General features: G+C 33.1%; 4 protein-coding genes across 8 annotated transcripts; 2 read left to right on the forward strand and 2 right to left on the reverse strand.

Moving 5' to 3' along the window:
* Positions 1–11,324: 11,324 nt before the first annotated feature.
* Positions 11,325–16,818, forward strand: LOC103492463 (O-fucosyltransferase 36-like). Of its 5 annotated transcripts, XM_051084477.1 has the most exons (5): positions 11,818–11,886; positions 11,976–12,050; positions 12,134–12,930; positions 13,491–13,740; positions 16,333–16,818. In XM_051084477.1, the coding sequence occupies exons 3-5, from the start codon at positions 12,344–12,346 to the stop codon at positions 16,507–16,509; spliced, it is 1,014 nt and encodes a 337-aa protein (XP_050940434.1). In that variant the 5' UTR covers positions 11,818–11,886; positions 11,976–12,050; positions 12,134–12,343; the 3' UTR covers positions 16,510–16,818. The 5 variants fall into 5 exon arrangements, with proteins under 5 accessions (XP_008451086.1, XP_050940431.1, XP_050940432.1 ...); XM_051084474.1 differs by having other exon boundaries at positions 11,329–11,886; positions 11,976–12,930; XM_051084475.1 differs by having other exon boundaries at positions 11,336–12,050.
* Positions 16,819–21,821: 5,003 nt separating this feature from the next.
* Positions 21,822–25,286, reverse strand: LOC103499117 (F-box protein At3g62230). Its single transcript, XM_008462018.2, has 3 exons — positions 24,363–25,286; positions 23,429–23,602; positions 21,822–22,112 (listed from the first exon to the last, which is right to left on the reverse strand). Exons 1-3 carry the CDS (start codon positions 25,275–25,277, stop codon positions 21,822–21,824), a joined length of 1,380 nt encoding a protein of 459 aa, XP_008460240.2. The 5' UTR covers positions 25,278–25,286.
* A 3,233-nt stretch (positions 25,287–28,519) lies between these two features.
* On the reverse strand, positions 28,520–30,243 carry LOC127149568 (F-box protein At3g62230). The gene is made up of 2 exons (XM_051085353.1): positions 30,127–30,243; positions 28,520–28,810 (listed from the first exon to the last, which is right to left on the reverse strand). Exons 1-2 carry the CDS (start codon positions 30,235–30,237, stop codon positions 28,520–28,522), a joined length of 402 nt encoding a protein of 133 aa, XP_050941310.1. The 5' UTR covers positions 30,238–30,243.
* Positions 30,244–58,432: 28,189 nt separating this feature from the next.
* On the forward strand, positions 58,433–59,116 carry LOC103492473 (uncharacterized). The gene has a single exon (XM_008452875.3). The coding sequence runs from the start codon at positions 58,744–58,746 to the stop codon at positions 58,933–58,935; it is 192 nt and encodes a 63-aa protein (XP_008451097.1). The 5' UTR covers positions 58,433–58,743; the 3' UTR covers positions 58,936–59,116.
* The last annotated feature ends 12,973 nt before the right edge of the window (positions 59,117–72,089 follow it).

Raw genomic sequence — 72,089 nt, forward strand, 5'->3', positions numbered from 1 at the left:
GCTAACATATACCCTAACTATAGCATCCACGAAACATAGCATCATCACATTATCATGTCACATCATATCATCATGTCAAATCATATCATCATGTCATATCATATCATCATTAATTGTCATGCTGTTATGCAGTCTAGTCATCAATGTGCATACCTAAGAATATATGCGATCTCTTAATTCTACTCGTAGGTCTAGTAGTAGAATCTCTTACCTGGAGGTTTGCTCAACGAGTTCTAGCAGTAAAATCACACTTCCTAAGCAGCGAAATTCCTAAATGGTTAGGAAACCACAATTTAATAATTTAACCCTCAAAGAATTTAGGTCCAAAAATCCTGAAGTAACTTACCCAAGATCAAGGTCGAACTCGGTTTGGACTTAGTTGGACAAATTCCCCGCTCGACTTCCAGTTAACTATAGTCAATTTAATCTAACAGTTAACTTGGTTAGGGTCAAAATAAACCTTATCTGGATAGACTAAAACCAAATCAAACCTACTAAGGCTTACCGAAAAATATGGGTCAAAATAGGGTTAAAAGAAGCTTGGCAGCTCAACTGGCTCGGCTGAAGAGGGGAAAACTGACTGGCGGCTCAGCTGGAGGGAGGAACTGGCTGGTCGGATCGGGACAGGTGAAGCGGCTAGGCTGGGATGCAGGCGCCGTTTGCTGCAGAAGGCGCGGCTCGGCTGGGGCTCACGCAGGCATGTGGCTCGGCTACAATGCAGACGAGACGTGCATGCGGCTTGACTAAGGAGTAGGAGCGGACGTGCGTGCAGGTTTCCGAGTTCGAATATGAGCGACGAACTGAGCGCTCGATCTTCCAACGATGCGGCGCTGATCGAGTGGCGACGAACTCCAACGGTCGACGACGGAACGAGGCGGATTGCGGTTGAAGGGACACGAGCGTGCGGGTCGGATGCACGGCTTTGACGGGCAATTCGCCATCCACTTCCGATGGCGGTCGGATGAATAGAGCGGCGGCGGCTAGGGTTTTAAAATTTCTTAGGGTTTTCTCTCTTTTTTGTTCTTTTTTTTTAAAAGAAGAAGATGATGGGTTTTGGTGCACGGATTCCTATGCCTATTTAAACACTAATAATAAATCAATACTAATTTCTCTTTCCTTTTCCTTATTTTAAACCAACAAAAACCAATATTCTCTCTCTCCACTTAAAACCCACCAAATCCCCTTTTAAAATCAAACTCAACCAAACACATCAATCTTTTTTTTTCCAAATAAAAATATCACCATTAACTTTAACCAAATAATTCAATTTTCTCTCTCTTCAACCTAATTATCTTTATCTTCAATAAATATATCTACCAATTTTATTATCCAAATAAAATAATTATATTGTCCTCAAAACTTAATTAATTACACAACAAAAAATATAATTAATCAAGTTTTCTCAATTACATCCAAAGTTTCAATAATTACACTTAAGATAATTGAAACTAAATCATCCCAAATTCTTGGGGTGTTACAATCTTCCCTCATTTGAGAAACTTTCGTCCTCGAAAGTTCTAATCCTCGAACAGCTCGGGGTACTAGGCTCTCATGTCGTCTTCTCTCTCCCATGTGGCCTCTTCAACTCTGTGGTTTCGCCAAAGAACCTTGACCAGTGCAATTCCTCGATTACGGAGCCTCTTGACCTCCCTTGCCAAAATCTCAACAAGTTGCTCCTCGTAGCTCAAGTTCTCCTTAATTTGCAATGGCTTGAAGTCCATTACATGCGTCGGGTCTGTGACATACTTCCTCAGCATGGAGACATGGAAGATGTCATGCACTACAGAAAATGATGGAGGCAACGCCAAATGGTAAGCATAGGGCCAATCCGCTTCAGTATCTCAAATGGTCCTACAAAACGTGGACTTAGCTTCCCCTTCTTCTCGAACCTCAAAACACCCTTCATAGGTGCTACCTTTAGAAAAACCATGTCTCCCACATCAAACTCGAGATCCTTACGTCGTACATCAGCATAACTCTTCTGTCTGCTCTGTGCTTTCAAGATACGAGCTCTAATCTTCTGTATGGCTACATTGGTGGTCTGCACTAACTCAGGGCCTAGCAGTCTTTGTTCGCCTATCTCTCCCAAACAAACAGGAGATCTGCAACACCTACCATATAGAGCTTCAAACGGTACCATACCAATAGTGGCCTGATAACTGTTATTATAGGCAAACTCCATCAAATGCAAATGGGAGCCCCAACTCCCTGAAAACTCTAGCACACAAGCTTGTAGCATGTCCTCTAAAATCTGGTTCAACCTCTCTGTCTGACCATCAGTCTGAGGATGAAAAGTTGTGCTGAAGTCTAACCTCGTGCCCAAAGCAAGTTGAAGTCCTTTTCAGAACTTCGATGTGAAACGAGCATCTCTGTCAGAAATGATGGATACAGATACTCCATGCAGTCTCACTATCTCGATCATATATTTGTCCCCACTTACTGGCAGTGTAAGTGGATTTCCCTGAAACAAAGTGAGCTGACTTCATGAGTCTGTCAACAACAACCTAAATGACTGTATAACCTTTTAAAGTCCTGGACAGTCCTATGATGAATTCCATCGAAACACTCTCCCATTTCTAGCCTGGCACACTCAAGGGCTGCAACAAAACCCGCTGGCTTCTGTCTCGGTGCCTTCACCTGCTGACATACCAGGCACCTACTAACGAAGTCTGCCACTTCTCTCTTCATGTTCCTCCACCAATAAACACACCTCAAGTCTTGATACATCTTCGTACTTCCAGGGTGCATAGTAAATGGAGAACTGTAAGCCTCAGTCAAAAGCTCTGTCTTGACTGCACTGTCTTCTGGCACTCATAAACGTCCCTCAAACGTAAAGCCATCATTAGAGGATATGGAGAAATCCTCACCTTGCCTTACCTCTGCTAATAGACGCTTCTCGACCAAATAAGGATCGTTTAGCTGAGCAACAATAATCCTCTGTCTCAAGGTGGGCTGCATTGACAACTGAGCCAACTGTGAGGTAACTTCCCCTATTGAGACTGCAATCTTAGCTCTCTCAAAATCTCTGAGTAAGGGAGCTTGCTTGGTGATAAGCGCTGCTGAATGTGCAACCTTCCTACTCAGCGCATCAGCTACTACATTTGCCTTACCTATATGATACAGAATCTCGCAGTCATAATCCTTCACCAACTCAAGTCATCTTCTTTGTCTCATGTTCAACTCCTTTTGGGTGAAGAAGTACTTTAGGCTCTTATGGTCAGTGAAAATTTATATCTTCTTACCGTACAGGTAATGTCTCCATATCTTCAGTGCAAAAACCACTACTGCCAACTCTAGGTCATGGGTAGGGTAGTTCTGCTCATGACTCTTCAACTGACGGGAGGGATAAGCAACTACCCTGCCCTACTGCATTAACACGCAACCCAGTCCTTTCTTGGAGGCATCACTGTAGATTACAAAGCTCCCGGATCCATCTGGCACTATAAGGACGGGTGCAGACACGAGCTTCTACTTAAGCTCCTGGAAGCTACTCTCACAAGCTGGGCTCCAAACAAAAGGAGTCCCCTTCCTGGTTAACTGAGTCAAGGGACTGACTATACGAGAGAAGTCTTCCACGAACCTCTTGTAGTAACCTGCCAAACCCAGGAAACTACGAACCCCACTAATGTAGACGGTCGAGGCCAACTGGTAACAACTTCGATCTTTGCTGGGTCCACATAAACTCTCTCACTGGAAACCACATGATTGAGAAAAGTCACCTTCTTCAACCAGAACTCACACTTGGAGAACTTGGTGTACAACTTATTAGCTCGAAGAGTCTCCAAAACCTGGTGCAAATGCTCCTCAGTCTTGGAGTAAATCAAAATGTCGTCAATGAAAACTATAACAAACGTGTCTAAGAAATCCTTAAACACTTTGTTCATCAAGTCCATGAATACCGCAGGAGCATTAGTCAAACCAAAAGACATCACAATGAACTCGTAATGCCCATATCTGAAACGGAAAGCGGTCTTAGAAATATCACTATCCCTGATCCTCAATTGGTGGTAGCCTGATCGCAGGTCGATCTGAGAAAAGACTGTGGCTCCTTGTAACTGATCGAACAAATCATCAATCCTGGGCAAGGGGTAGCGGTTCTTGACTGTCACCTTGTTCAGCTCTTTGTTGTCAATGCAAAGGCGCATCGACCTATCCTTCTCTTCACAAACAACATTGGTGCTCCCCAAGGTAGCACACTGGGTCGAATGAAACCCTTGTCCAGCAACTCCTACAGCTGTACCTTCAACTCCTTTAGCTCAGCTGGAGCCATTCTTAAGGGGCCATCGAGATAGGAGCAGTGTCTGGCTCTAACTCGATGGCGAAGTCTATCTCCCTGGAAAGTGGAAGTCTTAGAAGCTCGTCAGGGAATACATCGGGGTACTCCCTACTACTGGTTCAAAGGACAAGGAAACTTCTGGTTCTCTAGTATCTTGTACGCTTGCCAAGATGCTCTAGGTACCCTAGCTGAGTAGTTTACTAGCCTTCATAGCTGAGATGACCTTGGGTATACATACGATTCTTGCCCCCTTAAATTTGAAACTAGCCTCAGAATGAGGGTTAAAAACGACTTCCTTACGGAAATAGTCTATACTTGCATGGTTAGCAGACAACCAATCCATGCCTAGTATTACATCGAAATCCTGCATGTCTAACACTAGTAAGGTCACATCTAACATCTGGTTTGTTATCTCTACCTGACATGCCTTTATCTTTTCTTTAGATAACAAAACCTCCCCAGATGGAGTAGAAACAGACAAAACACCATTCAACGATTCTACCTCTAAACCAACATGCTGAATGAACACAAAGGATATGAACGAATGGGATGACCCAGAGTCAAACAACACAAAAGCATAGTGCCCCAAGATTGAGACCGTACCTGTCACCACTGTATCAGCTCGCTCGGCCTCCTGACGAGTAGTGGCAAAAACTCTTCCCTACTGGGAAGTGGGAGGCTGGTGCGGGTAGTCTCAATGGGTTTCCGAGGACAAGCGTCAGCGGTATGCCCTGGTTGCTTGCACTTGAAGAAAACTTCGCTCCCGGCCAAGCAACGACCTCCATGAACTCTTCCACAGCTAGGACAAACGGGTAGCTCTCTCAAGGTTTTCCCGGCTGCTGCAAGCTCCCGACGATGCCACTGGAAAATACCTTTTGACCTTAGATTTCGTTGCGGTGTCAAGTCAGGCTGCGACTCAACCTTTCTTTTCTGTCCGAGGGCTGACCCTCTGCTGGTAACCTTGGACATATCAGCTCTCTCATGCAGGCTCAAATCTAGTGCCAAGCGTAAAGCATCAGCATGAGTGGTTGGTCTAAGGGCTCGAACAATACTCTAGAGGTCTAGTCTGAGACCTCTGACAAACTTCTCGGTCCTGGCCTCCTCATCCTTCACTACATCAGGGGCAAAACGAGACAGCATGTCAAACTCAGCTCGTAATGCTCCACAGTCATGTCGCCTTGTTTCAAGTTCAAGAACTCTTGTTGCTTCGCGTACTTCACGTTGGCAGAAAAAAACTTAGCATAGAAGCTCTCCTTGAACTGCTCTCAAGTTATCTTGCTGACATCTCCACCCAACATCCTCTCAGTAGTCTTCGACCACGTTGTGCCTCTATCCTCCAGGAAGAAAACTGTGCACTAAACCTTCTTGTCATCAGGACATTTCATGTACCTGAAGATCTTCTCTATAGAGGTCAGCCACATCTGGGCCTTGGTGGGGTTGTCCATGGATCCGTCAAACGTTTTTGGATTGTACTTCCCAAAGTCTCTCAAGTGTTTGGCCTTAGCCGACAGTTGAACCGGCGCGGGCTGAGCTCCCACAGAGGTTGGAGGAGGGACGGTCTGGGCCTGAACAGGAGTGACTTGGGTCTGCTGGGCAGTGAGAAAAGATGCTAAAAGTAGCCTGTAGCATGTCCTAATATCGCTACTTCATCGCGGAGAGATCCGTCTGGGTGACAGGTGTGTTAGGGTTGGCTGCCTGCATGGCAGGTTGCTCCTCCGGCTGAGTACGCCCAGCTCCTCTGCCTTCCCTACCACCCCTTCGACGTGTACCTCTACGCGGCAACATCTTTTCCTGAAGTTTCACCAGAAGAAACTTTTTACAAAACAACCACAACACTTATACTAGCTACACTTACTTTATTCAGGCAAGATTGTAACCATAACTTTTAGCGAAGTCTTAAAACATACCTGGCGAGTGACGAATAACCGTATAGCCATAGGGGTAAAATAAAACAACACAAAATAAAACAAAGACTTACATCGTAAGTAGTCTACAGAACCTAAAACATAGGCTCTGATACCAACTATAACGACCCAACTCCTTATACTAAGTCAAAGCCATTACAAATTTTAAAAGACAAATAAAATTTGTAAAGTTTGGATAAAATGAAACAAAACCTCAAATTTTTTTATTTAAAAGCCTAAACAAATGCAATTAGAGATAAGTGTAAAAAATAAAATCCTAACTCGGGCCCTATCTAATTTTAAAGAAATAAAATAACGAATAAAGAATAGACTAAAATGCAACGTTAAAGTCTGAACTACGACATGAAGCGAAAGCATAAGATCCCTATGGCTCGCCACGATCACTTCTGCTCGCTCGCCAGCTTGCCCTTGCCCTTACCTCTACCTCTGCCTGAAAAATGAAATGGAAAGAGTGAGTATAAAATACTCACTAAGGGACCCACTACTAGTCCCGCTAGGTGCTGTTAACTTCCTATTAGAGTCCTGAAAATGGTACCCAAGAACTGGCACGTTCCCGAACACGTGCAACATGTGATCCCGTAGGAACATAATCTGGTCTTTGGTGAACCCAAAAGAACACCTAGGATAAACTGATCTATAGCGTACCCGGAGGAAAGACTAAGACAATCGGGCTGCGAGCGATCTCGTCGAATCACTCGAATCATGTCTATTTCAATGCCAGACTGGCGGTCCCGTCGGACTACGCAGTCCTAAATAGGTGGTGATCTCGAAGGACATCTGTACAGGTACGACTCTAATAGCATAAGCTATCATACACCCTAACCATAACATACACGAAACATAGCATCATCACATCACCATGTCACATCATATCATCATGTCAAATCATATCATCATTAATTGTCATGCTGTTATGCAGTCTAGTCATCAATGAGCATAACTAAGAATATATGCGATCTCTTAATTCTACTCGTAGGTCTAGTAGTAGAATCTCTTACCTGGAGGTTTGCTCAACGAGTTCTAGCAGTAAAATCACGCTTCCCAAGCAGCGAAAGTCCTAAATGGTTAGGAAACCACAATTTAATAATTTAACCCTCAAAGAATTTAGGTCCAAAAATCCATTTGAAGTAACTTACCCAAGATCAAGGGCGAACTCGATTTGAACTTAGTTGGACAAATTCCCCGCTCGACTTCCAGTTAACTATAGTCAATTTAATCTAACAGTTAACTTGGTTATGGTCAAAATAAACTTTAGTTGGATAAACTAAAACCAAATCAAACCTACCAAGGCCTACCGAAAAATATGGGTCAAAATAGGGTTAAAAGAAGCTTGGCAGCTCAACTGGCTCGGCTGGAGAGGGGAAAACTGACGGTGGCTTGGCTGGAGGGAGAAACTAGCTGGTCGGCTCGAGATAGGTGAAGCAGCTAGGCTGGGACGCAGACGCGGCTTGCGACAGAAGGAGTGGCTTGCGGCAGAAGGCGCGACTCAGCTGGGGCTCACGCAGGCGTACGGCTCGACTACGGTACAGACGCGGCGTGTGTGCGGCTCGACTATGGAGTAGGCGCGAGCGTGTGTGCGGGTTTCCGGGTTCGGATATGAGCGACGGACTGAACGCTCGGTCTTCCGATGACGCGGCACTGATCGGGTGGCGGCGAACTCCAACGGTCGACGATGGAACGGGGCGACGAATGATGGATTGGTGCAGACGACGAAAGAATGAGGCAGATTACGGAGGAAGGGACGTGGGCGTGCTGGTCGGGTTCACGGCTTTGACGGATAATTCGCGATCACTTCTGACTGCGGTCGGATGAACACAACGGCGACGGTCGAATGAGCATAGCGGCGGCGGTGAGTCTGGCGGCGGCTAGGATTTTAAAATTTTTTAGGGTTTTCTCTCTTTTTTCATTCTTTTTTTTTCAAAGAAGAAGATGATGGGTTTTGGTGCACGGATTCCTATGCCTATTTAAACACCAACAATAAATCAATACTAATTTCTCTTTCCTTTTTCTTATTTTAAACCAATAAAAACCAATCTTCTCTCTCTCCACTTAAAACCCACTAAATCCCCTTTTAAAATCAAACACATCAATTTTTTTTTCCAAATAAAAATATCACCATTAACTTTAACCAAATAATTCAATTTTCTCTCTCCTCAACCCAATTATCTTTATCTTCAACAAATATCTCTACCAATTTTATTATCCAAATAAAATAATTATATTGTCCTCAAAACTTAATTAATTACGCAACCAAAAATATAATTAATCAAGTTTCCTCAAGTACATCCAAAGTTTCAATAATTACACTTAAGATAATTGAAACTAAATCATCCTAAATTCTTAGGGTGTTACATATTACGTGGATATGACGATGACATAATGGCTGTGGACATAGAAAACAAACATTCAATAAGCAAATACGAACACATAGCTAGAATCAAACTACAGAGGCTACCACAACTGCAGAATAGCCAAGACAACCTAATTATTAACAACAAAATACTTCAAGCTATCCTTACTACCACCCCTTGAAACCATCCCAAACAGAAACAAATTCAAAATAAAAAAGGCTACCATAACTACAACATAGTCATCTGAAATCAACAATAAAAATATTCAACACAAACAGGGTACCACAATTGCAAGATAGCCAAAACAAATCTTAACACACATATTACATTTTCAATTCAAAACATAAACCCCCTACAAAAATTTCAATTTAACTATAACCCCCCCCCCCTCCCAATTCAATTTTCAATTTAACTATAAACCCCCCCTCAATTCAATTAAACCCTAAACCCTAAACCATTCAAATTTCAATTTAACTATAACCTCCCCCCCCCCCCCCCCCCCAAAAAAAAAAAAAATTCAATTTTCAATTTAACTATAAATCCTAAATCCTAAACCCTTCAAATTTAAATTCAACCACAAATTACAACACATTCTATACAAAAATACATTTAACAAACAAAAATCTATTAAAAAAAATCCTAAAACAATTCTCCTAAAAAAAAAATCCTAAAACATAAATTTAAACTAAACAAACTTTATATTTAAACTTACTTAAGGTGGCAGACGATGGCAGAACGGCGAGGGACGACGACGACAGAATGGAAGGCGGTGAGCTATGGACGGCGAAGCCTTGATGGTTCTCTCTTTCCCTTTCGGTTTCAGTTCTGTGAAATACAGAACTGAATCAATTATAAAAGGGATTTCCCGACGCCTTTTTGGACGGAGTCGGGAAAAATCGTATTTCCGACGCTCATTAAAAGGGTTTCCTCGACGCGCTATGGTGTGTCAGAGAAACTCCTTATTCCCAACGTCGTTCCCGACGCACTGTGCATGGCGTCAGGAATAAGGTGTATTTTAAATTTAATTTGGCCTATTCCCGATGCCGTTTGATCGATGCGTGTTTGATGTGTCGAGAAAAATGGTATTCCCAATGCCCCTTCCGACGCAGTGGTCATTGCGTCGAGAATACACTTATTCCCGACGTTCTTTGTGCCGACGTCTTTTTTGGTGTCAGGAAACCCCCGTTTTCTTGTAGTGTAATGAAATGAATGGGAAAGAGTCTAGTCAATCAGTTATTACATACATGATCTGTAAGGCAGAAGAACATAACAGATGTACTTGTCCTCTATGTGCTTCGTTTCAAGACATTGATGTATAGTATTTAGAGTTTTTGTAATTATTAATAAAATTATTTTATGTAGATTTTAGTGTCTAATGTATATTTTAGGCTTAAATTTTAGTGTATTGATACGTAAATTTTAGAGCTTATATTCATAGTATTTTATTGTGAAATTATTTGATTTTATACTTTTGAATTTTTGTTTCATAAGTTAGGCATGTAATATTTTTAGTTGATCACTTTTATGTTCAAATTTTATTTTTTTATGTTATTAATGAAATACTTTTATGTTAGTAATGAAATACTTCTATGTTCTTATTGTTCCTTATTTTAATTGTTTTAGGGAACTTGCATAATGGAACCTAGCTCTGTTAATCTTATTAAGCTATATCAACAATCATCCCATCACTCATAATTCTGTATGAGATACTTCCTCCACTGTGGTTTTGAGTTGGTGGAGGAGAGAGGCAGCATTCTAGCTCACGATCCCCCTCGATTAGCGTATTGTGTCGTACTTAGGGTTACTAGATTTCTTGGAGTTTCTCAGATAGGATTCATGCAATTGAATTGGCACTTAATTACTGTTTTGGTGGAGCGTTGGAGACCAGAGATCCACACATTTCATGTACCTTGTGGGGAATGCATCATCATGTTGCAAGACTTGAGATCCAATTGGGGTTACTGATGGACGAAGAACCTGCTGGGGGATTGTTAATGTATAACTGGAAACAAGTATGGGATGATTTCTTGGAAGTCCTACCGTCTGACATGAAAGGTTAAAGGTTGAGTCTTCCACTTAACATGAAAGGTTAAAGGTTGAGTCTTCTATGATTGGTCGAACAATTCACAAAATTGCCACTAGATATTGACGTTGTGAGCATCTAGAGATATGCTCGTACATACTTATGCAACTCATTGGATACTTTTTGTTTGTCGACAAGTCAAATACCCTAGTACATTGTATGTTTGTTTGACGGAAACGACGATGATAGAACAAGGATGTTGTAGAGGGAGATCATGCTTAGTTCGAAATAGTAAATTTTAATTCATATGAACTTCAATCTTGAATGTAGAAGTGTACAAATTTTCATTCTTATTTGCACCAATAACAATTGGGTTAGATCTAAAAAATTCTTCTACCTAATCCACAGACATCTCTAATACCAAATCATAACGACCAACTAAGGAGATTTCCAAGATTATGTTTGGCATCACATATATTAAAAGTAAAAAAAGAAGAAGTTAGTTTTGTTTACAATAAATATTTTCAATGCATATTGAGAATAACATGTACACGACTTTCTAGGTGAAAATATGGATCATTGAATTAATAGAAGTCGTGAACCTTTCAAATACTCTTGAGAATAGTTTCTGCCATAACCCCATTTCTACGATTTGTTTTCGTTCTACCCTAATTTTGTTATTATTTTTTTTTAAAGAAACATTATTTTTGAAGATAGTCCCCTGCTTGTCCCATAAACCATTTAATCCCTTAGAATTATATATTTGACAAAGGTATCAAATGATCTAAATCTAATTTATTAAGAGCAACTCTTGTTCAAAGCATGATTGGGGTGTATTTTGAAAGCCGACGGATCCTATTTTAGTGGAAATTTAAGTAAATTTCCGTACTAAGCAACACCCTCAGATTGGGGTGTAGTCCGAACAAGTTGAGTGTATGGCATGGCCGGTTAGAAGAGAGAGGCGCGGGGATCTCGAACGAGCGGCAGCTGGTGTGGCGGATCTGAGCCGTCGTCGACGCTGAGAGGGTCTGTGCGCCCGGATCTACGGTGGTTCGCCATTGGATTTGTGGCAGAATCCGAGAGACTTAAGCTTTCTTTGGTAGAAACTGTTAATCCCTTTTCAATTCCAGTTTTGCTCTGTTTTCGGTTGTTAATGGACAACTCCGATTCGTCTTCCGACGATCGACAGAATCTAATCCACCATAATGAAATCAACCACTCCCCTTCACCTCATTCCGACGCCTTCCACGTCGGCGTTAACCCCCATCTTCGCTCTACCTCCCCCCGTCGTCCTTTCTCCTTCAAAAAGAGGTATCTCTTTGCCATTTTTTTCCCTCTCTTCCTTCTACTCCTCTATTTCTCCACCCATTTTACCAATCTTTTCTCTTCCTCCTTCACAGCTTTCGATTTGCTACGTTATCGAATGACGGAATCTGAATTGCACGCATTGTTTTTGTTGAAGCAGCAACGCTTAGGTCTTTTGACAATGTGGAATATTTCTTTTACTTCACACTCTAATTCCACTTCTGAGGACCTAAAATTATCGTTGCTTACGCAGATTTCGCTGAATAAAGAGATCCAAAATGTTCTTTTATCTTCACATCAAACTGGGAACTCATCTAATGAAGTATACGATGACGGTCTCGATCTTGTTGGTTCTGGTTTCGATAGGTGTAGAAAGGTGGACCAGGAAGTTCTCAACAGACGAACTATCGAATGGAATCCGAAATCGAATAAGTTTTTGTTTGCTATTTGCGCATCAGGACAGATGTCGAACCATTTGATTTGCTTGGAGAAGCACATGTTCTTTGCGGCCATTCTTAATCGAGTTGTGGTTATTCCTAGTTCCAAAGTTGATTATCAGTATAGTAGGGTATTGGATGTTGATCATGTCAATAATTGCTTGGGTAGGAAGGTTGTCATCTCTTTTGAAGAATTTTCCGAGATTCAGAAGAACCGGATGAAGATTGATAAGTTTTTCTGTTATTTTTCAAAACCTGATCACTGTTATTTGGATGATGAGCATGTCAAGCAGTTAAACAATATTGGGGTTTCCACTGCCAAACTTGAGTCTCCTTGGGATGAGGATATCAAGAATCCCAATAATAGAACGGTTCAAGATATTGAGTCCAAGTTCTCTTCCGATGCCGATGTTATTGCCATTGGGGATGTTTTTTATGCTGATGTAGAGAATGATTGGTTTGTGCAACCGGGTGGTCCTATTGCTCACAAATGCAAGACCCTTATTGAACCAAGTCAACTTATTAAGGTCACTGCCCAACGTTTCATTCAAACTTTCTTGGGGAGCGATTTTGTAGCTATTCATTTTCGACGACATGGATTTCTCAAGTTTTGGTATTTCATTCATCCCTAGCTCAATTTGTTAACCATTTTGTTTTTGGTTTTTGGTTTTTAAAAAGTAAGCCTATAAACATCTATTCAAGTTTTCCACCTCTTCATTCCTTGCTTTGTTATCGTTTTTTACCAATGTTTTTAAAAACCAAATTAAATTTCGAACACTAAAAAACAGTAGTTTTTGAAATCTTGTTTTCCTTTTTAGAATTTAACTCTTGTACTTATGAAAGATGCAAACCAACCCTTGTAAATTGTAAGAAAACAGGGTCTTGATGTTTTGTTTTTATATTCTATCTCCTTGCTATGACATAATATGACCACACATCTTAACATTATTCAACATTTTCTGCCTATATCTTTTATATTATTGCTGTCTGGCTGGTTCTTTTATTGCCGATCTATTTTCAACTTTTGTATTGATGTTCATAATGCTGCAACTCTTTTTGATGTTTTTCCCTCATTTTTATTATTTGATGTATATTTCTACTATACCAACAACATTCATGCTCTATGGAAGGCCATGGAGAAACTCACAGTTTGTATTTCTTGCTTATTTCTAGTAATGCAAAACGACCAAGTTGCTTTTACCCTATTCCTCAAGCTGCAAACTGCATTGCAAGTGTAGTAGAACGGTCCAATTCTCCTGTCATTTATCTTTCCACGGACGCTGCAGACAGTGAAACTGGATTGCTACAGTCCCTTGTTATGGTGAATGGAAAGCCTATACCACTAGTTAAACGACCTCCTCGAAATTCAGCTGAGAAATGGGATGCTCTACTTTACCGGCACGAAATTGAGGAAGATTCTCAGGTGACTTATCTTTAGTAATAATTTGAATCTGAATGATTTAATGCGATTTATGTATTAAATTTTATGCATCCTCCACCTAATGTTGCTCCTATTAAACAACTTCATAAGGCATTAGAGAATCTTCTCTGGATAGAAGTGTTAAAAGTGTTGATGTGGACATCATGACTATTCTTTTTTCATTCTTTGGACATCAAATAGTTCTTTCCTCCCCTTCATTGTGCTTTAGTCCCTTTGAGATAATAGTGAGTGGGTTAAGCTGAAGTATACCCCTTCCTATTGGGTTAGGTGTAGCGATCGGTATCTTTGGATGGTCTCAAGTTTCCTATTAGTTCTTCTCATCTTTTTTCCAATGAAAGTGATAGACCCCTAATTAGATTTGTTTACAGCAGAAGAAAAAGTTAATTATACCAGCTGGAGTTTGTTACATTAGTTTGTTATGTTAGTTGTAATAACACTCACATGTGAGTTAGTTAGAGGCCGGCAAGATTAGTATAAATACTAATAGAATTTAGGAGGAAGGATATGAGAATTTTGTAAGAAGATTTACTGTAATTTCTTGAAAGAGAGAAAGGCAGTAGAGAGAGAAAGGAATCGAGTTACTCAATTCCAGAATGTACCCCTTATCAAAATCTAAATAGAAGAGGAAATTCATACCAAAAGGTGGTGTTCCATCAAATTGGTATCAGAGCGGTGAATCTTGGGAAGGAAATCAACAATGGAGCAAACGCAAATTGAAGAAAAACTGGAAGCCTTTGAACAAGAAGTGATTGGGATGAAGAAAGAATTAAGCAAAATTCCGGCAATTGAAGAAAATCTGAGATCCTTAACAAAGAGCCTCCGGCTGTTAAGAATTCAAGCCGAAAAAAATCAACAATTGTTGTTACAATGCGTTGAAACCATGGTGAAAGAAAAATCGATAGTGAGTGAACAAACAGTGAGTGAAAGAATCACAACGAATCTACCAGTGATGAAGAGTATAGTTGAAGGAGGAAGTACACCTATGAAAAGAATCGAGACCGAAGAACAAAGGAAGGAAATCGGAACTGAAGAGAAGGTGGGCGAAGAACAAACAAAGAAGATAGGAATTGAAGAAGATATAAGTGATCAAAACAAATTCAAGAAGTAGAGTTACAGAGGTTTAGCGGCAAGAAGTTCGATTCATTTATTTTTTGGATCGAACGGAATTTCCAAAAATATGAACTGATCAATTCTGCGAGAGTAAACGTTGTTGTAATCAAATTCGATGGAACCACATTAGATTGGTCTCGGTCGAAGGATGAACACAATGCATTCAAGGATTGGTTGAGATTAAAACAGAGGTTGTTACTTCCTTTCCAATCAGTGAGGGAAGAACTTAGCCGCGGGCGATTTCTAGCAAACAAATCGGAAATCGTGGAAGATCGGCGAGAATTACCGGCGAGACCCAAAACGAAGATCCAAGTGAAAAAAAAGTTGCAGTTCGGAGACGCTGGAAGTGACTGGTTTCGATGGAAAAAGAGGACGGCAGCAGTTGTGTGGATGAGAAGGAGGAAGAAAATGCTGGCAAATAGTGGTTGTCCGAAAAGGCGATACGGAAAGCGGGAGAGTTGCGTAAAGAAGGAGATGTTGCCGTGATGCTGATGACGTGGCAGAAAGGGATAGAAAAGGAGGTTAGAGGAAAGAAAACTAAACCCTAAAATTGTCGATAACAAACCAAAAAAAAGAAAAAAAAGGAAAGAAAGCTGTAAACACACCTTGAGGACAAGGTGAATCTGAAAGGGGGAGTAATGATAGACCCCTAATTAGATTTGTTTACAGCAGAAGGAAAAGTTAGTTATACCAGCTGAAGTTTGTTACATTAGTTTGTTATGTTAGTTGTAATAACACTCACATGTGAGTTAGTTAGAGGCTGGCAAGATTAGTATAAATACTAATAGAATTTAGGAGGAAGGATATGAGAATTTTGTAAGAAGATTTACTGTAATTTCTTGAAAGAGAGAAAGGCAGTAGAGAGAGAAAGGAATTGAGTACTCAATTCCAGAATGTACCCCTTATCAAAATCTAAATAGAAGAGGAAATTCATACCAAAAGGTGGTGTTCCATCAGAAAGTTCCGTTGTGCGTGTGCACTATGTTGTTGGATATTTGGGGGGAAATGAACAATAGAGTGTTCAAAGGTTTGGATAAGGACCCTGCACCCTGGTGAGGTTTCATGGTTCTTTGGACTTCTCTTTCAAAGTTTTCTGTAATTATTCCCTAGGTAACACCTTACTTAGTTGGAAACCCTTTCTTTATAAGAGTTACAATTGTGAACTTGTTTTTTTTGTATACCCTTGTATTCTTTCAACTTTTTCAATGAAAGTTGTTGATTCTATTGAAAAAAAGTTCGGTTTTTCTTTTGTTCCTAAAGTAAAACGTTTTCCTCTTGATTTTTAAAAGAGTATTTGCATTAGAAGAAAGTATGTGGGAATTTGTGCATGTCTAGCCATTTAAATCTGGCCAATCAGGAGCTTTTTACTTGAGAAGGATAGAGTAGTCCACATAAATAAAATTGCTTACTGGATTGTTTTATTTATTTATTTATTATTCTTTTTGTGTTGAAATGATGTTGAAGGTGGAAGCCATGCTGGACAAGGCCATATGTGCAATGTCGAGAGTGTTCATTGGAACATCTGGTTCTACTTTTACTGAAGACATTTTGCGTTTAAGAAAGGATTGGCGATCAGCATCTCTTTGTGATGAATATCTCTGTCAAGGTCAGGACCCAAACTTTATTGCAGAAAATGAATGACCAACATAGAACTTTATCATTCTTCCTTTTTTTTTTAAGGGAAAAAAAAATTAGAAATTGATTCTTTGATTCAACCCATTTTTATTCTCTGGATTTTACTTTTCACTTGAAATTTCTTGGCATGTATCATACATAAAGTTAGATCTGTGTAGGATTGGGAGTGTGTTAAAAAAGAAAAAGAAAAGGAGAAAAATATTCCTGAAATTGAAGTGTTGTAATGTAATGTAACATATCCAGTTTTCTTTTTCCTCTTTTAGTGAAATGGATGGAGATTACAAACTTATGATATTTTTTCTGTGTTTGTTGTAATGTTACTTCTTATTTCCTTTGAAATGTTATTGTTGGTGTAACTATGTTGATTTGGAAGCACTTGTATTAAATATCTAACTGCACTACGATTGTTTAATAAGCTATTTTTAAATATAGTAAACTAAATCAAAATATTTACTAAATATCTTACGATCAACAACAATAAATTAAGATAGATTAATGTTTGTGTCTTTCCCTATCTGATCGACATGGATAATTAGTCTATCTTGATTTATCTATCATAGATAGATTGTAATATTTTACTATATTTATATATATTTTCATAAGTTCTTTTTTTTTATTAATGGACTAACGGAATGATCATATGGGCAGAGTTGAATAGGCAAACTTACAAGAATTTGACAATATCAATTACTCTTCTCTCCTCTTTTACTTTTAGTTTTCCAATCTGTCGACAAGATTTCAAACACCGTTCACTCTCAATCTCTCTTGTTCTTCCTTTAATAATTTAGACTAAAAATAAACCAAAAATACATTATTAAAATTGAGCAAAAATGAGAGGAGATAAAAGGTTATTCCGTATTTGCCCATGGAAAAGTTTCTTAATTTACCGCCTTCAATTCTCCACATTAAACAAGTAATATGGCCTAAGAATCTTGATATATGATACTTTCTCTAAACCGTAGACTTGAAGGATCTTTCAACAAAACAGAAATTTAAAGATCTATATGTTTCCATTTTTTGTTTCCCGTTTTTTCTAATATCATCTCCTTGAGCTATGATGGCTGAATGGAAATGCCGAGGGACACATCAATGATAGAGGAGGGAAAAAGAAAAAAAAAAGAAGATGGAGATGCCAAAACAATATAAAAAATAAAACAAATAAAAATATCTGATTTAAAACTTCATGTAACAAAATATACATTATTCACATCTTTAAAATGTTAAATGTTTTACTCAAATTATCGAAGATTCATTAGATGAGCAATCTCGTTAGGTAAGCAATTCCATATGGGAGTTTTTATCTTCAATATATCTATTATGCACTAAGGGGAGAAAATGATTTATGACTTATTCGAGTGCTTGTCCTTCACTTCCTACCTCAAGAAAGACAACAGTTGATGTTCGTGGAGAAATTGTTTTATTATGGAAAAGTTGAGAAATAATATAGGGTGGTCATGAAAACATAGTTGTGCCAGTTGATATGGTGTTGTTGGACGTCGGTTGTTTTCAGTTTCCATCGGTTGAATTGAAGGTTAATTAGACCTTGTTTATCTTGGTTTGGAGCCCAAAAACATTATAACCATGACATACGAAACGTAAAATAGAAAAGATTTACCCTTTTGAATGGAAAAGGGTCATTTTGAGCAAATGATAATTCATTTTCTTTCTTTGGTTTTTTTATGTCCAACATAAGATATTTATCTTCTTTTGTGCGTGGCTTGTCCTTTCTAATTATCAAGCTCAGTAATAATAAGAAATGATAATGATGACTAGTCTTTGAGTTATGCAACAAAGCCTGTTCATATATCTTATGATGTCGAGAAAATGTTGATCGATGCTAAATCTATTAAGAAGCTAGAGGGGCACCTACACTCTTGAATGTATTTATATGTTTGTCAAGTCGTTTGAAACTCATATGAAGATAGATTTCTGATTTTGAATTCGTTCTTCGTTATTATTGATTTTGATTTTGATTTCGTGATTGTGGTTTTAGGAGTTCAATCTTTTTCAACATTTGAACTATCTTTTAAATTTTATTTTTGGTTTTGGTGTTTTTTTTTTTTGAAGTGTATCAAAAAGTATTAGGTAATGAGCATCAGGTGTATCAAGAAATATGAGGTATATAAAAAAACATTAGGTGTATCTGCTCTACCAAATGTATATCAATGCAACAAGAAAATTTGTGACTTTTTATGTAACGCCCCAACAAATTCGATTTTTTTGTTCATTTGTTATTAATATTTAAGTGTGGTTATGGAAATTTCAAATTTATTGGAAGAACCTTATCATTTTGAAATTTGCGATTACATAAGGTTTGGAATCTTTATTTTGTTTAGATAATAAGTATTTTATTTGGAAATAATTGGTGAAGTTATTGTTAAATTAAAGTTTGGTTGGTTAAGGGAGAAATGTGGGGACCTAGTTGGGGTTAATAAGGAAAGTTTCATGAGATTTGGAGAGAGAGAAGGTGGTTGGTTTTGGAATTAATTAAAGGAAAAGGAAAAAGAGATATTTTCTTATATAAAGGAGCTTTGGGACCCGTGCATAAGAAAAAAAAGAGAGAGGAGCAACTAAAGTCTTTCTTGAAACCCTAGCCGCCGAAACCCTAGCCGTCGACCCGCGCCGCCGCCTTCGCCACCAGTTTCAAGCACAAGCGTTCGGGAGCCAGCCGTAGTAGAAGCCGAACCACCCGTGTCACCCTTCGCGATCCGCAACCGATCCGCAGCCGATCCGCAGCCGATCCGTTCGTAGCCGCCGCGTGAAACGTCGTCCGCCGCGTCGTCGAGCAGCAGCGACTGTCGGTCGTCAGCCGCACGTCTCCAACCGTCGGAAACCCGAACCCGCGCTTCGGCCGTCGCCCGAAGCCGAAGCCGAACCCACGTCCGCACACCACTCCGTGCCCGCGCGCCGCCCCGTCGGAAACCGAACCCGCGTCCGCATACCGCTCCGTGCCAGCGTGCCGCCCCGAGTCGCAAACCGAGCCCGCGCGCGCCCGGCTCTCTCCCCGTGCAAGCCGCGCCGCCTGCACTGTAAGCTGAGCCGCGCCTCCCTTCTGTCGTAAGCCGAGCCGCACGCGCACAGTTTCTGCGCCGAGCCGAGTCGAGCCGCGCCTGCGCCAAGCCGAGCCGGTCCCTGTTCTTTTTCCAGCCGAGCCGCCAAGCCTAGTTGGCTCTTTTCCACCCAATTTTTGGTAAATTGATTATTTGTTTTGACTTACCAAGCAAGACTCAATTTTTGGACACTAAATAATTTAATTTGGACTAAATTAAATTATCTCTTTTAAGGCCACCTTGGGCGATTTGACTTGGAGCATTGGATTTCTTCAGTAGGGGCTCAAGCATTGCAACCTCGACCTAGGGTAAGTTATTTCAACTGAGTTTTTGAGTCTTTAGTCGTTGGTGACTTAATTATGAATTTTTGCGTTATTAAACAGTTAGGACCCGTTGCTTGGAAAGCACACTTGTCTTGCGGTTAGAACTCGTCGAGTAAATCTCCAGGTAAGAGATTTCTACTACTAGCTCTATGTTTAGAACCATGAGACCACATACACCTCCACTTGTGCATGTCAAGGATTAGGCTGTATGAGACGTGCAATTCATGAGAGCATGATGCGATTGATGATGTAGTTACATGATGGCATGATATTGTGATGACGTGATTTTTTTATGATTACACGATGACGCTATGTGCATGTATGTTATGGTTAGGGTACTTATTAGCTTAGCCTATTAGAGTTGTACCTACATGGGTGTCCTTCGGGATCACCACTTATTTAGGACTGTGTGGTCCGACGGGACGCCAGTCTAGCATGGTTATAGATATGACTCGAGTGACTCGACGGGGTCCTCGCATCCCGATTGTCTTAGTGTTACCCCCGGGTTCGCTACAGACCAACATGTCCTAGGTGCTCCCCCGGGACACCGAAGACCAGATTTTCGTTCCTACGGGAGCGCATTTTGCACGTGTTCGGAAACGTGCCAGAGATTGGGTACCACTTATAGGACTCTAAAAGGAAGCTAACAGGCACCTAGTGGGACTAGTAGTGGGTCCCTTACTGAGTATTTTATACTCATTCTCTTCATGTCGTGTTTTTCAGGTAAAGGCCGAGGTAGGGGCAAATGCAAGCTGGCGAGCGACCAGAAGTGACCGTGGCGAGCCATAGGGATTTCTGCTTCCGCTTACCCCGTTTTAGAACTTTTGTACTTGAGCTTTATTTCCTTCCCTATTCACTATTTCATTGTTTAAAAGTAGATAGGGCCCGAGTAGGATTTAACATTTTTACATTTTCCATATTATGCTGATTTGATTTTCGTAAATAAAATTCTGAACTTGATTCGTTTTACCCAAACTTTATGGTTTAAATCATGTGTTTTACCTCTAGTAATAACTTCGGCTCAGCATAAGGAGTTGGGTTTTGCCATTTTACCTCTTGTGAATGGGACTTTACTTTTACAATGTTTACAAATAATAAATGTGTATACTATAGTCTTAATTATTATACTTGTTTTACTTTTGTTGCAAATGCCCCTTAAGTATATTATATTATTTGTCGACATAAATACACCATTATTTGAGGCTGGTTCAGTGGCTTGGAGCATGCTATATACCTTACCTAACATTGTAATTTTTCTCAAAATTTTGGATGCCTTTATATATAAAATCATTTATTACGAAAATTGATTGAATGATTTTCTTGTTTATTTGTCTACGTGAATAGATTTTTTAAAATGTTTAAAAATTTATTTCAACTTTATAAACGTTTAAAATTTAACGGGTTCTAGAAGAAAAAAAATTATTCAATATAATATATAAAATCAACGGTATTCGTACATTTTTCAATTGCACAGATAGACTCCTTCACTTGCTACAAAATATTAATAAACGTAGTGGATTTTTAAAGATTATTTTTATTAATCATCTAAAATTTATTTATGAAAATTTAAGGGTTTAATAACTTATATAATTATTATAAGTTAACGAGAATTTACGAAAGTCTAGAATTTAAATTGATAAAATGGTCGCATTAATCATGAGTATAAAAGAAAAGATAAAGAGAAGAAAAAAAAGACTAACATACACATATTATAAACCAAAATATAATAACTTTAGTTCCACATGTTGAAGGGTTTTTAGAAACGGAGAATATAATAGAAACCCATTACAAAAGTTTATCCTCAATAAATACTAGAACAAAACACACATCACACAAAACTTTATACCTAATACAATATTATATTCTCTCTAAGTCTCAAACACAAAACATTCTTCATTAGATAAATAAATAAGAAAACTCCAAACTTAGATTTATTATAATTATTTCAGCTTATATGAATGCGAATTTTCTTAGAGGCTGGTTTGATGGTCTTGAGAATCTGAGCTTTTTCAATATAGATTTGGGTGTCTGCAATATCATGAGAGTCAACAGCAAGAGATAGGGTTTTTATAAGCTTACCATAGTGAATAAGATAAGCCAAAAATGGGATTTCATGTTGCTTCCCTGTGAAGCCCTTCACTTCCACTGCCTCAAGAGATGTTGATAAACAGTTTATGAGTATCATATTTGTGACCCAAAAGGTGCCTATGTCCATTGGAAATGGTGGTTCATAATCCTATATAAAGAAATTACAAGAATAAATTATACATGAATCCAAACAAAGATTTTATGTGGCATTATTCACTTATAATGTTTTAGTGTGTCCACCGACAAAGTAAGATATTAGTTTTGTTATTAAAAACTAAATATTACAGACATTTAGAGGTGTGTAATACATGAACCAAGTATTTTCTAAAAACCAAACACATGATAGTTAGAGTTAGAGTGTTTATGCATGGCGTATCTCTTTGTAAACCTTGGAATCAAATTTGTAACTAATATAAATAATACGAATATAAATTAAATATGTTTATCAAACATAAATGTAAATTGGGAGGACCATGCAATTTTAAAAATTCATAATTCAACTACTAAAAATATCATTTTTTTTCCTTATATCTTTTACTAAAAAATTACATTGTTAGAATTTAAGGATGGAGAATGGATTTTATTGCAAAAATTGATTTATATATGATTTGTTCGTACAATTTCATGCAACAAATTTGTGTTATGTAGCTTACGTGAAAGTTAAATTATTATAAAGGGGTTTGGTTGTTCACAATGTTTTCTTTTTAAATAATCATAAGTAGGTCTATAAATAATTTATTTTTCATGAATTTTTAAATCCAAAAGAGAAAAAACCATTATTTTTACAAAATTTTTAGGGCTTAGGGTTAAAAATATTGATTAGAATATCTAAAACAATATTAAAAATAAGCAATCTGCAAAATAGATGAGTTTCTATAAACAATTTTTTAGTATTTATATTTTATAAAAATACTGAAAACATTTATAATATAATAAAAATATTACAATAATTAAACAAATAGGCAATGATAGACTAGTATTAGTGCTGTTTATCATGAATAATGGACAATAGTATTTTACCGTATTTGTAAATACTTCACTTTATTTTAATTTACCATATTTGAAAACTAAGATAATTAAAACACATCTAGGTTAAGTAATTGTAATTGTTATTTTAAAATTTTGATTCATTATTTAAAAGGTGTGTTTGAAAAAGTAAAAAAGAGAAAAGAAAAGAAAAGAAAAGAAAAAAGAAATTACAGCAAACAATTCAACTAGTTTCCTTAATAACATAACCCTAACTTCTTGTGATATTTAAAAACAAAGAATTAAATTCTCCAACTTATTTCCTTAATAACATAACTCTAACTTTTTCCTGATATTTAATACAAAACTAAAAACATTTATTTTATTGCATAATATTTTGGGTGGAAAGATCCAAAAAACCTCTGTGTATAATCACAAAATAAAAAGAATCAAACACAACTAAGAATATTTTGAGGAAAAAAGAAAAAGAGAACTAACTTGGAAAATTTTTCCTTGGCCAAGCATGAGAGTAAGCTTCTTCAAATGGGGACAACTATTCAATAGAAATATTATGCCACAAAATTCATTTGGATGAATATTAGTCCTCATTTTTAAATGTTGTATATTCAATGGTGCTTGCATGCGAATCGGCTCATCTCCCAAAGGAATTACCTTCATTCAAAATTAAAAAGAAAATAGGAATAATCAAAATAAAATAAGAAACATCTTCATATTTATAAAAAAATGAAATCCATTGTGTAACATTTTCTTTTTGGATAACCCTAAAGTTTTACAACAAAATTGGTTAATTCAAGTGCAAGTTGAAAAAGAAAGTGTGTTTAAGTTGTACGTATTTATGCATGTTGATTAAACTCACTATTGACTAAAACTAGAAATTATAACATATTTATTTGAATCCAGTTCATACAATTTTAGGTTGAAAGACATCTATTTTTATAATTTAATTAAATAATTACTATTATTATTATTACACAATTTATGTTTTTGATTCTGTCCTAAAACCCCACTTCATGCTAGTTTATATATATATATATATATATATATTGATCTTCTGATTTTTTGATTTTCCTAAAACCATCAGTAATTTTTCTTTTTATGCATACAATTCGGTTTTATTTTATTTTTTATCGATGTTTCTGAAAACAAAAGTGAACATTTAAAAATTAATTATTAAAAATACTTATTCTTAAAATCAAAGACATTTCAATATTTATGTAAATTACCATATTTTTCAAAGAAAAACTAAATCAAATTTCAAAACCTAAAAACTTAAGGAAAAAATTTAGGGAAAAATGGGATTCTTACTCAACAATATATATTCAAAATGATAAATCATCTTAATTTTTAAAATAAAAAAACTACAAATCAAACTATTACTCCAAATGAGTCTATCGTTGTTTTGAGATTATACCTGTAGCAAAGAACTACAAACTGTGAAAATTCTGGCAGGATAGAGACTATCAAGAAGAACATAAAGAAGATTCGCAATTTCAGAATGATCGGCGTCATCATCAATCTCAAAACCAAGATCAACTTCTTCAAAACACCCCTTATTCACTTCTATACGAAATATTCCAACACTTCCAAAATACCTAAAATAACTCAATTTTGGAGCCTCAATTGAAATCCAATCACCAACAAACCTACAATTCTCAATCTCCAAACTCCTCAATCTCAATTCTTCATCATTTCCCCCAATCTCAAAATGTGTCACATTCCAACAATTCTTCATACTCAAACTCTCTAACTTCCCACATTTCTTCACCAATTCCCTAATTTCCCCAATCCCCACTTCCATCCATCCTATACAAATCTCCCTCAGATTCGTCACTTTCTTCAACTCTACTCCCTTAAATCCGCACCCAAATAGCTTCAACGATTCTAGATTCTCGTGTTCGTACACGATCGGAGGAAGATCGAACATTGTTTCCAATTCATTTTCTCCATCTGAGAAATCCAATTCTAGTGTCTTCACATTGCGTGAAATTGCAAATCGAATACACTCGTCGACCAATCCAACGAGAATTCTCGGATTCGAGACCGAGAGACAGAACTTACTTACGGTTGACCCTCGGTAGATTCGGATGAAATTTGTTATGAAATCGATGAATGCCCTTCTCCGTGCATCTCTGCTTTGTTGATTGGAGTAGTCGTCTCGTTGGATGAAGAAACCCTCGTGTAACTCGATGTTCTTCGTTGTTTGCCAAATCTTCATCCAACGCTTTGACAAGATTGAAGTTCTAACAGCTTCCTTGAAAGGAAGAGAAGAGACTATTATCGATAAGAGAGCATCGGGTAATATGTCAAATTTGTCTTCGTACGCCATGGATGCCAAACAGAGAGAAAAAGTTTGAAAAGTTTGTAACTGCAAATGAAGTGAAAAATGGTGTTTATAGGAATTTTTTGAATGGGCGGGAGAAAGACAACGGTTAAATTTTTTGACATAATTTTATTATTATTTATTATTTTTTCAAAAAAAGATAATTAATTAAAAGCTAATGAAGAAATTTGAGAAAGTACAAGTGTTTGCTAATGTCTTTTTCCTAAATTTGATCTTTTGAAATTAAGATTTTTCTACCATCTCTATCTTTAAGTTTAATTTTCTTTTAGAATTGAAAATTTTTTTCTATTTTTTTTTTTAATAATATGTGGAGTTGGGTAGTGGAACATTTGATCTTTCAATAAAATTATAACACGGATATGTTAGCAAGAACATTTTAATTTAAATATTTTGATGTAATTGTTTTGAAAATTCTATTAGTTAAATTAGCTTTTCCTCTCTCTGAGTAAATGTTGGTTTTAACGGTCTATTAAATAAGTACGATCGGAAGAAAATCTACATCGTACATCGTGCTTAAGTCTAAATTTGAAATATAATGGAATTAAATAATGTGTTCTTAACTGTATTAAATGCTTTTTTTGTTATGTATGATTGAAACAATATTGTTCTTTCCTTTTATGTGATGTTGAGTTTTTTCGGTTAAATGTTATACTTATATTAATGTCGTGTCGTTATGACATAATCATATATTTTAAATATTTATTTAAATTAGTTTTTTCATGATGTTCAATCTCAAGTTGGAATTAGAATGTAATTTAATGACATTCATTCTTAAATATAGTAAAGAGATTTTTTAGATTTAACAAAATAAGTTTAAAAAGTATACTCATATTTCAAACTTATTATTTTTGTTAAAAAAAAAAAAAAGAAAAAAAAATTGAACCCACGTGATATATTTTAATAAAGACCGATATACATTTGATACATTACTAACATACGCTCGATATACTATTAGTATACTCTTGATATAAAACATACAATGATGTTAGACACTTATATACTTGATATTCTCTCTTGATACACATTGAAAATGACTTCAATTATTTAAATGTTTTAAATTTAAGGGCATTTAAGAAAAAAAATCCTTGTGCCAATTTTGTAATTAAATACATTTTCATTCCATCCTCGTGCATCACCTAGGAGATATTCGCATAGGCCGCCTAAAATAAAAGGTCCAAATGAAAAGTAGGTACTTTTTTTTTTTTTAAACCAATGAAAAATGACAATGTCATAATCCCTATGTAAGATTACCAACTTCAACTTCTAATTCTTTCTTCTTCTCTTTTCTTTCTTTTGCATTTTTTTTTCTTTTTTTCTTTTTTCTTTTTCTTCATTTCTTCTTCTTCTTTTTTCAAGTTTATTTTTTTTTTGCATTCTTCTTCCATTTAATTTTTTTTTCCTTTTGTATCTTTATTTTTGGATTTCTTCTTGTGTTTTCTATGCATTTCTATCCTTTCCTTTTTCTTTCCTTTCTTCTTTTTTTTTTTTTGCTTGTTTAAGTATCAAGCATGGCATGGAAAACATATACAAGATTGAGGCAAATCTTGAAAAACATGTACACATGATTTTAGAGACTCTTTGAGCCAACAAATTGTATGTAAAGTTCTCAAAATATGATTTTTGGCTGAAGCGAATGTCTTTTCTAGGTCATTTGGTGTCTAAAGATGGCATTTCTATGGACCTAACAAAGACTAAAACTATTACTAGTTGGCCTCGACCTTCCTCAGTTAGTGAGGTTTCTACCTTTCTAGATTTAGCAGGCTATTACCAACTATTTGTAAAAAACTTTTCTCATAGCTACTCCTTTGACTCAGTTGACTAGAAATGAGACTTTTTTTATTTGGAACAAAGTCTGTAAAGATACTCTTCAGAATCTTAAGTAGAAACTTGTTATTGCACGGATTCTTACTGTACCTGATGGTTTAGGGAGTTTTATGATTTACAGTGATGCTTCTAGGAAAGACTTGTGTTGTGTTCTAATGCAAAACAAGGTAAAGTAGTTGCTCATGCTTCTTGTTAGTTGAAGAGTCATGAGCAAAACTACCTTACTCATGATCTGGAATTGGCAGCAACGATTTTTGCATTAAAGATTTGGAGACACTATTTGTATAGTGAGAAGATATAGATCCTTACTGACCATAAGAGCTTGAAATAATTCTTCACTTAGAAGGAGTTAAACATGAGATAATGAAGATAGCTTGAGCTAGTAAAGGATTATGACTGTGAGATCTTGTACCACCCAGGTCAGACAAATAGTTAGTTGATGCTCTTAGTAGGAAGATATCACATTTAGTAGCACTTATTACCAGACAGACCCCATTGCACCGAGACTTTGAGAGAGCTGAGATTGAAGTTTCGGTAGGAGAAGTCACTTCATAGTCTGCTCAGTTGTCAGTGCAACCAGCTTTGAGGTAAAGAATTATTGTTGCTTAGTGTAATAATCCTTACTTGGTTGAGAAGTGCTGCCTAGCAGAAGCAGGGAAAGCTGATGAGTTCTCCATATCTTCTGATGATGGGCTTTTATTTGAGAGATGATTATGTGTGTCAGCAGACAGTGCAGTTAAGACAAATTTGTTGGCTGAAGCTCATAGTTTTCCATTTTTCATGCATTTAGGTAGTACAAAGATGTATTAGGACATGAAATAAGTATACTAGTGGCGTAATATGATGAGAGAAGTGGTAGATTTTGTCAGTAAATAGTTGGTGTGCCAGTAGTTTAAAGCATCGAAATAGAAGCCAACAAGTTTATTGCAACGTTTGAGTGTACCAGAGTGGAAGTGGGATAATATGTCTATGAACATTATTATAGGACTGCCTAGGACCCTAAAGGGTTATATAGTGATATGGGTTATTGTGGATAGACTCACTAAATTAGCACATTTAATTCTAGGAAGAGCTACTCATACAACAAGTAAGTGGGTATAGTTGTACTTGAAGGAAGTGGTAAGATTGCATGGAGTTCCTGTATCGATTGTTTCTGACAGAGATGCTCATTTTACATATAATTTCTAAAAAGAACTCCAGGTCACCTTGGACACAAGGTTAGATTTTAGTACAACTTTTCACCCAAAAACTGATGGTCAAATTGAGCGTTTGAACAAAACACACACATCACACAAAACTTTATACCTAATACAATATTATATTCTCTCAAGTCTCAAACACAAAACATTCTTCATTAGATAAATAAATAAGAAAACTCCAAACTTAGATTTATTATAATTATTTCAGCTTATATGAATGCGAATTTTCTTAGAGGCTGGTTTGATGGTCTTGAGAATCTGAGCTTTTTCAATATAGATTTGGGTGTCTGCAATATCATGAGAGTCAACAGCAAGAGATAGGGTTTTTATAAGCTTACCATAGTGAATAAGATAAGCCAAAAATGGGATTTCATGTTGCTTCCCTGTGAAGCCCTTCACTTCCACTGCCTCAAGAGATGTTGATAAACAGTTTATGAGTATCATATTTGTGACCCAAAAGGTGCCTATGTCCATTGGAAATGGTGGTTCATAATCCTATATAAAGAAATTACAAGAATAAATTATACATGAATCCAAACAAAGATTTTATGTGGCATTATTCACTTATAATGTTTTAGTGTGTCCACCGACAAAGTAAGATATTAGTTTTGTTATTAAAAACTAAATATTACAGACATTTAGAGGTGTGTAATACATGAACCAAGTATTTTCTAAAAACCAAACACATGATCGTTAGAGTTAGAGTGTTTATGCATGGCGTATCTCTTTGTAAACCTTGGAATCAAATTTGTAACTAATATAAATAATACGAATATAAATTAAATATGTTTATCAAACATAAATGTAAATTGGGAGGACCATGCAATTTTAAAAATTCATAATTCAACTACTAAAAATATCATTTTTTTTCCTTATATCTTTTACTAAAAAATTACATTGTTAGAATTTAAGGATGGAGAATGGATTTTATTGCAAAAATTGATTTATATATGATTTGTTCGTACAATTTCATGCAACAAATTTGTGTTATGTAGCTTACGTGAAAGTTAAATTATTATAAAGGGGTTTGGTTGTTCACAATGTTTTCTTTTTAAATAATCATAAGTAGGTCTATAAATAATTTATTTTTCATGAATTTTTAAATCCAAAAGAGAAAAAACCATTATTTTTACAAAATTTTTAGGGCTTAGGGTTAAAAATATTGATTAGAATATCTAAAACAATATTAAAAATAAGCAATCTGCAAAATAGATGAGTTTCTATAAACAATTTTTTAGTATTTATATTTTATAAAAATACTGAAAACATTTATAATATAATAAAAATATTACAATAATTAAACAAATAGGCAATGATAGACTAGTATTAGTGCTGTTTATCATGAATAATGGACAATAGTATTTTACCGTATTTGTAAATACTTCACTTTATTTTAATTTACCATATTTGAAAACTAAGATAATTAAAACACATCTAGGTTAAGTAATTGTAATTGTTATTTTAAAATTTTGATTCATTATTTAAAAGGTGTGTTTGAAAAAGTAAAAAAGAGAAAAGAAAAGAAAAGAAAAGAAAAAAGAAATTACAGCAAACAATTCAACTAGTTTCCTTAATAACATAACCCTAACTTCTTGTGATATTTAAAAACAAAGAATTAAATTCTCCAACTTATTTCCTTAATAACATAACTCTAACTTTTTCCTGATATTTAATACAAAACTAAAAACATTTATTTTATTGCATAATATTTTGGGTGGAAAGATCCAAAAAACCTCTGTGTATAATCACAAAATAAAAAGAATCAAACACAACTAAGAATATTTTGAGGAAAAAAGAAAAAGAGAACTAACTTGGAAAATTTTTCCTTGGCCAAGCATGAGAGTAAGCTTCTTCAAATGGGGACAACTATTCAATAGAAATATTATGCCACAAAATTCATTTGGATGAATATTAGTCCTCATTTTTAAATGTTGTATATTCAATGGTGCTTGCATGCGAATCGGCTCATCTCCCAAAGGAATTACCTTCATTCAAAATTAAAAAGAAAATAGGAATAATCAAAATAAAATAAGAAACATCTTCATATTTATAAAATGAAATCCATTTTGTAACATTTTCTTTTTGGATAACCCTAAAGTTTTACAACAAAATTGGTTAATTCAAGTGCAAGTTGAAAAAGAAAGTGTGTTTAAGTTGTACGTATTTATGCATGTTGATTAAACTCACTATTGACTAAAACTAGAAATTATAACATATTTATTTGAATCCAGTTCATACAATTTTAGGTTGAAAGACATCTATTTTTATAATTTAGTTAAATAATTACTATTATTATTATTACAGAATTTATGTTTTTGATTCTGTCCTAAAACCCCTAACTTCATGCTAGTTTAATTGTTAGTGTTCTCTAGTTGTTTAAACAATGATATAATATATATATATATATATATATATATATATATATATATATATATATATATATATATATATATATATATATATTCTGATCTTCTGATTTTTTGATTTTTCTAAAACCATCAGTAATTTTTCTTTTTATGAAAAAAGTCAAAAAATCAGTCATTACAAGCAAAAGTTGGTTCAATTACCGCATGCATACAATTCGTTTTTATTTTATATAGGTTTACACCAAAGTAGGGGTCGTCGGTGTACACCAAAGGTATGTTCAGCCCATGATGAGTAAATTAGTGGTCAGACACTAATGTTTTTTTTTTTTTTTCATGTTTGTACATTTTTTGGGTCCAATATACATTTGTTTTTCCATTACCGGTGATGAGTTTAATGTTGAGCACTATATGATGTATGTTTCAATTTCAGTTGAAACTTGTTTTTCTAATGGTTCGTCTGTATTTTTGTTTCTTTATTTTAGCCACTGTTTCTTTCATTAGAAGAAATCTAGACTTTAATGTCTGTTGGAAAAAATGAAAAATGAGGATTAATATCGGTTTTGAAAAGACGAATGTAGAGAGAGCTTTAATGTTGGTTTAAAACTGACATTAAACGTCCTCCCTTTTCAAAACTAACATCAATGCTCCTTTTTAATTTTAACTTTAGTTTTTTTATTTTGTAAAGAAATAACTTTTTTCAAAATTACACGCATCTCCCTTCCTTTCACATTCTCACCTCTTCGTGAAATCACAGTTGCTGTTGGTAAGATCGCCAGCATCTGCACCCACATTCTCAAACTCGCATGCCTTTGTCTCATAAACTATCTCATTCGCCAATTGGTAGGGTTGCACCACCTTCATTTCCACCCTAATGTTTTCCTTTTTTTTTTTCCTCTTTTTGTAGTTTCATTCAAAATTAGCATGATTACTGTGATTTCGTCTTCCACCAATGTTCAGGCAACCCAAATGAAAACATTGAACTATATTTGATAATATTAGATTTCTCATTTTGATTTCAGTGTGACTGATGATAGGCTTACCAAATTGTTTGTTGGTTTGATAATTTTTAGAAGATGAAGCCTTTGTTTTTGTTTTGTTTTGTTGTTCTGATTTCTTCTTCACATGCGTCATCGAATTGTTTAGGTTTAAATATGCATGTAGTAGGGAGTTTTCTTTGCAAGATGTAAGTGATATCGATTTATCTATGTATGAGAGACCAGATAAAGAATTGCATTTTTTAGGGATGATTGAGTTCTAGAGATTGTGGGAAATTTTAGGATTTACCGAAGACTTATCCTTTAGAGCTTGACAATGAATGACTTTTTTTCTCCGAAGCAATTTGAGATATAGTTCATGTAGTTTTTTCGTTTATATACTTTGAGTATTTCGAGATACTTTACAATTTCTTATTCTCTTTCCTTAATTCTGATTCAAGGTATAAGTTAATGGCAAAGTTTTTTTTTCTTGATTTTTGTTATCTATTCACTTAATGCATGTGACAAAAGTGATGATGCTAATTAAGAATTCTATTTTCTATGTATATGATCAATACCTTCTCATCTCTATAGTTTTAGGGATGGAGTTTGCTTTAGTTACTATGGAAACAAAAAGTTAAGAGTAGAGATTCGAAGGGATGGGAGTTTGCTTCAATTTCCATGAAAAAGATATAAAGAAAAAAAGTATAAGGAAAGACATAAAAAGGGATTTATTATCATGTGTGCATGGTAAGTGGTGGAGTGTGGTTCCATGAAGTTCTTATATATGTTGTCTCAAACTCTATTGATTATATTATATTGATCCTATAGTTGAGTCTTCATTCATATATTTTTTTTCTTCCTTTACTATTCTATATATTTGCTTGACTTATTGCACTTTGAATCAAGTTCAATCAAAAGCTAAGCAATTCCAAATAAATTTGGTGTTTTCTTGAGTTCCCTTCCAAACACTTCAGAACAAACAACTACCATAGCTAATATCAAAAATTAATTTGTTAGTTTCTCATTTTGATTTCTTCTTCCACCAATGTTCAGGCAACCCAAACGAAAACATTGAATTGTTTATTTGTTTGATAAGTTTCATTGAATTGTTGTTGGTTTGATAAGTTTTAGAAGAAGAAGTCTTTTTTTTTGTTATGTTTTTATTCCTTCAGATTTTTTTTGTTCTGATTTCTTCTTCACATCATTGAATTGTTTGTTGGTCTAATTCCTTCAGATTTTTCCTCTGTCAGAGTGTGAAGAGTTTCTTGGGGAAGTTTCTGTTTGGCTATCAAGGAAGTGTTTTTCGTTTTGGGAGACAAAAGAAGTTAAATGTAAGTTTTTCTTTTGGTTTTAATGTTCATGTTTGTTTTAAAGTTTTTTTTTAGTGTTTTTAGGTTATGTTTCCTAATTCATTGGATAGAAAATTTCAAATCTTCTATAATCGAAATTTTGGATTGAGTTGGGTTTGATATTTAAAGAGCAATGAATGGATGCAATAAAGAGAAGGTTTAAACATGGCAGTAGATGAATCAGGTCAGAATTACAATTACTAAAATAAATTGGTTTATGGTATAAATATTTCACGGTATTGATTTTTTTTCTCTGTTTATGTTTTACATTCTTTTTACAATTATGTTGTTTTGTTAGATAGTCTAAATTTTGACTGACCTTTAAACATTTTTAAGAATTCAAATGAAGAACCGTAAACCATTTAAACGAAGCAAATTTATCATTCTTCTCCCATGCAAGCTTTAATTAATAGAAGTTAAGCAGAATTATTTTTTTAGATAGAAATACAGTAAAGAAACAGAATAAAGAATTAAATCCCAAGAAAATACTTTATAGGGTAATTTCAGAAAGAAAGAAAAAAATGAACAAACAACCCTCTTATCCATAGTTTCAACTAAAAGAAAGCAAAAACAAATCCCAAGAAGATCAATAAGGTAATCCAGACAAATAGAACAAAATCTTTAAAGAGGCCAGTAATGTAATCCAAATTCGAGATCCGATGTTTTAGAACCAATTTATAATGAAAAATTTTTTTCGTTTCACATTTTTGAATTCAAAACACACCGTTTTCACCCTTACAATCTCATTTTGAACTGAATAGAGTGTTTTTAGCTTGATCTAACTTTTTTTCACCTAAATTTTCGTTTTAGTCTCTTTCGGACAAACTCAAAATGGGTAATTTTCATAACATTCTTCCCAAAATTCCAAATACAATCCACATAACAAGAGCCAAGATCCATCAAATTATGTAACAGAAGTATAGTAAATCTAACATTAATTACAATCTAAGCCTAAATGAATAGAAACAGGGGTCTCGAGAATTATACATTTAACAAATACAAAATAATTAATAAAAACAAATAAAATTTTAAAAAAGAAGAAAACGAAGAAGAAGAAGGGTAAAGGCTTATGGTTATGGTGTACATGTGAAGTTCACAAGTAGCGAGACCCCGATCAAAACTGATAACTCCTGAAGTTGAATTATGTCATAAAGAAGAGGATGACTCAAGATGCGAAAGTTACAAGAGAAGTAATCGCTCGAGGTCATCCATTGGAAGTATTAACATAGATCTTGATGCCGATGAGGATATGGTCAACACACCTAGCAAAAAAGGAGTGGAGGTAATTGACTTTGTTGTTACTTTTAATTTTTTAACGACTTAGAATCAATTGTTCTTAACGATGCTTTTAATATTTATAAAGGGAACACCATGCCAGTTGTCTATAGGACCCATTAGTAAATATCATTGCAGTAGCCACAGTAGTTGATGATAACATTGGCTGTCCCAATGTTAAAGTTTTAGTAGACGTGGTTATAGGAGAAAATTTGACTATACTCAATCCAATGAAGGAAAAGATAGAGACCTTAAATCAAGCATTGGGTAATATTATAGAATGGCCTTGTCGGCTTGTTTCTACGATCAATGACAAACAGGTTTGTCTCTTGTTTAATATTTAAGTTTTGATTTTATCTGTGGATGTATTTTGAATTTAGAACCTTGGTTATGGTAGGAGCATTCAACCATGAAGGATGTCGTGTATTCTTCAAATTACACTGACGTTAATGGGAATATTAAGCTCTTACATAAACATGCCGTGAACAACATGAAGGATGTTGATATGATTCACATCCCAATGAACGAGCTAATATTTGGAAGAAACAAATTTGTTTGTTTAGCTCGTGAAGACTTGTTGCATTACTGCGGCATGGTTGAAATAGGCTATGTGTATACTAGCATACATTACGTAAGTATAAGACAACTTTTACTCATCTTTATCTTCAATACCACTGTTGTAGTTATTTTGCTCATATTTTAACTACGGTTACTTTTCCTTAGATATCTTTGGGATGAATGTGACTGTGCAAGGAAGTTTTTGTCATTGACCAATAAAAAATATCGTCACATATCAAGGATCGTGATCTTCAATCCAGAAATCTAGCCAACCAGTTAGAAGCAGCTAGCTTGGAACAAATGTTCTAATTCCATATAATACCGGGTAAATAAAGAAGAGGGACACATTAATTTTTTTTCCATTGAACTTAAATGTGTACTCACATTGAAGATGTTGCTTATTGTAGTTTTCATTGGATGTTGCACGCCATCGATCTTCGAGAAAATTGCATTTATGTCTTGGACTCTCTTTGGAGTAAAGTCAATGAAGACATTCATGGAGTCATAACTGTGTAAGTGTATTCACTTTATTACTTCTTATTTCACTTTATTATCTTTAAATGTTTCAAAATATTGAGAAGGTTGAAGATGTGGCAAGCTAAACACGATCTACAACGCTATCAGTCAACTTCAAAACAGAAACCTGTAAAGGTAATTTACAATGACACAAATATTTTCGATGAAACATAAGAATAATTTGTATCCAATTTATATACATGCAATGCCCTCGTCAATTGGATTTTGTAGGGTGTGGGTACTACGTGCAAAAGTACAAACATGAGATAGCGCATATTTTTAGTACTCTTATTATTAGCCTTGTAAGTTTCTACTTTTACTTTTTATATGTTATAATTTATGATCTAAACTCATACTTTCTATATCTTTCTCTCTGTGTGTAGTTCAATACCAAAAGTGCATATGGACAAGAGGAGATTGACGAGATTCGAACAAAATGGGCAGGTTTTGTTGGCAAATTTGTGTAACTTTTTAAATGTTTTTTTTTGGTCGAGTTAAGTTAGTAGTTGATTTTAGTTTATAAAAGAACTGGTTTTTGTAAATACTTCAGTTTTGGGTTTTTCCGCTTAAGTTTTGAATTAAGTTTTTGTAGGGACAGATAGTCCTATAGTTTTTGGAAGGGCAGATGGTCCCATACTAATTGTTGTTTGTTATATAGTTTGTACATATACTTTAGTTAGTGGAGGAACTTTCTGTTGTACATATACATTAGTTATTAGTCACAATCTTATATATTATCTTTAGATTTTGAGTTTTCACTTACATGGTTGGATATAATGCGTTTATTTAAGTATATGATTATATATAGTTGTTGGATGATTGTATTTGTTGTAGTACTCTATGGAAGTGCGGAAAAGTGTGCTGGTATTTTAGGTGTTGGATCTTGTGCATTGCAGGTGTTTATTATTGGTTTGCCATGGAGGGCAGCATGCGTTGTTTGATATGTGTGATTATATGTAGGTGGATATATTGGAAGATTCGGAGTAGTTGGTCTTATGGTGTTGAATATAGTTGTGTTTATTGATATGTGATTATGTGTAGGTGTTGGATGATGTGTATTTATTGTAGTTCTATACAGGAGTGTGGAAAAGTATATGCTGGAACTTTAGGTGCTGGATCTTGTGCATTGTATGTGTTTATTATTGGTTTGCCATGGAGGACAACATGCGTTGTTTGATTATGTGATTATATATAGGTGGATATATTGAAAGATTTGAAGTAGTTGGTCTTATGGTGTTGAATGTAGTTGTGTTTCTTGATATGCGATTATATGTAGGTGTTGGATGATGTGTATTTATTGTAGTTCTATATGGAAGTGTGCAAAAGTGTGTGCTGGAATTTCAGGTATTCTTGTGTGCATTGTAAGTGAAATAGAAATATAAGTTTTCCCATTGAGTAGTAGACATTCTATAGCTAGCGTGCAAGTAATTTTTTTTCATAATATATGTGACGAACATTTCCGAACGTAATTCGAGACATATAATATCGGTTTTGCCGTCATAAGAAATGGATAATAATGAAACAATTTAATAAAAATAAAATTGAAAATCGGGCCTAGAACAAGGCAAATATGTCATTTTTAAACCAACATTAAATAGGCCTTTAATGTCGGTTTAGAAACGACATTAAAGGCATCTTTAATGTCGGTTTAAAAACGACATTAAAGCCGTCAATAATGTCCATAAACGACATTAAAAACATCTTTAATATAGGTTCTCAGCTGACATTAAATACAAATCAACATTAAGGGTCTTCAATAACACCATCAAAGATTGCAGTTTATAACAAGGCCATTAAAGAGGCCTTTAATGTCGGTTATAAACCGACATTAATGCCCAACTGACATTAAAGGCCTTTAATAACGCTCGCAAAGATGTCAGTTGCAAAGCATGATTAAAGGCCTTTAATGTCGGTTTAAATGCTAGATTTTTTCTAGTGTTTATTTTAATGGTTTTGATTTAGCCATATGGAAAATTAAACTATGGAAAGATTTATTTTAGCTTCTCTTTAAAATAAAAATATGGAAAGATGGAACCATTATTTCTTTATTTTAGCCACTGTTTCTTTATTTTAATGGTTTTATTTTAACGTCTGTATTTTTGTTGGGCACCATTATGTTCTATATGTTTATTTTAAACAGAAGCTAAACGTTTTTGTATTTCTGTATTTTTATTTCTTTATTTTTGCCACTCTCTCCATCTTTCCACTTGTTTCTTTGTGATTTTGATTTTCCTCCGTATGTGATCCCTTTGTCCTCCATCTTTCATTCCATGTTATTATAACTGCATCTAAATTAAAAGAAAAGTTCATTCCATTTATTCCTCACTTGTTTTTTTTTGTTTCACTCTGTCTTTCTCACATGTATGGATTTGTTTCACTTGTTCTCTTGTTTCCATGATTGCATTGAACTGTGGCTATTGCCTCTTGGTTTATGATAAAACTATCTATTCCTCTAGAATCATGTTTTTATGTCAACAATGTGATTACTATAGTGTACTTATGTTGAAAATTATGTTCATGGCTACTTTCTTCAGCTTTTGACCGTCACTTTGCGAAATTGTCACCCTCATTTGTCAAATCCTCTATATTTTATGGGATTCAATTTGGTCTTTAATGTTTGCTGCCCTATTTATTACTATCTTTCCTTTAATATATATTTGGCCTTTCCCCTTCTTGCATTCCATTCCCGAGTGTCTTCCAAATTTGGTGTATTTTCATTCCTCTTTGGTATGTGCAAGAGAAGACTACTTCATTTACTTTGTTTTCTCCCTATTTGTTTCCTCATTGTGTCTATTTTTGCTTTTTTTTTTGTATTGCACCATAATTTTGTATATCTAACATGCTCACTAACCATGTTAATGCATCCCATTTGTTTTGCCATTTTGGCTACTATTTTGAATACTTTACAACCCACTCCATCCTTGCTCTTTTGAATGCATCCTTGCTCTTTTGAATGCGTCCCATTTCTCACCACTATTGTGTATGTCTTCTATGCTCCAACACATCATGTTAATTCAACCCATTTCTTTTGCCTTTTTTGCCACTGTATTGAATTCTTTACAACATACTGTTTTTGTCACAACTTGCTATTTTGAATGATCCATTGCTATTTTCAACGATTCTTTGCTCTCAGTTTGCTCACTGTTTTGTCACAATGGCCACTGTTTTGTCACCATGTCTCTGTTGCCATTTTTAATGATTTTGATTTTCTGACTCTCTTTGCTTGCTTTGCTTTTACATATGATGTTAACAAGTCCACTGCACGAAATTCTACCGAAATGTGTTCTTCTCGAATGCCTTTGTAGGAATTTCTTAACTTTCAGGCTACTTTCTTTCCCTTTCATTATGTACTAACACTTCTGTTATTTATTGTACGGTTACATGCATTTGTAAGGTTATCCTTGTGGTTAAGGTATATTTATTACTTGTTTTTCGTTCATTTTACATTATGTAATGTATACCGGTAAATATGTAATGACTTGAAATTTTTTGGTGTGTATTTTCAGGTTGTTGCACTTAAAACATTTGTAAACGAGGTACTTCGACTATAAACCTCATTCATTTATAAAGTCGATTTTATTTGTGGTCTACTTAATGAATTTTGTAATAAATTCATTTCTTTCCTTCGTCTTAATGTTTATTTATTAAATGCTTTCGTATACATTATGTAAATTAACCATAATTTGCTTACTATGTTGAATAATTATTTTGTTTATTCATTTATTTGCATACTACACTTACCATGTCTTGACTTTTGCAATACCATTTACATTAATTAGCTACTGTTTTAAGAGAAAAAAAAATTCCGCAGTCACATGTTGTTTGCAATTTTTTAACCCCCTAGACATAAAACAATTTTTTTAGGATGCTTTAAACTTCTGATGGTTGCAAAAGAAATCCCTTGAACTTCATAAGTTAATTGTGTTCATAATCAATATAGAAATTAAACACAATAGAAAACCTAAATCAAGGTTATGTGAATTGTTAGAACCTCAATAGGTTTTTTACACGTTATGTAAAAGTTATAAATTATAAGGTTTTTATAGGTTTTTATGTACAATGAATGCCTTTTTAGGATTCTTAGTAAGTTGCATAAGTTCAATGGATAAAAAAATCAAATGAAGAGCTATTTTTAATGAAAAGACGCATACTACCTAAATATGGCTTTTTATAAATGAAGTTAGCTTATTTTAAACGATAATCTCGGATAATTGTGTTTAGATTCAATGGTTGTTTTGAAACGTGTAAATAGTTGGGGAATTTAATTAACCACCATGCTTAAAAAACCACAAAAACAATAAAAATACATCATATAAAGGGTGCACGTGTGTCAAATGTAATTTTTTTTCAAAAAGGATTTACAAGAATACGTCACAACATTTTTACATACTTTTTTTACGCTTAAAGTGTTACAAATGTATTTAGTTCATTTACTTAATGGGTTTACAAAAAAACTTCAACACATTCTTACAAACGTTTTTTTTACAAAACATTGTTACAAACTCAATTAATTTACAAACATATTTTGTAATTTCACATACTTAGTTTACAAGAATAGTCATCCAAAAATACGTTATGAAATTTTCACAAACGTCTTTTGCAAACAATGATAAAAACTCAATTATTTAGTTTGCAAACATATCATAGAAACTCCCTTACTTAATTTACAAACATATTTTACATTTGAACATATTTCCACCATTTTTAAATCTAGATTGCTAGTATGTCATTAGGTTAACCACATTCGAATGTAACACATTGTTAAGGTTCTTTTCCAACCGGATGTCAATCTAGAATTTATAATGGACGAACACGAATTTACGTCTCTTCTAAATGCGCTCATAACATCCCAACGTTAATTGCTATTAATGTTAAAGTTGTTAAATAACGACACGAAGAGGATAATGTACATCCTTCATGACACGAGGCATAGGATTAGACACTTAGCCTATTTTCGGATGATTCATTCCTCAAACTTAGTGTGTTGGCAAAGTACGAGAATTGACCAAAGATGTTTCACCATTATGTGCCACTTACTAAGGATAAGTGCTGGACTAACATCGACGAAAGTCATTGATGTTGAGGAGATGGTCGCAATGTTCCTCCACATTGTTGCACATGACGTGAAAACCATGTAGTGGAGTTCATGTAGTGGAGTGAGACAATTTCCCGTCATTTCAATATGGTGTTATTGGCAGTAATTCGACTGCATGATAAGCTCTTAAAAAAACCACAATCAGTGTCGAACGATTGAACATATCAAAGATGGAGGTGGTTTGAGGTTCGTATTTTTCTTAAATTACGTACTTCCAACCAATTGACGTAAGATCTTGTCATTAATCATCAGTTATGCGTTGCAGAATTGCCTTGGTTCATTAGATGAGACGTATATCAAAGTTAACGTTCCAGCAAGTGAGCGAGCTAGGTATAAAACACGCAAGGGGGAGGTGGCCATAAATGTCCTTGGCGTGTGTGACACGAAAGGAGATTTCGTTTACATACTTGCTAGTTGGGAAGGATTAGTTGCAGACTCACGCATCCTTCGCGATGCCATTTGAAGACCTAATGGCCTGAAGGTGATCAAGGGTAACTACCTACAACACTATATGTAAAAATACAATTTAGCAATTAACAGCTGCCACATTTTAATCATGTAATGTGATCACAGACTATTACTACCTAGTTGATGTTGGGTACTCAAATGCAGAGGGTTTCCTAGCACCCTATATAGGCCAACACTCACTTACAGGAATGGCGTGGCGTTGAAAATGCACCTTTAAGGTCCAAAGAGTTCTTCAATATGAAGCATTTTTCTGCACGTTATGTAATCGAATGAGCATTCGGTGTCTTGAAGAGTCAGTGGACGATACTACCGAAAAAGTCATATTACCTTGTAGAAGTCCAATGTTGCATAATACTTGTATGTTGTCTGCTGTATAACCTTATCAATAGGGAGATAACGAACTTCGATATACTAAACGCCATAGATGAGGTTGATTTGACCCATACGACTATTGGTGGCAATGACATACATTATGTAGTCACCTAATTTTATTCGACCTTATTTCAAATTAATTTAATTGCTAGATTAATTTTTACCTTAATTTGGCTTATTTTGAATTTTATGATTAACTACATTTTTCTTTTAAAAAAAGTATTATTTAATTACATTTTAAATTTTGTAGGTAGTTTGGTTAAAATAACTAAACCATTTAGTTAGGGTACCTAAGGTAGGTGGATAAATACCAAAGATGGTAACTTTTTTGAATTTGATTTTTGTTATTAAAGGCTTCTTGCCATTTTGATATGAATGCTAAAGTTGGTATTATTTTCTAATGCAAAAAATCCCACCATTTTGAATTTTTAGCCAATTGAAGAAATGATTTTCGCTATAAATAATCTCTTCTTCTTCATAGACACACACAACATAAAGAAAATGTCACACAAAAAAACCTAGAAATTTTTACAATCTTCATATCCTCTCTTCTTCATCTAAATCTCTAACTTCCATACCCCCTACTTCTTTTAACCTTCATACCTTCTTAAATAAAAAGAAAAGATATACAACATCCATTTTATTTTCTCGTCTAGCAACCCCTAAATCTTCTCTTTCTCCTTACAATACTAAGAATAAAAAAAAAAAAAAAACTTTAACTTAGTTGGAGGTGTATGGTAGGGTTTTGGTCCCAATGATCCATACCTAAACAACAAGTGAATTTAGTATGTTGAGATTTCAACTTTTATTTCTTTTCTTTTTCCTCTTCTTCTTCTTATTATTTTGTTTATTTTCCTTCAAAGTTCTTTATTTTTCATTATTCTTACTATTTTTATTATTTTATTTATCTTTCTTCAATCTTCCATGATGAAAAAAAAAAGAAAAAAAAAGACTAAATGGTTAAATATTTGCTTATTATTATTATTCTTATTTCTCTACTTTTATTTCTATTATAATTATTTATTTATTATCTTGTGAGCTTCTCTTTTATAGTTTTTATTTATTTATTACATATTTCTTTATACCTTGTTGTTATCTGTTTTTTATTTATTATTACGTATTTCCTTTATTAATTTATTCTTAAGCTTTATTTTCTATATTTTATTTCTTTTTTTATACATAATTAGCAATTTTATTTATTTAATTCTTTTTTCTTTTTATAGAATATATTATTGCTTCATTAGTATTTTCTCATCTTGATTATTGCTTGTTTAATATTTTTCTCATCTTGATTATTGCTTCTTTAATATGTTCTTGTCTTTTATATGTTATTTAATATTTTTTTCCTCCTCTTTTGTGGTCAATTTAATATGTTATTGCTAATAATTTTTAAGTTTGTCAACATTTTATATTATTTTTTCTAAAAAAAATCCGACGATCTAGGAAATTTGGGAGTTCAATTTCTTAGAATTTTTGAGGTCATGAAATTGATTATTTGAAAGTCCAAGATCGATCTCCAATATGTGTTTATTAAAATTTTAATATGATATTTTATGTTTGCATAATTTGTTATGATGCTTCTTTACTCTTGTTTATTTCTACTTTATAAGCATCATTTTGTTTCCTATTTAAAATTTTCAATTCTTTGTAATTAAAATTCTCAATGTTTTAAAATCTTTCTAACTTAAAATTATCCAAGTTTTAAAACATTTCACAAAACTATTTTTTTAATCATTTAGAATTTTTTCTTTTAAATTTACATTTTTTTATGTTTTCCAAACATTCAAAATTTAATCTACAATTTCATAGGATTTCTTAATAAATTTTTTCTAATAACTTATACCCTTTTTCCTAAACGAAATCTTATGACGGAATCTACGAAATTTGGGAGTTTAATTTCCTAGAATTCTTGAGGTGAGAGATCACATCTTTGGGAGTCCAAGATTTAATCCCAATAAAAAATAGTTTTAATTAATGTTAAAAAAAAAAAACTCTTTATTAGAAGGCTATTCCTATGACGAATTTTGAGAAATTATACTAATTCCTCATTTTCTTGAGGTGAGAAGATTTTCTTCAATATAGTCTAATGGATGGAATATTTTCCACTTATTTTATGAGATCATTGCTTCAAATATTGGAGTAATGAGGGATAAAATAAGAGATTGTTTTTTTTTAAGAAATTAAAGAATATTTTCAATTCAAAATTTGAAATTTGGCCACCGTTTTCTGAACGGGTGTTGTGAGGTACTAACACATTCCTCATACACAAATGACTCCCGAACTCAACTCTAGTTTTTGCAAACCATTTTTTATGATTGTTTACTTTATTTCGGTATCCAATCACACCGTAAAAAGGATTGGTGGTGACTCTTATTTTGTTTTGAAACTAACCCATTTTGAGGACGTCGACTGCTCAACATCATTCCGGGCACGTGGCGACACATTACATAGAGACCTCCAATGAGTGGAGTCAGTGAAGGGATGAGCTTACAGATGAAATGTTTAGTGACTGGGAGTTGCGTAACCAGTAGAACAATTAGTGTACCACAATTGAATGTTCGTCGTTCATTTTCATACTTAAGTATTAATTGCATTGGGTCTTATTTTGTCATAGTTTTTGGAATATATTTGTTTCGAATGTATTGATTACGTATAAATGAATGGCAAACTGTTTTTTAGTAGGAGTTGAATGCATTATGTATTGTATTGTGTATTCGTAGGGAACTTAATGACACTAATATGTTTGCATTTGATTTATAGCATTAAAACTACATCGAGACTACTCATGCAAGTTGGACAAAATTGGAAGAGGCATGCCTCATCGAGTTAGTAAATGTTGGTGGCTGGAGGTCCGACAATGGGACCTTTCGCCCGGGTACCTAAATTAGCTCGCAAGAATGATGGTCTTTAAGATCCCAAGTTGTAGTGTCCATGCATCAATGATCGATAGCCGAATAAAATTGTTGAAGAGAACGTTCCATGTGCTAGCTAAGATGCGTTATCCGATTTGCAGTGGGTTTAGGTGGAACGATGAATAAAAGTGCATCGTCGTAGAGAAAGAAGTGTTCGACGATTGAGTCAGGGTGCGTTATTAGTTATGTGAACCAGTACTGTAGTATATTTACAAAAAGTACTAACCATTTATTATTGCACTTGAACAGAGTCATCTGATAGCGCAGAGCCTTCTTAATAAATTGTTTTCCTACTATGACGAACTGTCGTACGTCTTTGGCAAAGATTGTGTGATGAGAGGCCGAACCAAGACTTTTGTAGACGTCGAGTCTAATGATCATGTTGGGTACAAGGCATTTTCCGCTGACGCTGCACCAGATATAGAGTTCCAACCTATGTACAATCAGGGTTTGGACTTGTCACCTAACGAATTAATGGGAACAAGAACCGCTCGGTTAAGTGAAGGTAGTCATGCTTCAAGCGGGTTTAAGTAGAAATGTGGAGGACAGCCCGCAGACAGTGGGGACGTAATTCACACTCAATTGAGTATAACAATGAACAACTTAACCGCATTGCTGACTGGCCTATCCTACAATGTCAAGACGCAAGCCAAACGCGACAATAGGTCGTTCAACAGTTGGAAGCCATCCCTGAGCTGACATTGATGGATAAGTGTCGCTTAATGTGTATATTGATTCATAATGTGGATGACATGAAAGGTTTCCTTGACGTTCCCGACAAAATGAAGTTTCCGTACTGCAACATCATTCTTCAAGAAAACTCATGACCACTTTGTTTGTTCTATTTGTATTAGTGGCTTTTCAGACTTTGACTATATGTTCTTCTTATCATGTGTTTGGTCTTCTTATCGTATGTACTTCTCTTTGTATTCAAGCTTTTATGGTCTATACTTTCATTTCGCTTTCCTATGTAATGGTATCATATTTTTCTTCTATTGGATGAATCTATTGTTTTTGTTGAATGTTAACTAGAAGTTCTATTGAACAACTATTTCCCAATTGCGTACATGTGAAAAAAATTGTTTCAATGTGCTAACTGATTTACGCATTAATTTTGCATGACAAAACATAAGAGAAGAAAAATAAAATTAAATGGGACTCATCTTAATGATTTACAAAACAATATTTTGTTACTCACGGGATACATAAGAAAAATATTTGAAAACGAATGTAATTTTTATTTATTTATTATAATTACATAAATGAATATTGATAATTTTTAAAAAAAATTATATGATATTTTTTAAATTCTTATATTAACATTCCTTATTAAAAAAAAAAATCCTAAATCCCATTAACGTAATCCTTGCCCCAAACGAGTATTATCATAATACTACCCTCATAACTCTTCCCCCAAACACATGTTATAATAATATTATAACAATAATCATTCTCCCAAACACATATTATAATAATAGTACAATAATAATCCTTCCCTCAAACACATGTTATTATAACACTACTATCATAATCTCTCCCCCAAACACATATTTCCATAACACTACCAATAATAACCCTTTCCCCAAACACATATTATCATAACACTAGGATTATCATAATTCTAGGACTGGATTATCATAATCCTTTTCCCCCATAATAACTCTTTTCCTCCCCTAAACACACCCTTAGAGTTTGGTGCAAAAGAGAAAAGTTGATGTGATTGAAGAATTAATTAATGAAGGAAGAGAATGAATTTAATTGATGGAGAAGGAAAAAGAAATATGAAATATTAATAATGATATTATTATTATCATCATCTTAAAAAGTCCCCCGATCTTTGTGCAAAGACAAAAACTTCATCTTCTTTCCTTACCTGTGACTTAGCCTGTTACTAAGCTTTCATCTTCGTTCACCTTCTCTAGCCTTCTTCTTAAGCTTTTGTTCATCGTTCGTTCATCTCTCCATCGTGTAGTCTATCTGCTCGTCCGAAGCCCAACCGGCCCATCCCTTTTCATTTTTCGTTAAGTGCGTCGCTCCATTGCAAAGCTCTACCCAAACGTTTAGTTGTTCTTTGTCGTGCGCAAAGCCATTGCTGAGGAAATCGAGCCATCTTCGTGCACTTATTTTCTGACCGTTCAAGCCATCTTTGCCTTGTCGTGAGCCTTTGTGGTTTTGTGGTACCATTGGAGAAGTAACACTTGAGTTCTTAGATTTCACAACAAGATTGGAGTTGGGTTTTAGGTTGGTTAGTTTATTTTAGTTCGACCAAGGAACTTAGCTAAATTTGAGGTAAGAAATTTCTACTACTGAACCTTAGATTGATGTTGAAATGCACTGCATGAGATGGTCTGGTTGTTTATGCATAGTGTTAAAACACGTAGAATTGAAATATTTTGACCGAATTATGTAGTTGAATATTTGAAATCGACATATGTGTGAACTTTTGTATCTTGTTTGTTTATGCATAAGTTTGGATGTATTGATGACTTGCTACATTATTGACTGAACTGAGATATGCACTAACATGCTTATTTTAACTGGTTATATATTAAACTGAAATATTGTTGATAGGTTTGATCAAATTTTGATTTGACTATCTCGAACTGTTTATATTGGAATGAACTTACTAAACTGAGAGGAAACTATTAGCTTTAGTTATTGGATAGTGTACCTTGCAGACATGGTGACCCATGGGATGACACTACAAGAATTTTCGTCTTTGCTTATGTAGACAAACGTAGACAGATCTTAAGAAAAACGTGGGTAGAGCTTCTACCTATGTTTTTTTTGTATGGGCACATTTCGTGGTTGAAACCCCATCATCTTTTCCTTTGAGCACGTTGTCGATGTTGCGTCGGTAGAACTGTATACACCAATTAAAATCGTGGATTGAAAATACTGTTCTAGCCACAAAATATAGGTCGACAGAAAGGTCTTCTTGCCCACGATCATCATTACATCGGTAAAAATAGACTTTCTGGCCATGAAAAAATATCGACAGAAAGGCCTTTTTACCCATGATCATCATCACGTCGACAAAAATAAACTTTCGGCCACGTTTGTTTCATGGGCAGAAACTGCTTTTGCCAACAAAAATATTTCGTCGATAAAAAAAACATTTCTCCCCACGCTACATTTGTCGATAGAAGTATATATATGCATGTGTCAAATATATTTTGTAGATAGAAATTTGATTGTTGGCCACGAAAGATGCGTCGGTAGATTATATTTGTTTCTTTTTTGCCCACGCACAAAATGTTGCCACAACTTTTTAACTGCCAACATAATTCTAATCACATAAAAAACGTGGCAAAAATGATTTTAATTTTTTTCACATTTATTATTAATATTATATGCTTCTATAGAATTTTCAAATATAGAATGAATTTTCTAGCTATAAAAAAATATATCAAACATTGCAACAAAAAAATAAAAAATGAAAATATTTCTAACCATTAATACTTTGTCAAAATTTAACAAACCATAATTATTTAGTGTGCCTAGGTACATGAGCTATATTAAATTTCATTTTTGCATACCAAAATCAACAAAAAAAATATTAAATACACAAAAAATGGTTAACTCAATCAGAAAGTCTTAAAAAAAATAGTCATTCCCTGCTCCTTCAAACTACATAAACCTAAAAAAGGTACATTAAAACGAATAAGTCGAAGTGCGCATGAAAATAAAGTCTAACTAAAAATGTGCTAAAAGGTGTTTAACTCTTAAAACCGACCTACAAAATAAGTTTCATATGCATAAATGTGATCACAAAACTTAAAACCAACTACAATAAATCTAAAACGTGTCTAAGTGATACTTCTGCAAACCATCCAAAAAGCTAAAAATATGTCATATACTTTAAAATGCCATGTATGTTTTAAAGCATCCAAAGACCTAAACATGTTATAGTTTTCAATTAAAAAAAAAAAAGCTTAAAGTTCTAAAAAAAGTGAAGGTTCAAACAAGGATGCAATTGGCCTAAGTGTCTAAGTGTTTAAGTGATACTTCTACAAACCATCCAAAAACCTAATTATGAAATGTCACTATATGCATGATCAGCTACCGTAATTGTAGGACATCCACACATTATATTGAAACATTCTTTAACAATATATATATTTTTTAAAATTTTAGTTTAGAAAAATACCTAAGTGTTTGAAGGCGGATCATCTTCCTCTTCCTCTCCTAGATCCAATTTTTTTATGTCAGCCCACCTTTATTCCCATTTTGCAAGGTTCATTGGTTAACTTTTCATTTGCTTCTTTAAGGTATGTCATCTCATTCTTCTCTTTCTCACGTGTAGATGACACATTAATACCTAACGAATCACCACTTTTTGGGTTGACAGTTTACATTGAGCGACTCCCTAGCTAATACAATTTCGCATGCATTCGCATTAGAGATTGTTTTTGAACACCAACTTCAGTTGCATCTACAATGACTCGTTTCATTTTCAACTATATGAAAAATCTAGTTAGATTAAATATATTAAATAACACATAAATTTTCTTAGTCATGATAACACCAACTTACATATGCCTCTTTTGCTTTATCATTAAATCATTCTTCTTATTCATGAAATTTTTTTTCATGTAATACCTCTACCTTATCAACATCATAACCTTTTTTCTTTTTCTATAAAAAAAATGAAATTTAGATTACAAAAAAAAAAAAAAAAGAGTCATACAAATAGTACAAAAGATAATTACAATGTGTGATACCAATTCATGTCGAACTTGGAGGAATGACTTTGCCCCAGTGACATGGTTGAACTTGACAGCAAAACGACTTCTTTTGTTTGTCTCTCATTTTTTCTAATTGAAGTAGTGGTAAGAACAAGTATATCATATTCATGCAAAACAATTTGTTGAACTAAGGAAAACATACCTTCCATGCATCTGTTTCCTATCTATCACACATAAAGTTCCAATTCTCATGTGTTATCCTGTTTGGTGGATTGGCACGAGCTTCAATAAGATCATCAAATTCACAGTACTCTTTGTGCAAGTCTGCTTTAAATTCTCTAAAAGTATTTTGCACCTTTTTTTCCAAGTATTTTTTCACAACCATGTTAGTGGGGTCAAATTCAAAATGTGTCTTCATATTCAATAATATATGTATAAATGGATCACTTTTACATTTAAAATAGTATAAGAATGCATAAAAGAAACATAAACTCATTTATTATGTAAAGAAGATATTCCATACGTATAAAAATGGTGCACTACTCCGTCTTATGTTTGTGTCATTGAATTTTGGCAATACTTACATGTACACCTAGTTTTTCCCACATCATTTATATGACACTTAGCCACTTCCATAAATTGATAAACTCCATTAATATAATCACTTGAAAATCTAATTTTTTAGTTTAATCCAATCCCTATTCATCTTCAAATAGAATGAACAAAAATTCAACCATGTAGCAATTACCACAATATATTAACTTAAGTGTATAATGGATAATTCAATGTCAAACCGACATTAAAAACACCAAAAAAGTGTTAATGTTTCACTTTAACTCTCAAAACAACTTAAAAGATACCCATACACAAAATCTCTAAAATGAGTCTAAATGGCACTTTAAGTAAAAAAACAAGTGACACTTAACTTAAAAAAACAAGTTAAAAAGTGTTTAAGTGACACTTAACTCAAAAAAGGGGTTTGTGTAGTATGAAACCCCAAAATATTTAGATCTTTGGAACTTGTTAAGTTTTGGCAAAGACAAGAGAAAATGTAATCTATAGGAAAAGAAGGTAAAAATCCTTGGAAATATTAAGAATCAAGGTTTAGGTTTAAAAGAAAGAGAAAAGTTAGAAAAATTAGCTAATTGTCATGCTAGGCGTTTAGAGGTTAGGTGGGTGATCAAAAGGAATCAAATAACCTCTAAATGAAACCCTTTGGGCGACAAAAGAAGGTTGACAACCTCTAAAGCGAGGCGTTTTAATGTAGGTGCTAGGCGGGTAAAGCATGGAAAATAACCTCTAAGGGATATGTTAAGGTGTTTCGAATAGCTTGACAATCTTGGATATGCTAGGTGAAATGAAGGATTTAGAGGTTAGTAGAGGAATGATGTGCTAGGCAAGATGATGGACCTAGAGGTTAGTAGGCGAGATGATGAGTTAAGAGGTTAGCATGACATTATAAGGGCTAGGTGAGAAGGAATTGTGAGGTTAGCAAGTTCATGTGTTGGGCGAAAAGGCTATGTTAGAAGAGTTATGGAGGTTAGTGGGTGAGAAGTAAGGCAAGAGGGAGGCTAGGCGTTTAGGAAAGGCTATGCAAGAAGGCCATAGAGGTTATGCTGTGCAAAAAGGCTTTAAAGGTTAACTAGGTGTTTAGGCAAGTTACATGGCTAATTAAGGGCAATCAGTTTAAGGCTAATTTGGGTGTCTGAAACATATTACATGCATTTTTGTGGCCAAGGTGGAGCTGGAATTGAAGTAGGAGATGTCTTAGGGAAAATTAAGAGTGGATTAAGAGAAGTTTAGGTGTCAGTTTATTTTCATGCAAAGTTCTCCTATAAATATACAATTTCAAGAAAGAATTTCTCACAACTCATTTGTGTAAATTCTCTCAAACCACTTTCAAAAGTTCAATAATTGTGTTTATTTTATAGAAGAGGGCTGCTATGAAAATTGGAGGCGACAAGCTAGGCGTTTTGATCAAGAAAAGGCAAAAGGAACATTTTAGAAGAGAATATGAGCAGGGTGCACTTCTAGAAGGCTATAAAGCACATCCATTGGAATTTGAATATGAATTTGAGGTAAGCAAGATAAGACATTTTTAAGAAACTTTGTAGAAGGAAGTTTTTCCAAAAGAGTTATAGATTTAAAGATATAAGCGTTAAAAATTGAGTAATGTTTATGGATTAAAAAGTAACTATGGATAGTGGGTAAGTGTCAAGCATGACTAGACATTCTGGGAGTGATTTTATTTCATAGATGTTATATTGACATGTTTTGGTGCATGCGACAAGGTCATGGCACAGTCGAGCGGCAAGGCATGTGCTCAGGTTGCGCACATGACTTGTGAAAAGAGGTTAGCATGCGGTGCATGTCCTACCTCAACAAGGTTAGCACGTGGCAGGACCACCAGGTCATGCGTGTGCGCCAAGCCCCATCTACCATGTTAGTGAGCCCGCTGGGCCATTTTTCAGGTTGTTTTAGGTTTTGATATTTTTGAAAATTTTAAATGAAGTTTTGGATATTTTCATGATCAAAGGATTAATTGAGGATTAAATATGGCATTTTTAGATCAAGGAGGCAGTAAAGGAATTTCCCGTTAAAGGATCCTTTCAAGTATTGTGAGTGATAACATGATTTCTAAATGACGGTTTTAAATATGATTTACAAGCTACCATTTAAATATGCTTTAAAATGATTACTGAGCTATACTGATTATGATATTACGATTGACAAGTATGTTTATGAAAAGTACTTGAGTATGCTTAATTTAAAATGTTTTAATAAAACATGTATTTATTGATGAGATTTGCAAGTAATGATTTATGAGTAAGCTTGAGCTTTTGAGAAAGATTGTTTGCTGTTTTAGAAAGATGTTTGAAAAGAATGTGTTTAAAGAGAATGATTTTAAAGAGAAAACCATGGTATTCTATATACCAAGTTCTCGACGATCAATGTGCAGAGTCTGGGGTATGGGGCTTTGCTGACCACTTAGCCAACTACTACCGAGATTTGGCAGGATAGTAAGACTTAAGGTCCTCTGCTATCTTGATCGAGATAATTAAATCAGGCACGATAAATTGAGCTAGTTACTATCGTGATCGAGTTTCCTAAGTATAGAATATATAGAGATAAAAGAGTATTTGAAAGTCAGAAAGAGTTTAGCATAAAAATGTTTTCAAGATTTTACCTTAGGATATGCTTTATGTAAAAGTCTAAAGTTATTTATTTTAAAGTATGTTTTATAATACCATCACTCACTAGACTCTTTAGCTCACCCTTTTCAAAATGTTTTCGTCTTTCCAGGTACAGATTGTAAGTCTCCATGTGTTGAACATACTGCTGCCAGACCAATTTAGTTTTAAATCATAAAAGGAGTAGATTTGTTAAAAGTATATCTGTGTTTATGTTTAAGTTTATATTTCCATGTTTTATACATTTTACTTTATATTTATAAAAGACATTTAAAATGAGTTACACTATGGTTTTAAAGTATTCTTTGTTGCTTCTAAGTTTAAAGACTTTTGTTGACAAATATTTCACGTTTTCATGTTAAGGGTCAACTGGAATCGTCTCAGAGGTGAATGGTTTCGGTTGACTTCACGCCACCTCTTAGGTCCAGAGCAGGTGATTCGGGAGGGGTGTGGCATGTAGCCTTTTAAATGTCAAAGCAAGTTAAGAAGTGTCCAACTCAAGCACGTTAACCTTCAAATTAAGTAAAAAGTACTCAAGTGTGACATTGAAGCTAAAAACCATATAAAATCACCTTTTAAATGTCTTAAATCTCAAAACAACTTACAAAAGGTCTAAGTGGCACTTTAACTCTTAAGACAGATTAAAACTACTCAATTATAACTTTCAAGCTAAAACTAACAAAAACCTACCTACTAAGTGTCTTAAATATCAAAACAACTTAGAAAATGTCTAAGTGTATCTTTCTAACTCAAAACCAAACATAAAATCTTTAAAAATGATCAATGTCGACACTTTAACTATCAGCATAAGTTAAAATGGACCAAGTGTGACTTTCAAACTAAAAATCACCTTAAAAGTGTCTAAGTCTAAAAAATCCTTTCAAAAGGCCTAAGTGTGTCTTCTAAACTCATAACTAAACACAAAATATCGGAAAAAAAATGTCTAAGTGGCACTTTAACTCGAACATACATTAAGTATAAAATATATGCATGATCTGCTACCGTAATTGTAGGATAGCCACACCATATTATAACTTAGAATACAATAAATATGAAATATATGCATGATTGGCTATTGTAGTTGAAGAATATTCGTGCATAATATCAATGTTTACTGAAAACGTTTCTTAAAAGTGTTAAAATATCAATATAACTCTAAAAACAAGTTAAAAAGTGTCCATGTAACACTTTAAATTCCTAATATTTTTAATTAATGTTTCATTATATACCAATAATAATTATAGCATATTTCAAAATTTAACAGAATGATTGCCGATGGTTGAATCAAATTTACAACGGGGAGGATCTGCGAGCCGACGAGAATTATGGCAAGCAGGTGAGCTACTCGTTCAGAGAAGAGTGAAATCGGTAAGTAGTGGGTGCAGCAAGCCATTCAACGAAGAGTAGTGACTGTGAGGAGTGAAACTAGAGCTGGGTGTTCTGCGTGAGCAAAGAAAATTTGGTTGTTCGGGGTGGTGCGAGCCGTTCAGCACAGAAAGTGTTCGACGAAGTTGGGTTGTTCGACGTGGGAAGAAAATCTATGGGCGTTCAACGTGAGAAGAAGATTGGGGTGAGGTCGTCAGAGTTGGGTTGTTCAGCAACGAAGGAGCAGCGAGTAACGTTCACTGTTCGACGTGTGATCAAGAAGATCGGGGAGGAGTGGGGAGTACGGCTAGAAGAAAATCGTGGGGGAGGGGAGAATTGCATGAGAGAAAGAGGGAAAGAGAGGGAAATATTTAGGAAAATTATGTTTGTTTTAAACACTTTTGTCCACGTTATAAGTCTTGTGTTGCCATATGTATAAGTCTTGCATCGCCATATGTACAAGTTTTGTGTCGCCATAAATATGTATAAAAATCTGGGGTTTTTGACACATATATTATGTTGGCAAATATTTAAATATTTGCCAACACATGATACGTAACCATAAACTAAAATAAACGTCGGTAGAAATTCAACTTAAAAATTTTCCTTTACATCACACAACTTTTTGCCCACGCATATATATTTTGATGTGCCCATACAATACACGACTTTTTGCCCACATATATATTTTCGTTAGAAAAATGTAGATGTGCCCACACAATGAATTTCGTCGATACATCATATTTTTGTCCACATTTTTTTTCGTTGCTAGAAAAAATTATCGGTAAAGCCCAAAATTCTTGTAGTGACATATTGTGTTCCTATGAGATCACTAGACTGATTAGGTGAATCCTAGGGATCACTAGACTGAATGATGTGTATCCTACGGGATCACAAGACTGTTATGGTGCAGGGTACTTCCTAATGGGAAGTTAACCATTTTTTTTCCTAATGGAACCAATAGTGGGTTTCTTACTAGGTATACTTTTATCACTAGAAGAAATTTGACCTTTAATGTCGGTTTAAAACTGACATTAAAGACCTTTAATGTCGATTACCAACCGACATTTTTGCTTGTGTTATTAAAGACCTTTAATGTCGGTTGGGTTTTAATGTCGGTTTAAAACCAACATTAAAGTCTTGTCTTCTGGGTCCATTTTTACAAATTTTTTTTATTAAATTTTTGCATTATTGTCCATTTTTTAAGTCGCCAAATAGTTAGAAATCGATATTATTTTTCTCGAATTATGTCTAACAATGTTATTTTAGAAACTATAATATTTCTCTTTTACTTGTATTTATACAAAATCAAATCTTAATATTTTGTATGTTTATATATAAAACTTGGCTCCAAACACAAAGAAAGTGAAAAGTTTAACAAAAGTTACATTATCATCCTTTGCACAAGAAAAAAAAAAAGAGAAAGCAATAACAAAAGTTGCAACCAGTAGTAGCCCAGGATTCTCCATAAATGACTAACTTCAAGATCTTGTGTCACAAAGATAAGGGCCTGACTAATTGTATTCACTTATAGCCATTTCTTCTATTGTGGTCATTCCTTTAGTAATAGCTTCCTGTGAAAAACATCATGATAATTTTAGGTCTTAGTTGATAAATATATTTCATGAATAACTTCTCGTTTTGAATTAAGGAAGAAATATAACATTAGAATGTGAAACAAAGGAACATTATGAAAAGTTATTACAAGAAGAGAGTAATACAAATAGTAAGTTTAACAAGAGTACCAAATGATAAGCAAACAACAAATCATAAAAAAGAGACTTACCCATTCAAGGATCCTTTCCTTTAATTTTGAACTTGACCATTGCCAACATCAAGTGCTTTTTGCCATATCAAGAGTTCAAGAACCAATATGCCAAATCCAAAAACATCAGACTTTTATGAAGATTGTCCCAACTACGTCCGACACATAGTTTCATTTCCATTATGTTAAAGGTTTGTAAAAAAGTTAAGAAAATTTCCCTTTATGTTAAATCGTGACGAACAAGCCAACTTGAAGTAGTGAAACTAACAAGAAATATGGGAGATGGAAGCTGAAACTATACCTTAATTAAAGCCTAGTAAATTGGTTTGGAGGCAAACCACAAGCCATTTTAGAGATCCGATACGAAACACCCGCCACCTTTTGTCAAATGAGAAATAGTTTCTCGACACAAATACTACATTGTTCTTTATATCTTTTTCCACGACATACCTGCATTAGACGAAGACAAAAAAGCTGAAATCGTCATTGTACTATAGCTCAACAAGAGATGTAAGTAAATAACGTAATATAGCTCGGCTAGAGATCATCAAATTTATTCTTAAAGAAACGAAACTGAGAAGGCATACCAAGGTCCTCCAGGAAGTCTTAGACCTTGGCATTGGCTGTCAAGAAGAATAAGGAAATAAAACACTTGCTCAGGGACCGTATAACCATCGGAAAATTTCAACACTAGTTGGCAAGTCTTGAACTAAATCCTGTATTACTATAAATAGTTCTAAAAAGTAGTAAATAATATTCTAAAATATAAACAGCAACGCCAACATATTAGAAATAGATAACTCACCATTTTCATATTTAAATTTTTCAGGCAAAGGTAATATGAGAAGCCGACCGATGAGCTAGGGACAGAAATGACCTGTGAATACCATATGGGAACCTTTCAAATGTTTTGCTTGTTTTAAAGTTTTGTTGATTGTGATGAGTTTTATGATTTTGAAATAGGGCCCGAACGAAATTTTCTTTGATGTCCATTTTTTGAACAAATTTTATAATTTTTTTGTATTACAACAATTTGATTTGGTCTCTTATGAATGGAAGTTTTTTTTTTTATTTTTTTATTTTTTGGTTTGGACTTTAAAGTGTCTTTGAGTTAAAGTAATGATCTAAGCTAGATTTATAATAGTTGGGTCATGAAAATGCATTCATAGGGTGCCCCTACTTTCATATCTCTATGAATGATTTAGGAACATATTGTTTGTGTACTAACTACAAAGCATGCCGCATCTATAGTGTTACCAAAATAAGTCATCAAACATTATTCATATACTATAAATTTTTTAGGTTATGAACTCGAACTTGATTCACATTTATGTCTCTGCATAAAATTCAAGTCTACAAGATAGCCTTGCGACCTTAGTTTATTGGACTCAACATTATAAAATATTCTATTTCACTAATAAATTATAATTCAATATTCAGATTATTAAATGTAATTTACAAACTACGAGTTTAAAAACATAAATTTCAATAGTTGATAGATAAAAAATGTCAACAAAAGAGTTTAGTTGATAGTAAAAACTTGTCATATAAGGATAATAATTGATGGGCAAAACAAGTCAATAAAAATGATAATCTTGATGAACTTTTCCATATTATTGATGGGCAAAAGATGTCAAAGTCTTATTTCTCGATGAAGAAAAACCATCAAAAAAAAGTTTTTGATGACATGTTTAGTCATCAAAAAACCTGGTTGTCTTGATGGGCTTTTGTCATATACTTGATGGTCAAAACCATCAAGAAAAGGTGTTTGATGGCATGGTATGACCATAGGTTTCTTGATAGACTTTTGCATATACTTAATGGCCAAGAAACTTCAAAGTCCCATTTCTTTATGATTTTTGATTACATGTTTTAGCTATCAAAAAAACTGGGTCGAATTTTCTTGATGTCTACTTATTTGATATATGGGCAAAGGCCATCAAGATATACATTTTTTGACATGAAATGCTTTGCACATACAAAAAAACCAAATTTATAGTAGTGTGCCTCAACAACAACCATATCTAATTCTGTGTCCTGATTCGGTTTTGATTACTCAATCATTTCATGTACATGTATATATATCTTTTAAGTAAAAGATTAAAATAATGCTTAGTTATGGCATATAAAAGTTACTGAATGGATTTCCTTTTGACGTCGAAAACAATTCAATTCAAATGGATGATTAAAATCTATGCCAATGGATAGGAACTTTACCAATTTGATTTAACTTTCCAATTACCAAAAACTTAGGACATTGATGAACTTGTTAAAACTTATGAAAAAATGCAGCAAAAACTTAAAAAATATAAATCATTTGTGAAAAGCCACACGTTTTCAATCAAAACTCTGATTTCACATGTAAGTTTTAATTTCATAATTATATAACAAAATCTTGTTGTTGTATAAAAACAGTTGTAAGATATTTGAACTAGATTTTTACAATAATAATATGTTATTTAACATATTGTATTTCTTTCTCTTGGCATTCTTTTAAATTTTAATTAGATTTATAAAAACAATCTTAGAAGATCAATTCCTAAGATTCTTGATATAAATACCTCCTATCAAAATGTTTTAGTCAGGGAATTATCTTTTAATTAATTTAGAAGTGATCTTTTTACTTAATTGATTCAATGAAATAATAGATTCAAAAGATTAAAAAAAAAAAGAAAAGTAGATAATGATCATGAACCACGTTAATAATAATATTAAATTTAAAATAAATCTAACATAAATAATTAAACATACTCTTCTAAAGAGAGAATGTTCAAATTTATCGATGTAATAAAATTGTAATAGAAAGATTTGAACATTTGATCGTATGCGAGTGAGTGCATTGTTTTCCGTCTCTATACGAGGTATTTAAATCGTGTTGGGTCGTCATCACATAGATTATTATTTTTAAATGGCATCACAGCAACATAAGCAAATTTCAAAACACATTAAATGAAGAAAAAAGTACAAAGAGGGCAATATAGTCAACAATATTGTCCTGTATAACAGAATGAATAAAATAATTAACAAAGTCGGTTTATTTATTCAATTCACATTCAATTCATAACAATAATAAATCCATTTTCAAATAAGAGAATTTTTCACCCTAAAAAAACCCGTTAAACTATTTAAAAGAAGAACTTAAAAAATACTAATAGATTCTTATCCTCTTTTTCAATGAGAAACTTGTATCGGGTTTTTATCAACGTTTATCAATAATATCAATGACAAACATCTCTCAGCAAACAACTAAAACAAAAGCTTTGGCAATTTTTGTCTATGTACATATACACACACACACAATCTCCCCTCGAATGATCTAGTAAAATCCTTAGGAAACATTGAACGGCCAGGATCTTACATCTCCCATCCCTTATCTAGATCGGGATCTTCAGGGCCCCATCCCAGCCGTAGAATCAACGTCCCATCCTTCTCTATAAATATATATATTCTCTTCCACCTGAACAATTAATTGGCATCGATCTTTTTGTTTTTCATTTTTTCATATCTCCGGCGGAGAAGGAATTAGTAAAAATGTTGTTCTGCAAGGAGGAGAAGGAATTGGGTCGGCGGCAGGCGACGGGCACGTGCCCGTCATGTGGGGGCAAAGTTCAAGCTGTGGATGTGGAGAGAAAATGGAGGCTCTGTTTTGTTCCACTCTGTTTCAAAATCAAGAGGAAATATTACTGTCTAATTTGTGGTCGTCGTTTGGAGTTGTATCATTAGTTTTTTTTTTCTCATTCATTGTTATTGTGGGGTGAGAATTGAACTTCTAACCACTCGATCTTGATAATATAAATCTTATTGCTATTGGAACTTTAACATCTGATCTACTGATAATTAAGCAGGAACTTTTATTTTGGTTTGAGATATGATAAAGGGTTTCAAGGTATGTGATTTATTATTATTATGGTGTAATAAGTGTTTTTGTTTATCATGATGGAGTAATGGGATATTTTTAGAGTAGGAGGAGAGACGAAATTGTGAGTGGGTTATGTTTAAATGATTTCCTCCATGTGAAACCACATTTCAGCTAACCAAGTGAAAATTTTAAACAAATCTCTTTAGGTTTAGATGAAGCTTTCTTTTTGTGTGTATTATTTATGGTGTTTTAAGAAAATATATAAAAACTTTAATAGAAAAAGAGATGATGAGATAGTGATCAAGAAGTTACGGAAGAAAAGCTTTGAATAAAAGAAAGAGAGAGATGATGATGATGATGATGATGAAGATAATGTATTCTTGTGTGGAATGTCGGGTGAGAGAGAGAGTATACACATGATGAATGAAGAAGAAGAAATTTTCTTCTTTTCTTATATATATATATATATATATATCTTAAAATACTGTTTTGGTCTAGAGTTTTATGTCTCATGTATTTTATAATTTAAAAACTAATATTATTGCTTAAAATTATTTTCTATTGAATCTAACAATAATACTTTTTATCCCAGTTGTATAATCGTTGGAGGTAATATTCATTGATATATGCGTAGATATATTTGTAAATAAAAATATTGAAAATTAATATTAAATATCTATAAAAAATTTAATCTCTTGTAAATATTTATAGAAAACAGTATGTTATTTATTTAGTCTCGTGTAGATAAAATATTAATATAATTATATTTATAACTTAATTTGACTGTAAAAATCAACTCAATTATTTATTAAAATAAGTTTAACTAGGAGACTTAAAAACATGTTTTAAACTAAAAATATAACGTTAGATAAACACAAATTAAATTTATTTGAAGATAGATTGTCAAGAATATTTGTTTCTTCCTCCTATCTCTCTTTGTTTCTGTTTTTGGTTTTTTCCCTTTTTAACTTCATATACGTACAATATATAGCTAATACATTTGGAGTTCAACGCAATTGTATGAGGAAAAATAAGGGACCGAAGAAGGCGGTGTTAAACTTACTTTGGAAATTACTTAAATGTGGTTGTCCTTAGGGAAGTAATTATTGTGTAAGGTAATACTTTTATAGTTAATCAAGTGTATAACAGTAGTTTTAAGGACTTCAAAATATATCAAAACTTAATAATAATCAGATTTTATCGTTGATAGTCTCTTATTATATTTTACTTTTGATAGAAATATATTATATCATTATAGACCTCGAGAGTTACATATAAAATTTGTTATTTCACAAATTCTTTTGTATTGTACTATATTTGCTAATATTTTGATTCTTATTGCTATATTTCAACTAGTCTTAAGAGGTTGGATGGTAGAATAAAAAGACTATATATTACCATTAATGACAATAAAAATTTTAAAAAAATTTATAATTTATTTCTTTTATAACTCTAAATTTGCCTAATAATAATATTGAGACAGTCTCATCCTATAATTTTCTCCGTATGTATTATATTGTGGTAGAGATGTATTCACGTGGTATTGATGTGGCTTTTTTTCTTGAGTGGCCCCCAAATACACAGATAGAGAAAAGTAGGATCTGTACACATCTCATGCTATATATACATAGAGAGAGAGAGGTATATATATATATATATATATATATATATATATATATATATATATATATATATATTATGTTATTATTATTTTGATTTTTCTTCGAATTTTCTTCTCTCTTTTCTTTATATCCAGAAATATTATTTATTTAATATTCTTCTTAGAACTTAGGCTCCTCATTTTTCTTTCCTTACCTGTCATCTCTTAATTTATGAAAACGTATATTATTATTCTTTTGCAAAGTAGAATTATTGGCAACCTTCGGGCAGAGATTTTCTTTAATGAAAATGAAAACCACTTACATTGTGTTATGTTGCATTCAATTATGCACAAATAGATGTTAGAAAAAACCCCCACTTCTACGAAAAATAATAAAGAAATGAAGAAAAGACAATAAAAACTGGAATCACAGGAATTTTACTTGGAAAACTTCCAATTTAGGAGAAAACCACGGATACCAAAGAAAACCATTGTGCTACTGTAACAAGAAAAAAAAAAAAAAGTCTCTTTCGACCTAGTTACAAAAAAACACTCTCAAAGCTGTTGGCTACTCCCACCTTTTTTCCACTTTCCAACTAGAGAATACAAAAGGAATTTAATTAGAGTTAACATGTTAAAACTTAAAGTGCTCATTTTAAAACCTATTACTTTTGTTTTAAAATCTTCTTGGTGTAGGACAAACTCATGACTTTCCTAAACCTTTTCAACATAGGACAAATTTATGACTTTCTAAAATCTTTTTACGTTTGACAACGTCATCTTTAATACTTTGACAAAAAACCCAACAATACAAAATCCAAAACTTTGAATTACTTTCTTTATGTATGTAGTATGTATTTAAATATATAGCCGGCGTTAGAGGAGAAAGGATTGTATTGGTGGATAAAAGTGCAATGTTTTATAGAGCGAGTGAAGGAGGAAGAGCCTTCGTGTATGAGGGCACTTTGTATGGAATTTGTTGAAGGGAAGGAGCAATAGAATGATAGTGAGTACCACGAAGTGATGAGAAAAAGATTTTACATCCTTTATGCGTGTTAGGTGGGAATATGATCAAAGTCCTACGTCGATTAAATAAGAAGATGATTATGGATATTTTAAGGAGGAAAATTATTTCCATTAGTATGAAGTTTTTCAAGTGAAACCAAAAACAAAACTGTGAAGGTGCATGCATAAACTTTGAAGGTGTATGTACATTTCCATTAGTGAGTACGAGGAAGTGATGAGGAAAGAATTTATTCTTATATGTTTTGGGTGGGAATGTGATCACAAAGTCTTTCATTAATTATATAAGATGATGATCATGGATTTATGAGGGCAGACAGATATTTCCAATGATATGAAGTATTTCAAGTGAAATCAAAAGCAAAACTATGAAAGTGTATGTACAAAATGGTCAATATCATACCATATTGTAGAAATATCTGGAGGTTCGTTGTCCTAACAAACTGGCTACACCATACCACTGCGGAGATATATGGAAGTCATCGTTTGTCCCTAGTATTGTGTTAAAAAATCTAGGCAAACATCATTTTAACAATGACGCTCTTGTAACATCCATAAACAAAAATCTCTCTATCCAAGTCTTTTAGGGTATAGCTCTCAACGAGAAAGGAAAATCAAGAACACAATTGAAAGTCTCAGAAAAGTAATGTTCAAAAAAAGGTTGCTAGACTAGACATAAGTAGTTTATAATATATTTTTAACATTTTTCTAAAGCATGGTAACAATATTACTTAATTTGTACATATACGACATTATTACGTACTATTGGCGTTCTATACGCCTAAGAAAACAAAGATAAAGCATTGAAATGAATGGCTAAAGTCTTGAAATGATGGGGATCATCGTCATATTTATCCCCTGAGAAAAGTTAATATAAATAAAAGAGAAAAAATTGTGATGAGTGAGAAGAATTATAGAACCCTAAAAAGAAATATTTCCAATTATACTTTTGACTTTAAAAACAAAAGTTTTTAAACATATCTCTAGAGTCAATCCATACTTTATCACATGTATAATTTAATTATTCTCTTTAATAACTAAAACCTTGTTTGCTGATTATTTTATCGTTTAAAAAATATTGAGTTATTAAATCATTTAAAAAAAATTGAGTTATTAACTAAATTTATAACGAAAAAGAGATGTAAGTTTTTAAAGAATACATGTTCTTAGTTAAAAAGATTGTCTTAATTCTTTTAAATTGTTATAAAAATTAAAATAAAAAAAAAAGAGAAGAAAATTAGCGATTATATGTCCAATACTGAGGTGTTTGTTGTTATTGCAACATGATTGACTTATTTATTATGGGTAAAACATGAACAACATGTTTCTAAAACGTGCCTCATGAGATTGTGAGGCATGAGAAAATGTCTTACTATATTGTGATCATTTGTAACATGAAAATTAAAGCAGTAGATTTCGAATATAGATTTTTTCTTTATTTGTTAACAACATTTTCAAGATTTCGTTGTTTGTTGTGCTTTTTACTCTTTTCAAAAAGATATTATCAAAGCTACCAATATATATTGTGTTTTTTTGTTCAATTTTAGGGTTGGTCATTTTGAAAAATATTGTATACGTTCTATTGTATGTACGGAAAAACACATGGTGTGTCAATCCATATACAATTGTGAAGGTTTTGTCATTGTCAATCTTAAGTGTTTCTTTACATTTTATTAATGTGTTCTTCATCAACTTTATGAAGGGTTTGTCATTGACAGTGACTGATGGGTGGACCCATTGAAAACATTGGAAGAATGGAAAGTTGGGATGAGTTGGATATAATATACCACCAACTCAACTAATCTCATGTTGGTGAGCGAAGCACTCTTTTAAGGAGAGCCAAACTAATCGATCTCTAAATTAGGCTATTGTATTGAAATAGATTACCAAACTATGTGTTCTGTTTTAGCTTTTAACTTTTTGCATTCGTTTGTGATGTTTTTGGAAATGGTATAATATGGTGTGTAACAAATTTTGTTATGGTCTAGATATAACTCCCTTATTTTCAAAAACTAAGAAAATGGATTGAATAATTGGATTTATCATTATAATTTTCAAACCTATTGAATTAGTATTTATAAATCTTGAATATAACTCAATAATTGTGAACGTCTCTTATTATCGTTTCTTTCTTAATTATTAAGAAATTATTGATTCTTGAATATTTGGGATATATTCTTTAAAAGTCATGCTCTATTATTTTCTCAAAAGGAAAAAAAAATCATGCTCTATTAAAAGTTATAATATATGTTCAAATTTTGTCAAAAAGAATTAATGAGATTATCTTTTATTTGATGAGTTATTTAATTTTTTTTAAAAAAATCTTACTTTATTTTAGAAATCTTTTATCAATATCTTTTTGAGATTATTCTTGAAGATACATATATATACAACGTAACTTGTGGAAAGTTGTACGACATACAAATGAAGAAAGCTTTTAGTGCTGCTAGTCAAAAATATTGTTGCAGAACTGTGAGCGGAAGAAGGTGTAGTACGATTAACAATTTATGGTCTCAACGTGTTGATCTGTGATAAAATTAATGATGAGTGATATGAAAGAAGAAGTAATGATCAAGAAATCACTTTGAACTCTGGGGGAGTATGAAGCCATCTTCAAGAAGATTCACTATTATGTTCGGGAGGAATCTGAACTCTTAAGTTATTAAGTACTTTAAGATAGTTATATACTTGAGTTGATTATCACTTACTGTATTAGTATTGACTATTGTGAATCTTAATAATATTACTTATTTGAGCTGTGCGTAGCTCCCAAGACGTAGGTGGTATTTACCAAATTGGGTTACCAAAGCTTTTTGTGTATTTATTTTTACTGTCCTTCTAGGTATTATGATAGTCAATCACTTTATAATTAACTAAAGGTTATATTGATTATCTCATAGCTTTTTCAATATATATTGTTTTTGTTTATGTTACTATTTACTTGGACTTTTAACTACTATTTACTATTTTTGAAACAGAAAAATAAATTAAAATATTTATAAATATAGTAAAATATCATAGTATATCTATCATGGTTTACGATAAATCATAAACAAACTACTGTTTGTATGTGATAATAAACAAAAATATTAATCTATCTTAATTTACTGTAGATCGTTGATGTTTTGCTATCCTTATAAATATTCTAAAAACTCTTACATTATTTAAGATAATTTCCATTTTTTAAAAAAGTTTATGCCAAATTATTAGTAGGTCACGGTTTGAACTTTGAAGTTTTGAACCAAAAATAATATATTATTTGGACAATTATTCTGAATAGAACAATAAATATTTTCGTCTTTCATAAAATATGTCAGTTGTTTTAATGGTACAAGTCCGTCAAAATAGAGACCGATGGAGACAAAAACAAAACTTTCAACTTCTTTCTAAGAGGGGTTTAAACCATCAATTTAATATTCTTTTCTGGCACTCTTGCCGACTCATCCTGAAACAACTTTACTTTTGATATTTTGACAAAACTCAATATATATAATCATCCGTCAAACAAATACATATGATCATTTTAATAGTCACGGTGAACAAAATCTTAATTTCGATGGTAGTTACTTCTTTGGTGCGTATAGCATGAATATATCAACTAGTTTGTTTAATTATTTTGATATGGTTTTGATGACATTTAAGTTACATTTAATTTGACATGTCAACTGGATGTATCTCTATATATATATACACGTTGAGAATGATTATCATTGTACTATTTTATAAGAGTTGGAAATTAGTAATAATTTTTAGTGTTTAATACATTTTATTATTCAAAAAACCTTTATTCTTTTTCTATATATATTTTTTCAAAAAAAATATTTTGCGTCAGGTGTTCTTCAGAAAAAGATAATAATCCTAATTACCTTTTCATTCCACTTCTTACTCCCGCGACTACACGCTTGAGTAAGGAAAGTTGTGTTAACCTTGGGAAGCAATCGACATAAGCAATTTAGCACCGAGATAGTGCCAAATTTTACCTTCAAGGCAATGGTTTGACACGACACAAAAACGATGATCAAAAATTATTTTTCCAACCATTTGAAAGCAAAAATTCTAAGATGTGATCATATCTGAAAAGGAAAAAGAAAAACAAGGCCTTTCAGGCATCTTTCCCTATGTTGAGGCGTGTCGAAACAAATAAGTACCACAACTAATTCATCTTGATCATTATCGTGTTGGGTTGTTGGCAAGTTTTGATTTTTGTAATTCCCTTTCTGTCTCTCTGATTTAATGCTTATCACTTGATATTTCTTCGATAAGGTTGGTTTTTGTTGAAGTTTGGCTGTGTAATGTTAGTTTCTTTGATGGATTTCATCAGAGGAATTTGGTTGGGGTTTAAATCAGAGGTGTGTAAATTGGTCACAGCCTTCTACTGGGTTGACTGTTGTTGTGGATATTATAAGATAATGTGTTCCGATATGCTTTTGATGCAAAATTGAGAATAAAATCTTTTGAAGCAAACGTATGTCATCGGTTTATTTATGTAATTCACCTATTGTTCTTTATTTGCTTGGTTATTTATGTTCTTTTCGGCTTGGAATAAAAAATTTGAGAGTTAAAGCTTCAAAATGGTAGAATTGGGATTAACGTGGGAACACAAAGGAAGAATTTTTCTTTGTTAGGTGTGTAATGTATCCCAATATTTTGGTAAGTTAGTAGTAGTTGGACTAAATTTTAGGAATAATTTTCTAAAATTATGGTTTATTTTGGTAAGTTGCTGTTTATTTGACTAGTAAATGGCAATTTATTCATTACAATTATTTTTAAAATTAGAAAATCTTAATAAATAATAAATAAATAAGTAAAATAAAAAGTACAAGTGATAATTTGTTATACATTACAAAATTGAAAAATAGAATAATGCATGAGAAATCTTGAACTTTTGGTTAATTAACATTATCCGGTCATCTAATTGAATATTTGGGCATAATAAATTAGAAACTAATGACCTAAATAAATTAGTAAATAACTTAGCATTTGAGTTTTCACTATGTAATGGAAAGTTTTCGGCTTACCTTATATTTTTTCCAATATTGTTAATTTGGATAAAAATTGTGTAGAAATTTTCTTGTGAGGATATTTTGATTGGTAAATTATTTTACAAATATGAATTAATACAATTGAGCCTTTTGATGGTTAAGTTTGAATGAACTTTATATAGGTTTGTGTTATATAAATTTAATTTGTACGTATGGGCTAAGAATTTAGCAAGTTTATTTCTATGTTATACTTGAGAACAATATTTCATGTGTGTATGTATGTGTGTGTGTGTATATATATATATATATATATTTGATGAGTATATACTATAATATTTTGTATAGTTTGACAAATTTTGTTATAGGTAATGAATGCTATTGTAATGACGAATTAGTATATGCATTCACATATGGAAATAATTTATGACACAATCGTGCATAGAAATAAAAGTGAAAATTCAATTAAACAAAGAGATCATGAATACCTTAGAATGGAGTTTTGAACTAAATGTATTAGTTGATGAAATTTGTTTTTTCTCAACAAAATGGTATTGTCGAATTTTGGATATGTTTTCACCTAAATATTTGGAAGTGTGGGGTGTCCAACGAAGGTAGCATATCTAATTGTGTTCAAGAAATCTATTGGTTGATTGAAAACCTTTGACTATGTATATATATTGATTATGCTCATAATAGTGTTACATATAGATTTATATTTTAAATCAGTTTGTGAATATTGAGACGCTATTGCGATCTACTTGAGCATGTCTGTATATTAGCATCGTAGTATGAGTAGAAATAATATTTCATGTATGTCATATTTGACAAAGTTATGTATGACCTATGTCATGAATTGTTGTGCAATTTAATTATTAATTTCCAAAAAAATTGAAAGTATTTCTATTACTTTTAATTATGTTTGGTCATACAACATTATTTGCATATAACTAAAGTTTGCTAGTAGTATAAAAATATGCAAATTCATATCGTTTATAAAGCTCATAAGATTTTATGGAAGTTTAAGATATTGTCTAAGCTATCGAATATGTGATATCTTATAAGGCATGGGGATCAGACTTATACCCTAAGATGTCTCTAAATTAAAGTGGTATCAGAGTCATGTTGTTCTTGGTTTAGCCTTGTTGATATAATCCTAGGTCGAACAAAGGTGTAGTGGAACCTTAAAAGTAGTCACAATATTATCTATGGTTGAGCTCTATTGAATAGGAAGTATGCTCTAGAGAGGAGTTAGCCTAGATAAAAGTTAAATGGATGAATGTCGGGAGGTTCAGTTGGAACTTTGTTCGAGGGAAGGATTGTTGGGAAGGCAACTAAAGTCCTACAATAGATAAGGAAATTGTTCATAAGTACATAAGTGCAACTTATGAAAAAAAATTATTTTGAATCAAACGTACAATTTAGAATATTTTGATTCTTGTTATTGTATGACTAAATTAGCCACTATAAGAGCCTAAAAAGCGTTTGTAGCTGTATGTGGTTTTCTAATACATCAAGTGTATGAAGATAATGTTCCTCAATGGTAACTTGGTATAGTCAAATTTCTTTATGGTCTTAAACTAGTTCCTGAAAGTTTGATGAGGAAATTTTTTTAATAACACTGTAAACAATGTCTCGAATAGTGAATTGTTGATATATGTGTTTACTAAAAGTTGTTTGGAGTTTATTGTGTGATTATATGTTTGCATGTTGATGTAAAAGATTTATGTGATACAAACACAAATGTTAGTAATACTATAAAGTTATCACATCTTAAGTCATGAAAGATTTATGTGAGACTAATGTGATGAGCTTAGTACTATTGAGAATGTTTTGTTTTATGTCAATCACACATTGAATACTATTAAAGAGATTTTAATAGATGGTGCTCTTATGACGTATGTAATGAGCCTTAAGGAAAATAAATGAGATAATGTTTCTCAATCTGAATATGCAAAGATTATAGGAAGTATTTTTTTTATAAACTGTACAAGATAAGTTGTTGCATATGTTGTGAAAAGATTGAGTATATATATACACATAATCCTGATTAAGATTATTTTATTACTCTTCGTCATTTATTATGATATCTTAAGGTTACAATAGATTTTGGTTTGCATTGTAATAATTGTCTACCATACTAAATTGGTACTATATGCAAACCGGGTAACTTAGAATGGCGAGTAAGCTTTACTAGTGGATATGTGTTCTTAATCAGAAATGTACCATTGTATGGGGACATTACTCTGAACAACATAGAAGCCTGATGAGAGATGTACCATTGTGGGGGCCCTCTATACCAATATATATGTATTAAAATTCATACACAGCCATAGCATATTGCCAAGAATAGTGTGTTATATGGCAAAAGAAGACATATTCGTCTGAAACATGGAGTGGTGAAATGATAGTTGAATGAAAGAATTATCTTCTTGAAGTATGTGAGGTTTGAAGAAATTTTTAGATCATCTCCCCAAAGGCCTAATAAGGAGAGAGTAATTCTAATTAAGCTTTTCAACAAGTATGAGACTGAAACATTTGATGGTACATAGCCCTTTAATTTATTTGGGTGGCCTGTTGCGATAGACTTGATGGTCCGTAGCCTTTTTCTAGATGGTCTATTGCGATAGACTTGATGGTCCATAGCCCTTTTCTGGGTGGTCTACTGTGGTAGACTTGATGGTCCATAGCCCTTTTCTGGGTGGTCTACTGTGGTAGACTTGATGGTCCATAGCCACGTGTGGGTAGTCCTTAAATGAATTTGATGGATGAAACTAAAACCTTAGAAATTTCCATACCCCTTCTTTGGAGTGGTCTTGGTTGGACTTAATGGATAATTTTAAAATCTTCATAGCTCAGTTTTGAGCGATGTCTTTGACAGACTTGATGAAGTTGGTCTTAATATGGACCAGTTGTGAAGTCTTCATAGCTCAATTTTGAGTTGTCTATTGTGATAGACTTGATGAAACAATAAATGTGATTGTGAAGGTCTAGTCGCCTACTATGAAAAAGTTAAGGATTTTTTTCTGGAGCTTTCATGTTGACCCGAGGTTTTATGTGCATGGCCTTAAATACACAATTTTGAGTTGTCTATTATGATAGCCTTTATTGCGGAATCGATGGAAAATTAAGAAGTATAAAACGTGTTGTGGGGGTCTCAACCGTAGTTATTGAAAGTTTAAAAGGTAACTTACTTTCTTTAATTGGATTGTTGCCCCACCTTGCTATGCATCAATTCAAATCAAAGGATATTGATGTTTAAGAAAATGCTTTATTACTATTTTAACTCGATTGCAATGGTAGACATTCGTGGGGGATTGTTGAGAATGACTATCATTGTACTATTTTATAAAAGTTGGAAAATAATAATAATTTTTATTGTTTAATACATTTTATTATTCAAAAAACCATTCTTCCTTTTATATATATATTTTCAAATAAAAGATTTTGCGTGAGGTGTTCTTCCGAAAAAGAAAAAAAAACCTAATTACCTTCTCTAAGCGATTTTTCTTTGACTTCACTCCTTACTCACGTGAGTGCACGCTTGAGTATGGAAAGTTGTGTTAACCTTGGGAAGCAACCGACATAAACGATTTAGCACCGAAGTCGCACCGAATTTTGCTTTCAAGGCAGTGGTTCGACATAACACAACAATGATGATCAACAATTGTTTTTCCAACAATATATTTCATATTTTATATATTAATTGATCATTGATAAATAAGATTTAGAGAGAAAGAAAAACATATTCATTGTTGACATACAAAATATGAAGTATTTTGTATATGCATTTATAATGATATGCAGTATATAACATTTGATATTTCAATTTTATATTACTAGTATTTTGAAATGCAATTCAAACATACCATTTGGATATCAATAGTATTTATATCATAATTTGTTATTGAGTATTAAATTGTTTAAGAGTAGTTTCGGTCACTTATAATTTGAAATTCATTTAAAATTTCTATTTCAAAATTTTGATCTACATACAAGTTCTATGCATTGTTTTTAACTTTGGAGTTTTTATGTTTAATCAACTTGTTTGATACAAATCGTATCTATCAATTTTACCTTCTCTAATCATACTTTTATATCTCTAAAAAACATTTTATTCATATGTGGTTTTGGTTATTCACATACCATTTTACACACCCTATTATCATTTTCTTGTCAATAGTTGGATAATTACTGGTGTAAAATCCATCAATCACATTATGTTTCAACTTCAATTTGAACCGTAAAACTTACATTACGGATGCTCCCATAGTATCTTTTCACAGAGACAGTTGGATTATCTGGTGAAGTATTGATCAAATAACGGGTCGGATGGCAACTCACTGCCATTTTTGTGGAGATATCATGGAATGGGAGTTTGGTTTAGATTCCTTTTCAGAAGCATTGTTAAAGCGGAGAGGGGACCGGTTGCAGTGGGCTGACGTCTCTCGTAGGTGGTGCTCCAGAGTTTCATGTGAGAGATCCACAAGGAACAGAAGAGCATGGCATGGGCAGTGCTGCTGCATGCTTTCATGTTACTTAATATGCACATATTTTTAATGGACAATAAAGTGACACGTTTCGGAATGGAATGGGTGCACTACGTGTCAGAGAAATGACAGAATTTATTTTAGGATAGTTAAAAGGTTTAAAATATTAATATGGATAAAAACCGCAGCGCATTGATCTATGAAGACCTTCTTCACTCCGAAGAAAATAATTACATACATTTATAGGGTGTTTTTATCGGTTAAAGAGATGCTATTTAGGGATTTTTTTTTAAAAAAATATAATAATTTGATAAAATATTTACACTATTTAAAATAATTTTGAAAACGGAAAAAATTCATAGGTCTATAATGAAAAATATCAAAGATGCCCTAGTCAATACGTTATTAATCGGCCACACGCATGTGTAGTTCTTCTTAAATGATGGAAAAATATTTCAAATTTTAAAAATCGTGTTGATTAGGTAAGTAATCGTTTAGATCATATCTATACGATCGTGTAGTTCTTTTAAACGATGAAAAAATGACTTTAAATTTAAATAATCATGTTGACTCGATAAGCAATCATTTAGATGATATCCATATAATCATATAGTTATTTTAAAACAATGTGGAAAGGGCTTCAAATCTAAACGATCGTGTGGTACAAATGATGTACATAGATATAAATCTATGTATATAGTAAATAGAAAGAATAAAATAATAATAAACATTTATCATAATAGTGATAGAAATTGATAGATATGGATATACATCTATCACCGAATAAAAGAATAAATATACAAAATGATAATAATAAACACAAATGCAAGAATAGACGATCATGCAGTGAAATAATATACATTAAATGATCGTGTTGATCATGATAAACAATCGTTTGACCACTATAAACAATCGTATTGAATGCA

Source organism: Cucumis melo, chromosome 5 (assembly GCF_025177605.1).
Source record: "Cucumis melo cultivar AY chromosome 5, USDA_Cmelo_AY_1.0, whole genome shotgun sequence".
NCBI classification, from domain to species: domain Eukaryota; kingdom Viridiplantae; phylum Streptophyta; class Magnoliopsida; order Cucurbitales; family Cucurbitaceae; genus Cucumis; species Cucumis melo.

Coding starts and splice junctions, on each gene's coding strand:
- LOC127149568 (XM_051085353.1), bottom strand. CDS start 30,237: ATGAGGACTAATATTCATCCAAATGAATTTTGTGGCATAATATTTCTA. Junction 28,811..30,126: donor GCCAAGGAAAAATTTTCCAA/GTTAGTTCTCTT, acceptor TTCTTTATATAG/GATTATGAACCACCATTTCC.
- LOC103499117 (XM_008462018.2), bottom strand. CDS start 25,277: ATGGCGTACGAAGACAAATTTGACATATTACCCGATGCTCTCTTATCG. Junction 23,603..24,362: donor TTTGTAGTTCTTTGCTACAG/GTATAATCTCAA, acceptor TTTTGAATGAAG/GTAATTCCTTTGGGAGATGA. Junction 22,113..23,428: donor GCCAAGGAAAAATTTTCCAA/GTTAGTTCTCTT, acceptor TTCTTTATATAG/GATTATGAACCACCATTTCC.
- LOC103492473 (XM_008452875.3), top strand. CDS start 58,744: ATGTTGTTCTGCAAGGAGGAGAAGGAATTGGGTCGGCGGCAGGCGACG.
- LOC103492463 (XM_008452864.3), top strand. CDS start 11,729: ATGGACAACTCCGATTCGTCTTCCGACGATCGACAGAATCTAATCCAC. Junction 12,931..13,490: donor CATGGATTTCTCAAGTTTTG/GTATTTCATTCA, acceptor GCTTATTTCTAG/TAATGCAAAACGACCAAGTT. Junction 13,741..16,332: donor AAATTGAGGAAGATTCTCAG/GTGACTTATCTT, acceptor ATGATGTTGAAG/GTGGAAGCCATGCTGGACAA.